This window comes from Coregonus lavaretus (genome assembly GCF_964263955.1).
Source record: "Coregonus lavaretus genome assembly, chromosome: 2".
NCBI classification, from domain to species: domain Eukaryota; kingdom Metazoa; phylum Chordata; class Actinopteri; order Salmoniformes; family Salmonidae; genus Coregonus; species Coregonus lavaretus.
Genome location: NC_139989.1, coordinates 42199253 through 42271341, shown reverse-complemented (window position 1 = coordinate 42271341; position 72089 = coordinate 42199253). Strand labels below are relative to the sequence as shown.

Sequence of the window (72089 nt, the reverse complement as noted above, 5' to 3'; positions counted from 1 at the left end):
CGCCTGCCTGATACACACAGATGACACCATACGTTATACCATGGGCGTCTCCCACCAGAGCTGGGAGCATGATGCTCCTGGCTCCACGGCCATAATAACATACAGAACATATAGAATTAGGCCTATTCATAGGTTGCACCTCCGTCACTTGGTCGCGTAATGCCATTGTTATGAACATTCTCTATCGGCGGCGCCATAGTGGTGATAAGACCAGTCATTATGGACGGAGGCTAACTACTGTTTAGTCTAAATTACACTATAGTGCTTGGAAATACATTGATAAAGTAGTCAAATGTTTCATAGGAAACAACTCTGCCAGCATTATGCATTATGTCATCAAATTTACTTTAGACAGATAGCAATGTTGTTATTAGCTAGCAAGGTTTGTAAAAAATAGCTAGCAATGCTAAAGGTAGCTAGCTAAAATCCAGTGTCCTCCCCTCAAATTTAGCTAACTAGCTAACATTATACTGCATCTAAAGTCAATCTGGCGACATCAAAATGATGACAAAAGGTTTTCCTACTAATTATCTGCCTCCTTTTGAATGGCATTGTATTTCCACTGTAATGCAATTTTGATGAAATCTTCATCATCGCTCATTGACGATGCATTGAGTAGAATGCTCAGTTGGGCATCAGTCCAAAACGACCGTTCAAAACATTCATGCAACCCATGAATAGGATCTCTGTGACCACACCTCCCTCTTGTCCTGGAACACTCCGGAACTTTCTGGAACACCGACCTCAAAGACATAATCCAGGATACAGGTTAAGGCTCACACACCAATATAGTTTGCTGGCCGAGAGTATTTAACACGTCTGAATGTAATTTGCGAAACCGAGTGTGCACGGATTTTACATGTAAAATCATACTGTGGGTGGTCCTTAAAACACAGCGTGCTGAACGATCGGCAGACAAACGTAAGATCCACGGTGCGATGTGTTCAAGCCTTAAGAGATTTTTGAGATTCGTTTGGGATCCAAACTGACATATTTAATCTTGTCTGGAATGACTAGATATCATCAAAGCCCATTCTTCTCATGTCTCTCTCACAATTGGTGTCCCAAACGCAAAAACTAAAGCAGGAAGCACCAGTGACTCAGTGGAAGTGGTCAGATGACGCAGATGCTAAGCTACAGGACTGTTTTGCTAGCACAGACTGGAATATGTTCCGGGATTCTTCCAATAGCATTGAGGAGTACACCACATCAGTCACTGGCTTCATCAATAAGTGCATCAATGACGTCCTCCCCACAGTGTTCGTACGTACATACCCCAACCAGAAGCCATGGATTACAGGCAACATACGGACTGAGCTAAAGGGTAGAGCTGCCGCTTTCAAGGAGCGGGACTCTAACCCGGACGCTTATAAGAAATCCCGCCATACCCTCTGACAAACCATCAAACAGGCAAAGAGTCAATACAGGACTAAGATTGAATCATACACTAGCACTCACGTCTACACTGGCTCTGACGCTCGTCGGATGTGGCAGGGCTTGAAAACTATTACAGACTACAAAGGGAAGCAAAGCCGCAAGCTGCCCAGTGACACAAGCCTACCAGACGAGCTAAATCACTTCTATGCTCGCTTCGAGGCAAGCAACACTGAAGCATGCATAAGAGCATCAACTGTTCCGGATGACTATGTGATCACACTCTCCGTAGCCGATATGAGTAAGACTTTTAAGCAGGTCAACATTCACAAGGCCGCAGGGCCAGACGGATTACCAGGACGTGTACTCCGAGCATGCGCTGACCAACTGGCAAGTGTCTTCAATGACGTTTTCAACATGTCCCTGACTGAGTCTGTAATACCAACATGTTTCAAGCAGACCACCATAGTCCCTGTGTCCAAGAACACTAAGATAACCTGCCTAAATGACTACCGACCCGTAGCACTCACGTCTGTAGCCATGAAGTGCTTTGAAAGGCTGGTCATGGCTCAACATCAACACCGTTATCCCAGAAACCCTAGACCCACTCCAATTTGCATACCGCCCCAACAGATCCATAGATGATGCAATCTCTATTGCACTCCACACTGTCCTTTCCCACCTGGACAAGTCCATGGAGAATAAGAGCACTTCCTCCCAGCTGCCCACTGCACTGAGGCTAGGAAACACTATCACCACCGATAAATCTACAATAATCGAGAATTTCAACAAGCATTTTGCTACGGCTGGCCATGCTTTCCACCTGGCTACCACTACCCCGGCCACCAACTCTGCACCCTCCGCTGCAACGGCGATGTCATTTACAAAATAGCCTCCAACACTCTACTCAGCAAATTGGATGTAGTCTATCACAGTGCCATCCGTTTTGTCTCCAAAGCCCCATACACTACCCACCACTGTGACCTGTACGCTCTTGTTGGCTGGTCCTCACTACATGTTCGTCGTCAAACCCACTGGCTCCAGGCCATCTATAAATCACTGCTAGGCAAATCCCCACCTTATCTTAGCTCATTGGTCACCATAGCAGCACCCACACGTAGTCTGCGCTCCAGCAGGTATATCTCACTGGTCATCCCCAAAGCCAACAACTCCTTTGGCCGCCATTCCTTCCAGTTCTCTGCTGCCAATGACTGGAACGAATTGCAAAAATCTCTGAAGCTGGAGACTTATCTCCCTCACTAACTTTAAGCATCAGTTGTCAGAGCACCTTACCGATCACTGCACCTGTACACAGCCCATCTGAAATTAGCCCACCCAACTACCTCATCCCTATATTGTTATTTATTTTGCTCTTTTGCACCCCAGTATCTCTATTTGCACATAATCTCTTGCACATCTAGCATTCCAGTGTTAATACTAATTGTAATTATTTTGCACTATAGCCTATTTATTGCCTTACCTCCATAACTTGCTACATTTGCACACACTGTATATATATTTTCTGTTGTATTTTTTGACTTTATGTTTTTTTACCCCATATGTAACTCTGTGTTGTTGTTTTTATCGCACTGCTTTGCTTTATCTTGGCCAGGTCGCAGTTGTAAATGAGAACTTGTTCTCAACTGGCTTACCTGGTTAAATAAAGGTGAAAAAAATATATATATATAAAAAATATAAAAACACCTACGTGAGAATGCTATTCATTGACTACAGCTCAGCGTTCAACACCATAGTGCCCTCAAAGCTCATCACTAAGCTAAGGACCCTGGGACCTCCCTCTGCAACTGGATCCTGAACTTCGTGACGGGCCGCCACGCTGATCCTCAACTCGGGGGCCCCTCAGGGGTGCGTGCTCAGTCCCCTCCAGGCATGACTCCAACACCATCATTAAGTTTGCCGACGACACAACAGTGGTAGGCCTGATCACCGACAACAATGAGACAGCCTATAGGGAGGAGGTCAGAGACCTGGCCGTGTGGTGCCAGGATAACAACCTCTCCCTCAACGTGATCAAGACAAAGGAGATGATTGTGGACTACAGGGAAAAAAAGAGGACTGAGCACGCCCCCATTCTCATCGACGGGGCTGTAGTGGAACAGGTTGAGAGCTTCAAGTTCCTTGGTGTCCACATCACCAACAAACTATCATGGTCCAAACACACCAAGACAGTCATGAAGAGGGCACGACAAAGCCTATTCCCCCTTAGGAGACTGAAAAAGATGTGTCATGGGTCCTCAGATCCTCAAAAAGTTATACAGCTGCACCATCGAGAGCATCCTGACTGGTTGCATCACCACCTGGTATGGCAACTGCTCGGCCTCCGACCGCAAGGCACTACAGAGGGTAATACGTATGTCCAGGACCTCTATACCAGGCGGTGTCAGAGGAAGGCCCTAAAAACCAGCCACCCTAGTCATAGACTGTTCTCTCTGCTACCGCACGGCAAGCGGTACCGGAGCGCCAAGTCTAGGTCCAAAAGGCTTCTTAACAGCTTCTACCCCCAAGCCATAAGACTCCTGAACAGCTAATCATGGTTACCCTGACTATTTGCATTGCCCCCCAATCCCCCCCCCCCCATCCCCTCTTTTGCGCTGCTGCTACTCTGTTTATTATCTATGCATAGTCACTTTAACTCTACCCACATGTACATATTTCCTCAATTACCTCGACTAACAGGTGCCCCGCACATTGACTCTGTACCGGTACCCCCTGTATATAGCCTCCCTACTGTTATTTTATTTTACTGCTGCTCTTTAATTATTTGCTATAATTATATCTATTTTTTACTTAACACTTTTTTTTATTTTCTTAAAAATTGCATTGTTGGTTAAGGGCTTGTAAGTAAGCATTTCACTGTAAGGTTTACACCTGTTGTATTCGGTGCATCTGGCAAATAAAATTTTTTGATTTGATATATCACCCTTTGATCTTACTATTGTAGGATCTTAATTTGAGCCAGTTTGCTACAACAGGAAAATAATCCTGCAGCAAAAGGAAATGTGAGTTATTATGTGGATTATAATTAATGGACATTTTTGTAGGGGTTGATACATTTTTCGTATGGGAAACAAAGTCTGAAATGTCAAGGTGGAAATTACAAACTTCAGAAGCCTTTTTAAACTTCAAATACACTACTGCATTGCAGGAAAGTTCTCCTGCAACAGGCTGATTAAATGAAGATCCTACATCTGTATGAAGTTCAAAGCCAGCCGCCAGTAAAATGTCTGCCTCTGTGCACAATTTAGAAATATGCAAATATGTTCCTATAAATGTTCTCTACGCCATTGGAAAGCCCCGAGCCTGCAATGTCCATCATGGTGGTGAGAGTGGGGGACTGTATGAAACTGTCTGACTGAATGTGCTCCCCACAGCATACGAGACAGTCCTAACCACTGACTCTTGTGTAACATCACAATATCTATCCATCAGGGATATCCACCAGTAGGTAGAGGGAAAGATGGTGACCCTGACAAGTGGTCCCATTTGGTGAGTGATTGGCTAATATCCCCTGATAAGCACTTGTAGCCACGGGCGCTTAGTGGGTGCAAGTGGCTCCAGTGCTGCAGCCTGGCTACAGCACCCCAGGTGGACTCTGATTGGAAAGTGGGGATCACAAGCTGCCAGCCCTGGGAAGAAAAGCCTCTCTGCTCATTAAATGGAATGACTAATGAGACTCACAGCTAGACAGTGACAGAGTAGCAGCTATCGCCTGCCACTCTCCATTTCTCTTTCTTTCTCTCTCTTTCTTGCCTTCTAGTGCAAGAGAATGAGCCTGATGCACATTTATTTTTTATTTATTTCACCTTTATTTAACCAGGTAAACCAGTTGAGAACAGGTTCTCATTTACAACTGTGACCTGGCCAAGACAAAGCAAAGTAGTGCAACAAAAAACAACACAGAGTTACATATGGGGTAAAAAAAAAAAACATAAAGTCAGAGATACAACAGAAAATATATATACAGTGTGTGCAAATGTAGCAAGTTATGGAGGTAAGGCAATAAATAGGCTATAGTGCAGAATAATTACAATAGTATTAACACTGGAATGCTAGATGTGCAAGAGATTATGTGCAAATAGAGATAATGGGGTGCAAAAGAGCAAATTAAATAACAATATAGGGATGAGGTAGTTGGGTGGGCTAATTTCAGATGGGCTGTGTACAGGTGCAGTGATCGGTAAGGTGCTCTGACAACTGATGCTTAAAGTTATTGAGGGAGATAAGAGTCTCCAGCTTCAGAGATTTTTGCAATTCGTTCCAGTCATTGGCAGCAGAGAACTGGAAGGAATGGCGGCCAAAGGAGGTGTTGGCTTTGGGAATGACCAGTGAGATATACCTGCTGGAGCGCAGACTACGGGTGGGTGCTGCTATGGTGACCAATGAGCTAAGATAAGGCGGGGATTTGCCTAGCAGTGATTTATAGATGGCCTGGAGCCAGTGGGTTTGACGACGAACATGTAGTGAGGACCAGCCAACAAGAGCGTACAGGTCACAGTGGTGGGTAGTGTATGGGGCTTTGGAGACAAAACGGATGGCACTGTGATAGACTACATCCAATTTGCTGAGTAGAGTGTTGGAGGCTATTTTATAAATGACATCGCCGAAGTCAAGGATCGGTAGGATAGTCAGTTTTACGAGGGCATGTTTGGCAGCATGAGTGAAGGAGGCTTTGTTGCGAAATAGGAAGCCGATCCTAGATTTAACTTTGGATTGGAGATTCTTTATGTGAGTCTGGAAGTTGAGTTTACAGTCTAACCAGACACCTAGGTATTTGTAGTTGTCCACATACTCTAGGTCAGACCCGTCGAGAGTGGTGATTCTAGTCGGGTGGGCGGGTGCTAGCAGCGTTCGATTGAAAAGCATGCATTTAGTTTTACTAGTGTTTAAGAGCAGTTGAAGGCTACTGAAGGATTGTTGTATGGCATTGAAGCTCGTTTGGAGGTTTGTTAACACAGTGTCCAATGAAGGGCCAGATGTATACAAAATGGTGTCGTCTGCGTAGAGGTGGATCTGAGAGTCACCAGCAGCAAGAGCGACATCATTGATATACACGGAGAAAAGTGTCGGCCCAAGAATTGAACCCTGTGGCACCCCCATAGAGACTGCCATAGGTCCAGACAACAGGCCCTCCGATTTGACACACTGAACTCTATCTGAGAAGTAGTTGGTGAACCAGGCGAGGCAGTCATTTGAGAAACCAAGGCTATTTAGTCTGCCAATAAGAATGCGGTGGTTGACAGAGTCGAAAGCCTTGGCCAGGTCGATGAAGACGGCTGCACAGTACTGTCTATTATCAATCGCGGTTATAATATCATTTAGGACCTTGAGCGTGGCTGAAGTGCACCCGTGACCAGCTCGGAAACCAGATTGCATAGCGGAGAAGGTACGGTGGTATTCGAAATGGTCGATGATCTGTTTATTAACTTGGCTTTCGAATACTTTCGAAAGGCAGGGCAGGATGGATATAGGTCTGTAGCAGTTTGGATCTAGAGTGTCACCCCCTTTGAAGAGGGGGATGACCGCGGCAGCTTTCCAATCTCTGGGGATCTCAGACGTTATGAAAGAGAGGTTGAACAGACTAGTAATAGCGGTTGCGACAATTTCGGCGGCTAGTTTTAGGAAGAAAGGGTCCAGATTGTCTAGCCCAGCTGATTTGTAGGGGTCCAGATTTTGCAGCGCTTTCAAAACATCAGCTGTCTGAATTTGTGTGAAGGAGAAGCGGGGGGGGCATGGGCAAGTTGCAGCAGAGGGTGCAGAGTTGGTGGCCGGGTTAGTGGTAGCCAGATGGAAAGCATGGCCAGCTGTAGCAAAATGCTTGTTGAAATTCTCGATTATTGTAGATTTATCGGTGGTGATAGTGTTTCCTAGCCTCAGTGCAGTGGGCAGCTGGGAGGAAGTGCTCTTATTCTCCATGGACTTTACAGTGTCCCAAAACTTTTTGGAGTTAGTGCTACAGGATGCAAATTTCTGTTTGAAAAAGTTAGCCTTTGCTTTCCTGACTGCTTGTGTATATTGGTTCCTAACTTCCCTGAAAAGTTGCATATCGCGGGGGCTATTTGATGCTAATGCTGTACGCCACAGGATGTTTTTGTGCTGGTCAAGGGCAGTCAAGTCTGAGGAGAACCAGGGGCTATATCGGTTCTTAGTTCTGTATTTTTTGAAAGGGGCATGTTTATTTAAGATTGAGAGGAAATTACTTTTAAGGAACAACCAGGCATCCTCTACTGACGGAATGAGATCTATATCCATCCAGGATACCTGGGCCAGGTCAATTAGGAAGGCCTCCTCGCTAAAGTGTTTTAGGGAGCGTTTGACAGTGATGAGGGGTGGTTGTTTGACCGCGGACCCGTTACGGACGCAGGCAATAAGGCAGTGATCGCTGAGATCCTGGTTGAAGACAGCTGAGGTGTATTTAGAGGGTATGTTAGTCAGGATGATATCTATGAGGGTACCTATGTTTAAGGATTTAGGGTTGTACCTGGTAGGTTCGTTGATAATTTGCGTGAGGTTGAGGGCATCTAGCTTGGATTGTAGGATGGCTGGGGTATTAAGCATATCCCAATTTAGGTCACCAAGCAGTACAAACTCAGAGGATAAATGGGGGGCAATCAGTTCACATATGGTGTCCAGGGCACAGCTGGGGGCTGAGGGGGGTCTGTAGCAAGCGGCAACAGTGAGAGACTTATTTCTGGAAAGGTGGATTTTTAGAAGTAGAAGCTCAAACTGTTTGGGCACAGACCTGGATAGTATGATAGAGCTCTGCAGGCTATCTCTACAGTAGATTGCAACTCCACCCCCTTTGGCAGTTCTATCTAGACGGAAAATGTTGTAGTTGGGGATGGAAATTTCAGAATTTTTGGTGGCCTTCCTGAGCCAGGATTCAGACACTGCTAGAACATCAGGGTTGGCAGAGTGTGCTAACGCAGTGAATAACTCAAACTTAGGAAGTAGACTTCTGATATTTATGTGCAAGAAACCAAGACTTTTGCGATTACAGAAGTCAACAAATGATAGCTCCTGGGGAGTAGGAGTGATACTGGGGGCTACAGGGCCTGGGTTAGCCTCTACATCACCAGAGGAACAGAGGAGGACTAGAATAAGGATACGGCTAAAGGCTTTAAGAACTGGTCTTCTAGTGCGTTGGGTACAGAGAATAAAGGGGGCAGTTCTCCGGGCATTGTAGAAAAGATTCAGGGCATTATGTACAGACAAGGATATGGAAGGATATGAGTAAAGTGGAGGTAAACCTAAGCGTTGGGTAACACTGAAAGAGATAGTATCTCTAGAGGCATCAATTGAGTCGGTTTCTGAGTGTATTGGTGGAGGGACAAAGGAGCTAACTAAGGCATGTTTAGCTAGGCTGGGGGGTCTACAGTGATATAGTACAATTAGAAATAACCGAAACAACAATAAACTAACCATGTTTGGGCTGAGGCTAAACATAAACAGGATGTAGTACCGTAAAAAGTAACAGTCCAGCAGATATCAGCTGTATAGCTGAGTTATCACAAGGTCCGGTGGTGAAGCGCCAGTGAGCAAGAGGCCACGGCTAGCGTGTGCTACGTCCGTTTTGTTGTAGCCAGCTGGTAGCGAAGAATCCGGAGTTAAAGGTCCAGTGATTCCGCCGGAAAAACTGATATGTTCTGGGTCGATAACGCGCAGTGCTGACTGGCCGAATATCCGGTGATCAATGTCCAGTGATTAAAATTAATCCCGCGAAAAAAAAAAAAATAAAAAAAAAAAAAAATAAAAAAAAAAAAAAAAAAAAAAAAATGTTCTGCGTGAAACACTGCTAGCTGTGGCTAATAGCAAGTAGCTAGTCCAGTACATGCCACATGCCCAGCAAGTAGTCTAAAGAAGGCCCCCAATCTGGATTTGACACTGACAGTGAATGTTGTGTGTGTGTATGTGTCTCAGCAGGGAGAGATACACAACACAGAGAGAAAATATTTCTGCACTCTACAATTATACAGTATCTCTGTTCAATCATTTCCCCACCTGTTCCTTTCAATCAGTACTTTGGATTAAGTTAAATCGTTAGTCAGAGTGATCACAGACTTCAATTCACAAGTGTTTTCATACACTGGCGCTGTGGTTGACTCCAATAAGACAAATGTCACAAACAACCTTTTGAATCAAGGAATGTATTCATGACCTGTAATCTCCCCCCAAGTGGGAGAACACAGCTTTCCTGACAATGCCATCATGGTAACCAACATGTGTTATCGTCTAGCTCGACTGATGGGGCTTTTTGTTTATCAGTAGCAAACTCACATAGTGGACATCTGCTGTTGCCGGCTGCTCGGTGGGTGACATATCACGTCTCCTCCTCCTGCACACGCCCTCCTTAATGGCACTACGACAACATCTGCTTACCTCACACTCTCACACTGACACATACACTGAGACAACACTGAGACAACACTGAGACAACACTGAGACAACACTGCCATCCTGCCCCCAGGCAAACCACAAGCATTATATCCCCATAGGAGGAACCATATTGGGGAGCAGAGATCCAACTTCTAGCTAGCCTACTAGTTCAACAAAACGGCTTGTTTATAAACACAGTGCTGGACCCGATTTGATTTAAATAGGTCACATCAGGTCACCAGATTTGCTAAATTAGGCAGAAAGATGGAATCCATTCGGAGAGTTGTACTGATGATTAAAATAACTAGCATTAAAGAAAGGTGGAAATCTGCTATTAGGAAGTCCAATGACTGCACCTGTCATCGGGGGGACGGAGGTGACGGGGGTGTAGTGGGGGGGTCGGGAGTCAGGATCAGATCCACAGCTGCACTGTATGGAGTCACTCCTCTGACACTGTGGTGCTGGTGATAAGGGATGAGAAGAGTTGGAGGGACGAAACGAGAACATTTGGGCCTAGATATGTTTGTTTATTTCTGTATGCTTTCCTGATTTACAACATCAGCAGTGGTAACAGCATTGTCAAATATATCTTCAGTTTAGATTAGCATTTTAGACAAACTTACAAAATATAATGCAGGGAGCTGTTTTGATCGTGTTTAAGTCAAAGACTGCTTTCATGTTTAGGACTCATATTGTTATCTCCTCTAATGTTCCAGACAATCCCCTGAGATGCTCCAAAATACCTTCTGACTGTCTGGATAGAACTAGATCAGGTTAAAATATCTGAAATCAAGAGGTAAACTCTAGGTTAAGTGCCAATGCAGTCGAATAATACTATAATAATAACCTGTGAATAAATGTAACATTCACAAAATAAAGAAAACCCTGAGAGAGGAAGGAGAAGGAGAGGAAACAAACCCAGAAAGAAAAGCAACATCATTAGCCCTGGAAATGAAACAGTGGGAAGAAGTGTTTACAGGGATTTACCTGGACGGGAGGCACTTGGCTCAGCTTCCTCCACAGATCAAATGGAATAGATCGGTTTGGGGAAATTATCAATATGGTACAAGATACTGGAAATTGCCAATCTGTATGAAGGTTTTGAGGTGTTTGGCTCTTTCCCTAACCACATGTGGGAGAGAACAGGAAATAAGAAAAACTCTCTGTATTTACCCTTTCATCAAACACATGCACATTGTAATAACCAAGGAAGGGGAGAAAATCAAATGATTTGTGCTTTTTATAGACCGAGGAGAAAAGCACATCATAGCCTACATTGGAAATATACCCATCAATCTGTGCCGTACATACACTGATGCTCTGTTCTAACTAAAGAATTCCTTAGAAAGCAGGTGCTGATGAATATTCTGAAACCACTATCTGCTCAGTTCCGTTTGTGATCTGATTGGCCATTGATGACTGCCGACCATGAATATTTATAGGATCAGACACAATAAAGGATGAAGTCTTCAGCCAAGCTCCTTTGTACTAAGAGACAGGAAATAATTGCAAAGAAAGTAAGATCAATCAGACTTCATATTGTCTACAGGCAGAAAACACAGACAAAAGTACAAAGGGCTAGAATTGCCTAAGAGTGACTTGATGCAGAACCAGTGGAAAAGCATGCAGCATAACATAATAGAAGTGAGAGTTAAGCTTTGATTTTCATCTGTTACTCTTTAGTGAAGTTCCGAAAGCACACACATTTTTACATCTACAAATATGTGCAATTCCAACTTGGCACATTTTCCCCAAACTTATTTCCCAGCAATTCGTCTTCCACAAACTCTTAACCCCCAAAATATACTTTTTCTATCAGCCTCGTCTCTAGCCTCCTCACTCAAGAACTCATGAATATGTGATTCACCTCTGAAAAGCTGCAACCACCGAGGTCAGATACCATGCAATAGCAGCACAGCACTGAAGAATACACAAGACAGGTACACACCACCATTCAATATTCAGACTGAACTGTACTATAGTATGGCTCTTGTACCAGAGTCTACTATGGGGACCATCCCCAGCACATCTCATATCTGATACATTGGGAGTACACGAAAATACAGTCTTCAACAGACAGTCACCCATTGAGTCTATTTATGGTGCAACTTTGAAATAAGACTATAGAAAATTTGGGAATTAATTATAAGCATGAAGGGAGCTAATTAAATGGGGGGCGAGAGAGCTAATCAGTTTGTTACTCCCGCTCTCATCTGATTTATTGGCACGCGTTGTATCTACAGGAAGTCTTTACGCCACAAGACACTGCTACTCTGTGTCTCTGAGAATGGAAAAGGCAGTGTTCATTCCCTCTCTATTCTATTACGTCATAATGCCTTATCTACTCGATTTCTTTTCAACTAATTAGCCTTGCTGCAACGTGTACTTATCATTTGCAACTACAAAGTGCAACAACATTGGTGATTTCCCTTGATAATGCAGTCTATTGTTTCCTTTTGAAATGATGTGATGTTAGGCATTGTGTAGCACGGGAGTAAGGAATCATGCTTACAATACTATTAATTAAAAATGTACCATTCTGTCATAATAAATGTTACTTTTGTGACCTTCTTTTACACACAACCCAAAACTATACAGTAATTTCAAAGGAATACTGTCTAACAGTGGACAGTCAGTAATGTGATAGGGGTGAAAGAGAAATATAGGGGAAGGTTACCTAACCTTCTCTATCGTCAGTAGCTACTGTTCTTCACACAGAGAAAAGCCATTTACATTTAGTAACAGGGGGTGGTAATGTTCCTCTTGTGCAGACACAGCTAAGCTAAATTTGGAAATAAAGAAAGCTGTAATTATTGTCAGTCTCTAATGTAGCGCCCCCTTAGCTATACCTCCCGACCCACACAGCAGTAGGGAACACTCGTAAAAAATAAATAAATACAAAGTATTTCCACCGCCACCAACTGTGCATTATTTCTTACACTTCACTCACTGAACTAAATTAATAAATAAATTAACTTGAATATTTCATCATTATATACCACAATGCACAACACGAAATAAAAACACCTACAAATGCAACTTAATGGCTCGTACTGTAGATCTGATTCACCCTTTGAGAAGCAGTCTCTGCCTGGAGTATGTACTTTTTCAGTTTAAAGTGAATCCAGGTGAACTATTCAACTAGATTAGAAAGAGGAGCCATTTTGTTCTTGGTTACTTTCATTATTGTCAGAAATCTGTACACCTACATGGATACACTCAGTGGCCAGTTTATTAGGAACACCACCCCGTTCACGAAAATGGTTCGCTCCTACAGACAGTGAGTCACATGGCCATGGCTTGCTATATAAAGCAGGCAGAAAAGGCATTCAGTTAGTGTTCGATTGAACGTTAGAATGGGCAAAACGAGTGACCTAAGCAACTTTGAGCGTGGTATGATCGTGCCAGACGCGCCGGTTCCAGTATCTCAGAAACAGCCGGCCTCCTGGGCTTTTCACACACGAAAGTGTCTAGGGTTTATCGAGAATGGTGCAACAAACAAAAAACATCCAGTCAGCGGCAGTCCTGTGAGCGAAAACAGCTCAGTGATGAGAATCGCAAGAATCGTACAAGCTAACAGGCGGGCCACAAACAGGCAAATAACGTCGCAGTACAACAGCCGTGTGCAGAAAGGCATTGCAGCAGACGACCACACCGGGTTCCACTCCTATCAGCTAAAAACAAGAAGAAATGGCTCTAGTGAGCACGCGATCACAAACACTGGACAATTGAGGAGTGGAAAAACATTGCATGGTCCTTCGAATCCCAGTTCCTGTTGCGTCATGCTGATGGCAGAATCAGGATTTGGTGTAAGCAGCATGAGTCAATGGCCCCATACTGCCTGTGTCAACGGTACATGCTGGTGGCAGTGGTGTAATGGTGTGGGGAATGTTTGAGCAACGTGTCCAGGTCCCGAAGAATTCAGGTTGTTCTGGAAGCAAAGGGAGGTCCAACCCGGTACTAGATGGGTGTACCTAATAAACGGAGTATATAGGGTAACCATTTGGAAAAATTGATACCATATACCCATAATTACAACACATTGACTAACAAAGGAGGGGATTGCATCAACAGCTCATTTGCTGTAGTTTTAGTTTCATGTCTCCTGCTACTTACATTTACATTTTAGTCATTTAGCAGACGCTCTTATCCAGAGCGACTTACAGTTAGTGAATACATATATATATATATTTTTTTTACTGGCCCCCCATGGGAAACGAACCCACACCCCTGCCGTTGCAAACGCCATGCTCTATCAACTGAGCTACATCCCTGCTGGCCATTCCCTCCCCTACCCTGGACCAATTGTGCGCCGCCCATGAGTCTCCCGGTCACGGCCGGCTGCGACAGAGCCTGGATTTGAACCAGGATCTCTAGTGGCACAGTTGGCACTGCGATGCAGTGCCTTAGACCACTGCGCCACTCAGGAGTACTCAGGAGTACTTGTACTGTCAGACTCTCTCTCTGCTCCGTCTCAGTGAAACTCTCTCTTTCCTTCCTGACTTCTGCTGAGGTGGGCTTCCTGGGAATGAAAACAGTCTTCTAAGCAGAAACGGCAGCATGCAGGGTGACTGGCGTTATGATCGACATCATTGGGAGCGTGGGGAGAGGGTTGTAGTGAAATTAGAGAGGACGGGCGGAGTGGGTGATACTGTAGGGATGGTTTTCAATGGGCAAGCTGCATTCTAGAGTGTCACACTATTGTTGTGAGGGCCTTGAAGGGAGAGAACAACAGTAGGAAGGGTTTTCTCTATTAATTGGCCCTGTGATGGGGCTGACGTGTGATCATCATCACCGTGATAAGCTCATTATTACCTCATGCTTTAGTTTTGGGCACGCCAGCCAAATGACTGACACTGTAATCACATTAACATAATGATGACTAAAGGAGCTACTGTATAATGGTGAGGAAGGGGAAGAGGAGGTTAAGGTTGATTTTTGGATAAACATATTAATGGATAGTGTGAATGAGTGACAACGTGACATACTGTATTTACTTCTAAATAAATATTCTCCATTACACAAGCCCTGTGATTTCTAGCATGATTAGTTCTTCTTTATATGTTAAAGCTGCAATATGTAACTTTGTGGGCAACCCGACCAAATCCACATAGAAAAGTGAGTTATAGATCTGTCATTCTAATTTTGAAAACAAGTCTAAGAAGCAGTAGATATGTTCTACAGTGAGGGAAGAAAGTATTTGATCCCCTGCTGATTTTGTACGTTTGCCCATTGACAAATAAATGATCAGTCTATAATTTTTATGGTAGGTTTATTTGAACAGTGAGAGACAGAATAACAACAACAAAATCCAGAAAACGCATGTCATAAATTTTAGAAATTGATTTGCATTTTAATGAGGGAAATAAGTATTTGACCCCTCTGCAAAACATGACTTAGTACTTGGTGGCAAAACCCTTGTTGGCAATCACAGAGGTCAGACATTTCTTGTAGTTGGCCACAAGGTTTGCACACATCTCAGGAGTGATTCTGTCCCACTCCTCTTTGCAGATCTTCTCCAAGTCATTAAGGTTTCGAGGCTGACTTTGGCAACTCGAACCTTCAGCTCCTTCCACAGATTTTCTATGGGATTAAGGTCTGGAGACTCTGGCTAGGCCACTCCAGGACCTTAATGTGCTTCTTCTTGAGCCACTCCTTTGTTGCCTTGGCCGTGTGTTTTGGGTCATTGTCATGCTGGAATACCCATCCACGACCCATTTTCAATGCAATGAGCTGAGGGAAGGAGGTTCTCACCCAAGATTTGACGGTACATGGCCCTGTCCATTGTCCCTTTGATGCGGTGAAGTTGTCCTGTCCCCTTAGCAGAAAAACACCCCCAAAGCATAATGTTTCCACCTCCATGTTTGACGGTGGGGATGGTGTTCTTGGGGTCATAGGCAGCATTCCTCCTCCTCCAAACATGGCGAGTTGAGTTGATGACAAAGATCTCCATTTTGGTCTCATCTGACCACAACACTTTCACCCAGTTCTCCTCTGAATCATTCAGATGTTCATTGGCAAACTTCAGACGGCCCTGTATATGTGCTTTCTTGAGCAGGGGGACCTTGCGGGCGCTGCAGGATTTCAGTCATTCACAGCGTAGTGTGTTACCAATTGTTTTCTTGGTGACTATGGTCCCAGCTGCCTTGAGATCATTGACAAGATCCTCCCGCGTAGTTCTGGGCTGATTCCTCACCTTCTCATGATCATTGCAACTCCACGAGGTGAGATCTTGCATGGAGCCCCAGGCCGAGGGAGATTGACAGTTCTTTTGTGTTTCTTCCATTTGCGAATAATCGCACCAACTGTTGTCACCTTCTCACCAAGCTGCTTGGCGATGGTCTTGTAGCCCATTCCAGCCTTGTGTTGGTCTACAATCTTGTCCCTGACATCCTTGGAGAGCTCTTTAGTCTTGGCCATGGTGGAGAGTTTGGAATCTGATTGATTGACTGCTTCTGTGGACAGGTGTCTTTTATACAGTTAACAAACTGAGATTAGGAGCACTCCCTTTAAGAGTGTGCTCCTAATCTCAGCTCGTTACCTGTATGAAAGACACCTGGGAGCCAGAAATCTTTGTGATTGAGAGGGGGTCAAATACTTATTTCCCTCATTAAAATGCAAATCAATTTATAAAATTTTTGACATGCGTTTTTCTGTTTTTTTTTGTTGTTATTCTGTCTCTCACTGTTCAAATAAACCTACCATTAAAATTATAGACTGATCATTTATTTGTCAGTGGGCAAACGTACAAAATCAGCAGGGGATCAAATACTTTTTTCCCTCACTGTATGTATGTTATTTCTATGCTTCCCATGCTTAAGTTTCATTTTTTCCGTGTTTTATTTTTGGTTTTGTACACCAGCTTCAAACAGCTGAAAATACAATATTTTTGGTTATGGAAAATATATTTCAAAGTGGTTTAGATGGTACAATGATTCTCTACACTATACTTGCTTGTTTTGTCACATAAACAGAAATTAGGCGAACTATTAGACTTTTTGCAACAAGGAAATGGCGGAGCGATTTCTGCATAGTGCATGTTTAAGGTAGAAGATTGGGTCTGTCTATGTTTAAAAGCCTTGGACTCAGTATAAATGGGTTACGGAATCATAACAACGGTCTGTGTTTTATGTCACTCAGGAGGGGGTCGGCTGAGTAAAAACATAATGTAATGTTATTCATCACCCTGGGCAATGAGCTGAAGGGGGGATGTAGGGAGGGGAGTGCTGCGTTTGATAAACAGGCTAAGAAAGTAAATAATTTTCCAGCTCGCTATGGCATTAATTATAAACCTTCCAGCTCATTCAAGTGCATCCCTCTCCATACACAGCGGTGGCCCTGAATATTCATTCTGTTCAGAAAACAGCCTGCCTGATCGTTGTGTCGGGCTGCCATAAACAACACACCACATCCGGTCTGATGGTAGGATGTTAGGATGCAGTCCAGCCAGGGCAGACACTGGGCACTGCCACTTTCTGGGGCCTACAGGCCTCTACCACGACTCTCACTACTGCCCTCTCCTAACTTACACCCCAACTTGACTATGCTTCATCTGAGGATCTGCCAATATGACATTACAAACAAGATCTAAAACACTAAAGTGAACACTAAAGAGGGCATTTCTTTATTCCATCTCCATATGTAGTCTGTGTAGCATCAAATAGACATAATGATGAAGATTTCTATAATTACTGTACCTTCTTCCACTACACATTAATGTGCCTGTCTGCCTGCCTGAAGCACCCCAATAGGCCTGCCAGGACAAGAGGAGCAACACAGTCAGTATGTAGGGAGAGCATATGTTCAGACAAGCCGAGCCACGGTACCACACGGCCCTGCCGTAGCCACAAGGGATGCAGGGATATTCATTATCATGGTTGGAGGTTCCGGAGTCGCTAGCTGGGATGCTAATAAGCCAAGAGATCAAAGAGAGGATGCTCAGTGAGAGCGGCTCCCGCAGGACTCTGTGGCCCATATTGCTGCTCTGTTCTGGGCTCCTACCTGCTCCTCTCTCCCTCTCCCTTCACCTGGTCCCCCCAGCCCACCACACACACAGGCTCCCAGCCAGGATAGAGACAGCCATGCCAGGGGCACCCATCCACAACCAATCCCTAATTCCCTGTGCTAACATGGTAACCTGTGCTGGAAACACAACCCATTTCCACATGAATAATAGCACATTTGAGGTGGTTTCAGCTCTCGTTTGAGGAATGAATATTGACCCATAAAGTACAATGTTTAATACCCTGTAATGTGCCTGGTGTACCGTACCTTTATAATCTCATTGAGTCCATTTGTGAAGTTAGAGAAACTTCACTGTTTTTTCACACTTGTGTTCTGTAGAGCTGCAGCACTTGCCTAATGACAGGAAGAGGTCTACACATTCCCAGATAGCCTACAAACATATTCCTATCCACGAAAGCTTTCATCACTTCCACCCTCTGGTGAGGGGATTAGACTTTTTCTGACAACAAAACAACATTTATATAAATAGCATGAGAAAGTGAACACAGACGACTGGAAAGTGCCAGAAATCAACTGGAAAGAAACTTTAATAATACGTTGTAAAATGAAATTTGTTCAAAGTTTAATCTGGATCAAAACCACTGAGTTACTGCACTTAAGCGAGACAGAACCAATTTTCTGGGATGTGGTCCTTGGATAAGTCTTTGTCAGATCAATGTGCCTTTAAACATATCAGTGCTCTGCTGACTTAGACATGAAAGGTGTAAAATAAAAGCCTGTGTGTGTGTGTGCGTGAGTGCGTGAGTGCATATTGATGGGTGTTAAAGATAGAAATGTTCAGCTGGTTGCACTTCACTTGAACTTTGTTATCAGTAACATCAACGGCAACTTTCCCTTTCACATGGTCATCCATCTATCTCTGTGGAAATGGCTTTGCATTTTCAAACAGACTGTTTGAGAGACAAAGACTGGGTCTAAAGAGAACTGATGTCAGCATTGAACATGATGAAAACAAATATTAGGCTATCTACAGAGGGAGCGAGGAATGCAGAAAAATCGATAGCAAGATTGAACTCTGATACAGCCCTAAAACTGTGTTGGAAACAGCACACCCCTTTGGAGGGCAGGGCTGATTGTGTATAGGCTAGTACACATACGTAACGAAGCATTGTTTAATTACTGAATAATTGAGACTCAAATGTCATACTCCAATTGTATATTTTTCTGTCATCATAATTAGGGTCCGGGATAAAGGATGACCCTGGCTTTCCTCTGACATCATCATTCAACTGGTGTACTGCATGGATTCTGTGCTGCATGGATTCCTGTCCTATTGTATTCCGTTTTATTTCAATCTAAATATAGGGTGCAGACAACGTTTTATGAATCAGGTCCTCTCTCAGGTCTGGTTTGAATAAGAATAGTCCTCTTGCCTGTCCGGGTTGATGGGAAATCCAAGACGTTCAGGTCACTCGTAGTGATAACAGACTCGGAGAGAGCTGAAACCTGGAATTACTGAGCAAGAGCGGTAAATATGACCGGGCAACTTCATAGGTATCTGAAAGCTGCCTGTGACCAAATTCAATTTTATGAAACTCTTTTTCTCAATTGCCCTGCACACACTACATTCAAAATATCACACATCTTTGAAGGGAAGTTGTTCCCTTAACCCTGTGTAATTTCAAAGTCTAAAGTAATTTCCAAACCTTCTTTCTCTTTACCGGTAATTCATTTCTTTCTTTGAAGTGAAAAAATTACATATTTTCAGTGACTCACTCCTTTAACAAAAATGTGTGAAGAGATTTACAAACTGAGACAAGCATCTAAAGTGCACAAAAAATATAGACACACATTGAACATTCAAACTATAGCCTAGTACTGTAACAATTATCAGAATAGTCTTTCAAAATTTGTTTGGAAAACGTGTCATTTATTCGATGACAGGAGAACAAATGTTATTCAGATACTAAAAGAAACACTATACAGACGTAGGATCTTAATTTGAGCCAGTTTGCTACAGCAAGAAATATATATAAAATGGAAGTAAAATTATCCTCCTGGGGGAGCTGAGGAGTATTTTGTCCGCTCTGCTGACCAGTATTTTTCTCCGTTCATACATGAGTAATAAAGGCCTAGATCACACATTTTGTGGAAATGTTTCCACACATAAACCCTAGTAATCTCAGCTAAACATTGTCATAAGGCCCATGCTTGAGTGTTCATAAACAGAAAGCAAAAGGTAAAGCATCAATATCTATGTAAAGCCTTAGTCAACTGTAATCTTAAATCAGTATCGCATTGACTTACAGTGGCTTGCGAAAGTATTCACCCCCCTTGGCATTAAAATGGATTTTTTGGGGATTTGTATCATTTGATTTACACAACATGCCTACCACTTTGAAGATGCAAAATGTCTCTTATTTAGAAACAAACAAGAAATAAGACAAAAAAATGTGCATAACTATTCACCCCCCCAAAGTCAATACTTTGTAGAGCCACCTTTTGCAGCAATTACAGCTGCAAGTCTCTTGGGGTATGTCTCTATAAGCTTGGCACATCTAGCCACTGGGATTTTTGCCCATTCTTCAAGGCAAAACTGCTCCAGCTCCTTCAAGTTGGATGGGTTCCGCTGGTGTACAGCAATCTTTAAGTCATACCACAGATTCTCAATTGGATTGAGGTCTGGGCTATGACTAGGCCATTCCAAGACATTTAAATGTTTACCCTTAAACCACTCAAGTGTTGCTTTAGCAGTACGCTTAGGGTCCTTGCCCTGCTGGAAGGTGAACCTCCGTCCCAGTCTCAAATCTCTGGAAGACTGAAACAGGTTTCCCTCAAGAATTTGCCTGTCTTTAGCGCCATCCATCATTCCTTCAAATCTGACCAGTTTCCCAGTCCCTGCCGATGAAAAACGTCCTCACAGCATGATGCTGCCACCAACATGCTTCACTGTGGGGATGGTGTTCTCGGGGTGATGAGAGGTGTTGGGTTTGCGCCAGACATAGCGTTTTCCTTGATGGCCAAAAAGCTCAATTTTAGTCTCATCTGACCAGAGTACCTTCTTCCATATGTTTGGGGAGTCTCCCACATGGCTTTTGGTGAACACCAAACATGTTTGCTTATTGTTTTCTATAAGCAATGGCTTTTTTCTGGCCACTCTTCCATAAAGCCCAGCTCTGTGGAGTGTACGGCTTAAAGTGGTCCTATTGACAGATACTCCAATCTCCGCTGTGTAGCTTTGCAGCTCCTTCAGGGTTATCTTTGGTCTCTTTGTTGCCTCTCTGATTAATGCCCTCCTTGCCTGGTCCGTGAGTTTTGGTGGGCGGACCTCTCTTGGCAGGTTTGTTGTGGTGCCATATTCTTTCCATTTTTTAATAATGGATTTAATGGTGCTCTGTGGGATGTTCAAAGTTTTGGATATTTTTTTATAACCCAACCCTGATCTGTACTTCTCCACAACTTTGTCCCTGACCTGTTTGGAGAGCTCCTTGGTCTTAATGGTGCCGCTTGCTTGGTGGTGCCCCTTGCTTAATGGTGTTGCAGACTCTGGGGCCTTTCAGAACATGTGTATACAGTGGGGGAAAAAGGTATTTAGTCAGCCACCAATTGTGCAAGTTCTCCCACTTAAAAAGATGAGAGAGGCCTGTAATTTTCATCATAGGTACACGTCAACTATGACAGACAAAATGAGAGAAAAAAATCCAGAAAATCACATTGTAGGATTTTTAATGAATTTATTTGCAAATGATGGTGGAAAATAAGTATTTGGTCAATAACAAAAGTTTCTCAATACTTTGTTATATACCCTTTGTTGGCAATGACACAGGTCAAACGTTTTCTGTAAGTCTTCACAAGGTTTTCACACACTGTTGCTGGTATTTTGGCCCATTCCTCCATGCAGATCTCCTCTAGAGCAGTGATGTTTTGGGGCTGTCGCTGGGCAACACAGACTTTCAACTCCCTCCAAAGATTTTCTATGGGGTTGAGATCTGGAGACTGGCTAGGCCACTCCAGGACCTTGAAATGCTTCTTACGAAGCCACTCCTTCGTTGCCCGGGCGGTGTGTTTGGGATCATTGTCATGCTGAAAGACCCAGCCACGTTTCATCTTCAATGCCCTTGCTGATGGAAGGAGGTTTTCACTCAAAATCTCACGATACATGGCCCCATTCATTCTTTCCTTTACACGGATCAGTCGTCCTGGTCCCTGTATGGTGTTCTTTGGATGCAACTCAGCATTATTTGTCCTCCAAACACGACAAGTTGAGTTTTTACCAAAAAGTTCTATTTTGGTTTCATCTGACATTCTCCCAATCCTCTTCTGGATCACCCAAATGCACTCTAGCAAACTTCAGACGGGCCTGGACATGTACTGGCTTAAGCAGGGGGACACGTCTGGCACTGCAGGATTTGAGTCCCTGGCGGCATAGTGTGTTACTGATGGTAGGCTTTGTTACTTTGGTCCCAGCTCTCTCAGGTCATTCACTAGGTCCCCCCGTGTGGTTCTGGGATTTTTGCTCACCGTTCTTGTGATCATTTTGACCCCATGGGGTGAGATCTTGCGTGGAGCCCCAGATCGAGGGAGATTATCAGTGGTCTTGTATGTCTTCCATTTCCTAATAATTGCTCCCACAGTTGATTTCTTCAAACCAAGCTGCTTACCTATTGCAGATTCAGTCTTCCCAGCCTGGTGCAGGTCTACAATTTTGTTTCTGGTGTCCTTTGACAGCTCTTTGGTCTTGGCCATAGTGGAGTTTGGAGTGTGACTGTTTGAGGTTGTGGACAGGTGTCTTTTATACTGATAACAAGTTCAAACAGGTGCCATTAATACAGGTAACGAGTGGAGGACAGAGGAGCCTCTTAAAGAAGAAGTTACAGGTCTGTGAGAGCCAGAAATCTTGCTTGTTTGTAGGTGACCAAATACTTATTTTCCACCATAATTTGCAAATAAATTCATTAAAAATCCTACAATGTGATTTTCTGGAGAAAAAAAAATCTCAATTTGTCTGTCATAGTTGACGTGTACCTATGATGAAAATTACAGGCATCTCTCATCTTTTTAAGTGGGAGAACTTGCACAATTGGTGGCTGACTAAATACTTTTTTTCCCCACTGTATATACTGAGATCATGTGACAGATCATGTGACACTTAGATTGCACACAGGTGGACTTTATTTAACTAATTATGTGACTTCTGAAGGTAATTAGAGGCTTCATAGCAAAGGGGGTGAATACATATGCACGCACCACTTTTCCGTTATTTATTTTTTATAATTTTTTGAAACAAGTTATTTTTTTCATTTCACTTCACCAATTTGGACTATTTTGTGTATGTCCATTACATGAAAACCAAATAAAAATCAATTTAAATTACAGGTTGTAATGCAACAAAATAGGAAAAACGCCAAGGGGGATGAATACTTTTGCAAGGCACTGTCCAAATGTAGGGTATAGGCTAATCATTACTGATGTAAACCTTATCACTTGTGGCCATAACAACATCTGCATAATGTATTATTATATACTAACAACTGCCCACTGCACTGAAATAGTCCTCTACTGTAAAATTGAATGAAACTACTGGCCCTGTTAGGTATGGAAGCCCCATCCTGCAAAGCAGATACTCCACTGGGGATAGAGTACAGTACTGTACAGTACATCACAGCCCTACCCATACCAGCCTGAGGGTGGAACAGGGGGAAGAGAGCTACTCTCTCTATGTATCAGTCTCATCTCAAGGGTGTTACACCAAAAAGTAGCACCACAGGAAACAGTGAACCAGTGTCTGTCAAGTCAGATGTGGAGAGCGGAACAAAGTTCCACTACTGAATGGACCATGATAAGGCTTGGAGCCTCTGGGCAGGTTCAACTTTTTATCTTCCTGCTGCGGAAGCTAGCGCTGAAATAGTTTATGCTTGACACAAGTCAGATCACGTCTGTGCCTTCTTTTACAGCTTTTCTTTAAGGATGTACAGGTGTTGACATAATTCCAAGGTACTTCCAGATCAGAAAGAGAGCTGCAAATGAGATGCTCTATTCTAGGCGGTGCCCATACTGATTTATTATGTCATATCTGCTTATTATTGACATTAACGCATGTTTTACTTTTTATCCTGGTCAATTGCATTATGTAGTCTATGCTTTGAAACATAACACAGAAGTAATACATATTTAATCAGGCGTTTCTACTTTCCCATGCTGCAAATTAAATCCATCCCTGTACTGCCCGTCTCCTGGGGTCTGAGAGCAGGAAGAGATGTCAGGGATGTATCCTCTCCCACACAGCTAATTGGCCGATTCGAGGGGCCTAATTGGGTCATCAGCTGCGTTGATTTGCTGTGGTTACAACGATAAGTGCCAATAAGGGCACAACGATCTGAATGGCTGAGTTCCGGTGCCTTCCAGATGTCAAGACAAAGCCAATGCACATCTCTCATTTTCTGGAGCTCTCCTCTCCAGGGCTGGAAGGGGGCTGAGAAGGGGTATTTATAGCTGGGTGACAGCGCTGCAGGGGCAGCGGGAGGGAAGGGAGGGGGTCTTTAACTGTCAGCAGGACTGAGGTGGTACTGTATGCCAGCGTTTAGATCAGCTCTCCTTAACACGATATTGGAGCGAGAGTCACTTAGATGGTATTCTAAGAAACACAAAGATGCCCCCTATACCTCCTAACAGTGGATGGCACTGTTGGCCTGGTGGTGGTGTTGCGTGACAAAAGAGAGAGAAATGGTTAAATGGGCTATGAGGGCATTCAAAGTCAACACTGACAGAATGAGAGGACTCTCAAAGCATGAAAAGTTCCCCCCAATGGTTTTACATTGGTCTTGCTGTCTGTATAGGACTCCTCCGCCATTTTTTACATTTAGCATCACTCAGTCAAGGGAAATATAGTACTCTTTCTAACAAAGATATCTACATATATTTCAGGATGTTGTGTATCCCAGGAAATAATCAGAATTAATGTAAACATTACAGTTTTAAAAACATAGCTTGTCCTAAAAAAGTGGTCTCTTGGCAAAACTTACCCCAGGTATGGTGTAAGTTGAGCTGCGAGAAAGGGTAAGTTAATGAAATATTACCACTACCTTTTTAAAACCATGTCTATCTTTATTTCCCAAACACAATTCAACACAATCACAATTGCTTATTTGTATTTTAATCATTTTATGCATATTTTAATACAGGCTTAATACCTAACAAACACTTAACATAGGCCCTGTTGTTACCTCATATCCCAGCGATAATGCCTTGCATTACGCCTGGGAAGAAAACGCTTCAATTTGCTCAACTTCCCATTGGCTCAACCATTGGCTAAATTTACCCCATGGCCTTAGCCCAAGGCAAACATTTTGACTACCGGTATATTAGCCCACACAGCTAAAAGGATGCACTTTCATGCTAGGTTTAGGACCTCATATTAAAGCTTATAGAGCCCCAACTGATGTATAGAACATCTTAAAAGTATCGACTTTGGTTTAGATACAAGCATCATGAAACCTCTAACACAATACATTAATTTGACTTTGTGAAAATCCGTTTTTTGGACCTATCTTGCGTAACACTTTTCCCACATGGTTTCTTCCTTCACAGACTCCATGAATTGATGACCTCATCCTAAAGATTTGGTCAAATGATTCATTTTGTGTATGGCTTTCTACAAACAAGGGTGGCTCAACTTACCACTTTGGCTTAACCTGTCCCACTCTCTGCTACTTTAACTTTTGACCTAACGTCTTACTATCCTTTACAAGGTAAATAGACCACACGACAGCGTTTGAACAAAGCAGGAGCAACTAAACTCAAAAGAGTGCAAAAGAAAGACCAAACAACAAATGTATCATATATAGGCCTATTTATATCCCAAGCTATTCCTTGTTGAATGCAATGACATGACTCTTCCGATTCTTCTGTGTCTTCTACAAAGGCTTCATTCTACTGGTGAAGCTACACTGTTTTCTTCACACTTTTATGACAACGCAAGGACAGAAGAAAACAATTAAATTAAATCCAACCGCAGCAATAACAGTGGCAAGGAAAGAAAACAGGTCTTCTTTGTATCTTAGGGGGAGGGATGATTTCTATGTGGTGGGCATCCTTTAGGTCGCTGATGTGGAAGCGAGAGAGTGTTTCCCTAGGGCTCTCTCCTAGCTGTGACTGTCCCCAGGGCTGGGCACAACTGCTGTGCTGCGTCCCCCATGCTCATAGCATATCATGCAACAAATGAGTCCAACAGGAGGGTCTGACAGCATGTACTGTATGCCCCAAAGGCCCACTGCACCAAATACAGAAAGTGGGAAGCTATATAGTATGTGGTGTTATTGCTCTGTCAGGCTGTTATCAGCCTATAAAACACTTCATTCCAAGGTTCTGTTTAACACATGCAGCTGTTAGGTTTTATGTGGATGCTTAGTGTTTACAGGGGACAGTGGTACAGCTCTGGAATCTGCTAATGGGGAAGGGCTGACTAGGGTTATCAGACTGAGTAAAAGCTCTAGACAACATGCTCTTAACGGATCCCCCAAGCACTGGCTGCTTATCACATGGGGATTTAATGGCTGACAATAGGGCAAGTGGCTGTCATGGGTCCCACAGAAGAATCGTAGCTCATTACGTATGGAAATACACATAATCCAGGGTTTCATTAGACCTGCCAACAGCAACAGTGTCCATGGGGCTCTGTCTGCTCCATCAGTCTCTTAGAAACTCTGAGCTTTAAGGGGCCCCTCCTGTTAGTTTGGAAATGTGAATGCCCCCTCCTTTGTCATTATAGGCAGTATACAAATTCATACTGTAGGCTACTATGTGCACTCATATGGCCTCATATGAAAAACCTACTGGGGACTCAATATTGCTGTGACAAATTAATCTCATCAAGAAGCAAAATACTGTAATACAAAAGGATCTGAAAACAGAGAGAGACTGAAAGGGAAGTGTAACACTCCATGTTGCAGTTAAATCTGTAACACCAGGGGCTTGTGTTTAGAACACTGAAGTCTATCATATGTTGTAAGCAGAGGCTGGATGCCAATCAACTAAATGGCGACTGGTTGTATCTATGAGGGTGCACCTCAAGCATGTCTACTTAATGAAGTGTGTAAATGAGTCTAAAATGGGGGAAATGTTTCAGTCTATATGAAGTTTGGCAAATTCACTCTTCAGCATATGACATTTTCCTAATTATTTCTCATTGTCCTGTACAGCATACTGATCAGGTAAATATGTGGTATGTATCAGGTCCTCTGTAACTCAGTTGGTAGAGTATGGCGCTTGCAACATCAGAATTTTGGGTTCGATTCCCAGGACCACCTATATGTAAAATGTATGTACGCATGACTGTTATTCCCTTTGGATAAAGTGGCTGCTAAATTACATATATTATGATATATTATTTATCGTAGTATTATATATTATTATATTAAATGGGAGATGGCTCTCGTGGACAATGGAACAAAAAGGTGCTGTAATGTAAAAAATGATTCCATTAACTCTGCAGCACCATGACAGAGATAAGATAAGAACACTGTTATAAGAGGCTAGATTCTGGCAAAACGAATGTCTCTCTAATAGACTATTATCAAAGGCCAAAGAGGGGTTGCTTATATTTGGCCTGCTTCATGTACAAGTGGGTAACCTGTACGAGTGTGAAATGTGTTTTTTTTGCATATCCCAACACTCCTGAGACACATACAGTTGATGTCGGAAGTTTACATACACTTAGGTTGGAGTCATTAAAACTTGTTTTTCAACCACTCCACACATTTCTTGTTAACAAACTATAGTTTTGGCAAGTCGGTTAGGACATCTACTTTGTGGATGACACAAGTAATTTTTCCAACAATTGTTTACAGACAGATTATTTCACTTATAATTCACTGTATCACAATTCCAGTAGGTCAGAAGTTTACATACACTAAGTTGACTGTGCCTTTAAACAGCGTGGAAAATTCCAGAAAATGATGTCATGGCTTTAGAAGCTTCTGATAGGCTAATTGACATCATTTGAGTCAATTGGAGGTGTACCTGTGGATGTATTTCAAGGCCTACCTTCAAACTCTGTGGCTCTTTGCTTGACATCATGGGAAAATCAAAAGAAATCAGCCAAGACCTCAGAAAAGAAATTGTAGACCTCCACAAGTCTGGTTCATCCTTGGGAGCAATTTCCAAACTCCTGAAGGTACCACGTTCATCTGTACAAACAATAGTACGCAAGTATAAACACCACGGGACCACGCAGCCGTCATACCGCTCAGGAAGGAGACGCGTTCTGTCTCCTAGAGATGAATGTACTTTGGTGCGAAAAGTGCAAATCAATCCCAGAACAACAGCAAAGGACCTTGTGAAGATGCTGGAGGAAACAGGTACAAAAGTATCTATATCCACAGTAAAACGAGTCCTATATCGACATAACCTGAAAGGCCGCTCAGCAAGGAAGAAGCCACTGCTCCAAAACCGCCATAAAAAAGCCAGACTACGGTTTGCAACTGCACATGGGGACAAAGATCGTACTTTTTGGAGAAATGTCCTCTGGTCTGATGAAACAGAAATATAACTGTTTGGCCATAATGACCATCGTTATGTTAGGAGGAAAAAGGGGGTTGCTTGCAAGCCGAAGAACACCATCCCATCCGTGAAGCAAGGGGGTGGCAGCATCATGCTGTGGGGGTGCTTTGCTGCAGGAGGGACTGGTGCACTTCACAAAATAGATGGCATCATGAGGAAGGAAAATTATGTGGATATATTGAAGCAACATCTCAAGACATCAGTCAGGAAGTTAAAGCTTGGTCGTAAATGGGTCTTCCAAATGGACAATGACCCCAAGCATACTTCCAAAGTTGTGGCAAAATGGCTTAAGGACAACAAAGTCAAGGTATTGGAGTGGCCATCACAAAGCCCTGACCTCAATCCTATAGAATATTTGTGGGCAGAACTGAAAAAGTGTGTGCGAGCAAGGAGGCCTACAAACCTGACTTAGTTACACCAGCTCTGTCAGGAGGAATGGGCCAAGATTCACCCAACTTATTGTGGGAAGCTTGTGGAAGGCTACCCAAAAAGTTTTACCGAAGTTAAACAATTTAAAGGCAATGCTACCAAATACTAATTGAGTGTATGTAAACTTCTGACACACTGGGAATGTGATGAAATAAATAAAAGCTGAAATAAATCATTCTCTCTACTATTATTCTGATATTTCACATTCTTAAAATAAAGTGGTGATCCTAACTGACCTAAGACAGGCCATTTTTACTAGGATTAAATGTCATGAATTGTGAAAAACTGAGTTTAAATGTATTTGGCTAAGGTGTATGTAAACTTCCGACTTCAACTGTACCTTGCTTGCCAACCCATGTACCATACCCATCAGAGCTATAAAATATGTCCATTCAACATAGAACACAGCTTGTCCAGAATTACGTCATGGCCTATGAGCATAGGACACTAAATTGGTCTTGCAATTTTACAGTCTAATTGGTCTGCTTATCTAAGCATAACATTTTGTGTTTTATGCACCAAACAGGCAGAGAGCAACGAAGCCTCCTGTATTCAACAGACATTCTGGGTATTGATGAGTGGAGGTACAGTATGAGTAATCGTGGGCATATCCTGACTAGTAGGTCTGGAGGGATTCAGATATGAGGCTTAAAGATCAAATCTGCTGCTAATGTGCTAATGAACATTTAAATCAGTCTATCCTACTTATAAAAACACATTTTAATATCAACCCTCAATGCTTTGTACAGATAGGCTTATCTCCCATCAGCCATTGGGTGTTTGCATTGTGTGGGCTCCAGATTTTTTTTTATCAAGGTTGACTGAATGCCTAGGAAACTGTTAGAGGGTTTTAAACCTTATATCAATCAATTAATCAAATGTATTTATAAAGCCATTTTTACATCAGCAGATGTCACAAAGTGCTATACAGAAACCCAGCCTAAAAACCCATGATCTACCTCCCAAGAGGAGTATGAGGCTGAATGGCATGATTTCAGTCACTAATGTTTCAAATGGTTCAAATGGCTTTGGCTCACACAGTTGGAAATGTCAGAGCTATTGAATGGATAGGTATCTGTCAGACGTTTTCATACCACAAACCGGGAGTCAATTGTATTGTGTATCACGAAGGAAGGCCTTTGTTCTTATTAACTGTGAAAAATTGCCTCCCTCCAGTTAGATAGAATTAAAATTGTGCCAATCAATGTTCCCTTTAAGCTGCGCTCGTGCGAGGCCGCGCACCTCCTCCAGGACTGCGGTGCAGAAGAAATGTCAGGCCGCGCAGAGACGCAAGAGATTGAATTTCACTGAGTTCGCCCCATTAGTTTGCACTATATAGATCAACGTTTTTTCTGTGATCGAATCAACATTATATCAGCCACTTTTCAACAAAACAAAACAAATCTAACTTTGCAAGATTGAGTCTTTGATTTTGGTGTAGGCAGAGCCAGAACACAAAGGAGTAAAATTCTATTGGCGGGGGTAGCCTACGAGCGGTCTTTCAATCACCCGCGAGTGAATGCGCTTTTCAGATCAGAGTGCAGAATTGTTGATATTCTTTGCTAGTTAGCAAGTTATTAGCTTAGTTATAGATAAGTATAGCACAGCCATGGGGAGTTACTGCTTCCTACAAGAGCACGTGTAGGCTACATTTCAAGTAGTCTTTGAAAAGCCTGTCAGGTAAAAAGCTGATGTCTTAATTAAAGGGGCAGTGTTGTATTTTGAGCAGTGGTGTAAAGTACTTCAGTAAAAATACTTTAAAGTACTACCCTCTTAAGGATCGGACTCTTTTTTTCTTCGATTTTCGCCTAAAATGACATACCCAAATCTAACTGCCTGTAGCTCAGGACCTGAAGCAAGGATATGCATATTCATGATACCATTTGAAAGGAAACACTTTGAAGTTTGTGGAAATGTGAAATTAATGTAGGAGAATATAACAGATTAGATATGGGAAAAGATAATACAAACAAAAAAACATGCTTTTTCTCTTTTTTGTTTTGTTGCATCAGCCTTGAAATACAAGAGAAAGGCAAGACAGAGATGTAGGAATATAGGTGTAATTTATATTTTGTCCACAAGATGGCAGCATTGTGTGTTTCAGACTGATCCAGTGAAGGATTACATCACTACACAATATTTTGTATCAAGTCTGCCAGGAGTTTTGGTCAATTTATACATTTTCAAGTACATAACTATAGAAAACATACAAAAATGCAAGTTTACACACTCCCAGGAATGTCATACATGATGGATCATTAGCTTCCCTACAGAAAATACACTAACCTTCACACATCTAGATTATTTGAATATAAAAATGGATTTTATCAAACAAAACTACGCTGCATTTTATCTCTGGGACCCTCAGGATGACAAATCAGAGCAAGATTACTGAATGTAAGTACATTATTTACCTTCAGAGGTGAATGTATCAAACCAGTTGCCGTGACAAAGGTGTTTTGTTGTTGTGCGCTATCCTCAAACAATAGCATGGTATTTTTTGACCAAAAATAAATGTAAAAATGGTGCTGGTTAATATAAATAATTTGAAATGATTTATACTTTTACTTTTACTTTTGATACTTAAGTATATTTTAGCAATTACATTTACTTTTGATACTTAAGTATATTTAAAATCAAATACTTTTAGACTTTTACTCAAGTAGTATTTTACTGGATGACTTTCACTATTACTTGAGTCATTCTCTATTAAAGTATCTTTACTTTTACTTTCAAGTATGACAATAGGGTACTTTTTCCACCACTGATTTTGAGGCAGCCTTGAATTTGCAAATAAGCCAATAGGCAGAGGGGTAGCCTACATTGTCTAATTCTCTGCATGGTAATAATAATTACTGTTATTTTGTAAAGTGGTTTCTTGCATCATACAACACAATACAATGCAATTTACAGTCACCTATTTGGCCCATGGTGTTACAGACCCTAGTAAAAAATCATTACTGTCAAGCCCTTCATAATGTAAAAACGTTATTAAAAGTCTCATACAATGTAGGCCTGCATTGAACACCACATATAGGCTACTGTAGGCTATATCATAGAAATCAAAAGCTTTTTCCATGTAAAAATCGTATGTGATTTGCTCCATTGGTTTTGTTGGTAGGCCTATATTATGCTCCAATAGCCACAGTAGCCTATTGTCTACTGTCTAAAACTGTAAGGGTACAGCATCAGTGTTACATTTTACATTTTAGTCATTTAGCAGATGCTCTTATCCAGAGCGACTTACAGTTAGTGAGTGTATACATAATTTTTTTATTTTTCATACTGGCCCCCCGTGGGTGTTCACTATAAACGCGCTCCGGAAGTTGCACAAAATTCTCACAAGGTTCAAGTTTCCGCTCACAAGACCTACATTTTGCTCAGTGCCCCAAAACATTAGAGGGAACATTGGTGCCAATAATTCAATTCGTTTGAAATTGAGGCCTGCAGGTATCATCTAATGCCTATTGGCATAGTGGGATGTAACCAACAGATGGCGTGTGATATGGACTCATCTCAACAGCAGACCAGTGGGTCAAAGTAATTTTTTATTCATGCGTTTAAAATCAGACAGGTTAGTTCATTCCTACAAAGTATTTTCTGTGCTACAGCTTCATTATGCTTTACCCTTGCTTCAGATGGGGATCATGACAGTTTCTCTCCATTTTGAGACAGGTTGGGGCATCATTTTCAATTTTACAGGAACATCCTTTTCAAGTGAATAATCTTACATCTTCAGGGAAGATTACTCTTATCTTGAGGGCAGAAGATTCTTGTTTTTGGAGAATAATAATTAATCTCTCGAGGGGATTATTTCATGTTCTGCGTCGATTGAAATACTTTTTTGTAACAAGATAATACAATGAATCCCTGAAATAATGAAAAAGTTCCATGGTTATTTCATATTCCCTTGAGATAAACTCTTCTTAGCCTATGTCTCCCACGGCTCCACACAAAGCCGCTAGCCTAACTTTCATTCTATCACTGTGAAATAGAAATAAGCTTGTTCCACTTCACCTGTGTAGTTGTAGGCTACAACCTTCTACAAACCAACTTTTTATGACACATTCCTTGACTTTAGCCCTCTACATACATAGCCTGTATAAAGAGAAAGGAAATTACTTGTTTAAGCTTCCATGCCCCCCCTCACTAGTCAGTGGATTGGGTTTGATGTCATCTCTTGCAATATTCATGCAAAAGTACCCGGAGGAATGGCAATGTTCTTTTGTGAAATTATACCTATTATCTGCTCCCTACATCTGGAGAATCCAATATGCCAGCAGCATATGTAATCCCAGGGAAGACAACATGCTAGATTTCATACAATATGGCTGTTGCATGTGATCTTAAGGAACTTGTGCCATTAGGCTACCTTAGACAGCCCTGCACTATAGAAAAAACACATCTAATTTATTTAGCCTACAATCTGTATAAGAAGGCAGCTGTGAAAAAGAAGTCAGTGCAACTGGCCAAAATATTATTTTCATTTACATTTTAGTCATTTAGCAGACGCTCTTATCCAGAGCGACTTACAGTTAGTGAGTGCATACATTTTTCATACTGGCCCCCCATGGGAATCGAACCCACAACCCTGGCGTTGCAAACGCCATGCTCTACCAACTGAGCTACACGGGGCCTACTATTGTGAAATAGTACATAGCTTTGCACCATAATCAGCAATCAAAACAGTGTCAGCCTGCACAATTACACAACAGTTAGCCTAATGGAGGTAGGCAGTATTCTCTACTGTTGGGATATAATTTGGAAGGCAGTAGAGAGAACTTGCCCCTCTGGGCATTCATTCTCTGACAGACAGTCATGAGCAGCAGACAGGAGAAGCAGAAGAAGGAACAGCACAAAGAGAAGGAAGATGATGTATTGTAGCTATCAGCATGGATCCTCCAACACACACTTACACCATGCCCTTCAGGCCTGTTCACCACTGCTGAGGAAGTTCTAAACTTTTCCACCGCTAGTTATGTGACTGAGGAGTTGATCTATTCCTCCTGTATATAAACACTGAATCCCAGCAGAGCCCAAGACACTGCTCTACGTTCACTACCACTGCAGCTGGGGCTCTGTCACTCACTATGAAGCCTCCTGCTCTCCTGGTGCTGACAGACCTGGGAAGGGAACCTGTGTCTGGTTGAGTGCAGGGGAGTGAGCCAATTAGAGTTGTTTGCCTGGGGAGCAGGAATTGATAAAGACTTACTATGGCAGATTTCCCTCCGGTACAGGGATCTACACTCCTTCATGAGACTTATTCCCTTCATTTCTTAAAAAGAGGATAAGTAAATAAGCTGGTATATATTTTTGCAAAGGCTCATTAATCATTCTAACAGCATAAAACTCAACAATGTTCTTCCATATTATTGTAATTTGACACCACGCTGTAGCAAACAAGGGCCTCCTCTGCTAGAGCAGAAATGGAAGCTCTGAATCAAACTTGAATGAAATATTGCCATGACAGAGTGTATGTGGTAAGGTGGCTAACTTTTTGGACTAATTCAAAGGAAAACAATATCTCAAAACACGTAAACATCTGCAAACAGATTGGGATAACTGGATTGTATGCTGAAGGGTATTTTCTTTCAGAGAAAGTGACTCATATGCCTAGATAACAGAGCAGCAGTGTTCTCTAGAGGTGAAAGAAGTGAATAGCATCACCAATTATAAACATTAAACACACTGCTTAAATAATAGGGATGCTTTATCTTTCTAGCACCTTCAGGCAAGTCTCATGTTGTTCACTATCATGGAACAGTGACATCATGTAAACGAGAAACTTGGTGAGCTAAACGCAGAACTAAGCCTAAAGTGACAGTTCTGTGTCAACATTATGACATTGTGTCTTAAAACCCTGCTATACCTACTTAAGTCTAGGTTTAGGATATAATTTAACAACTAAAACGTTCAGTGTGACAAAACAATGTAATTTAATGCCTGCCAGTATTAGAAAAGGCATTACACAACATACCCATGTCTATTCTTAACTGCCAGTCTGTCCAGGATTGTCCAGCCAATTGTCACGTTTTCTGTTAGATTTTTCTGAATATGGTCGTCCTTAGGCACATGTCCGGTTCTGGGTAGTCCAGTAAGTTCACGAAACCCAGCTACAGAGAAAGATAATAAAGTGAAAGTCAACCCACGATTAACATCAGAGTCTGTTTGCTGGTCAATTGGTCAGATACCAAAACAAACCCCTAGATTTGAGCTCAATATGTGCTGTGAGATAAGAAACAGCTACATTTCCCTATACCTGGGATAATTATTGGCTAAAGTGCACTGATATCAAGACAAAATTCAGACAAAAAAAGATCTAACAACTCTAATACTGAGCTTTTACGCACAATGCAAGTACAACGTTGAATCTCTTTTTGTAATACATTTCAAAATGCCATTGCTACTTTTCAGCCAGCACAGGTTCATTGCACCAGGTTTGTCTTATCTCTCAGCCATGCTGTCTGTATCAGTCAGAATCTACTGTAAATGTACTCAGAGACAGGACCCTGGCTTTAGTAAACAGCAAAGGATACTTGAAAGTCAGACCACCAGACCATATGTACAGTAGACATTCATATAATATGATTTTTTAGGGGTATTAATGATGTTATGTACTATGACAAATCTGAGTTTAAAACTAAGAACCAATAGAGAGATAAGATAAATGTTGTCCAATTTTGGTCTGTTTGTCTTCCTTTATTATGTGAGGGGTAACTGAGGTCATGGGAAAAAAATACATTTTGATTATTAAATTCTTGAACATCAAATAGTTAAGAATGTTCACTCAAAATGATACTGATAGACATTTACATTTACATTTAAGTCATTTAGCAGACGCTCTTATCCAGAGCGACTTACAAATTAGATTGGTATATGTATACAAAGTATATTTGTGAGAGAGATAAGGCCAAAGTCTCATTGAAAGACTGATGATGATGCTGGTCATAGGGTATGAACAGGTTAATTCTGAGAGTTCAGTGGGTCTGACCTTTTTCTAGAAAGACTAGGCAGGTTTGCCTTTCCAAACACAAATACACACGTCCTTCATTTAGTGGGTGGCTGTCAGTCGGTCTACCTCAGTCAAAATTGCTGAAATCTAAGGTAGGGCAAACTATTCTGATTCATTGAACTTTCATATTTTAAAATTACACATAATATAAATGAATGTACACTTTATAATAGATTAGCATATGTTGGCAATGAATGTTTGCAGTAAATATTTTTTGGTATTTAAAATATTGGAAATAGGCCTAGGCATTGCCTATACTATTGATCTTCAGTTGGTTCATGTAAAATCTGATTAAGTTTAAAATCTAAAAGAGTACATAGGTTAATTGATTGGCTTTCAGAGAGGACTTAAAATGTGAGAAAATACATGTTTATTACAAAGGGAATAAGCATATTAAGTAGTTTTAGATAAGGAGCACCAACATTGAGCTTATTCCCTCTGCTCTCTACCCCCAGCTGTTATGCACACCATTGTGCTACTGGTGTTGTGGGTACTGGGGACATCACTGGTGTTGCCAGACCCTGACACAGGGGGAGAGAAACTTACTGAGGAGCCCATTCCCTGTTCCAAGGGCTGCACCTGTCTGCATGACGACTACAGTCTAGAGCTCAATGTCTACTGCAGCGCACGCAACTACACCCAGGCCCCCTCTGACGTGCCTGTCTCCACTCGCTCCCTCTGGCTGGATGGAAACCTGTTCACCACTCTGACTGCCACCGCCTTCAAGGATCTCAGCAACTTGGATTTTCTGAATCTACAGAGCGGTCAGCTGGTGTCCCTTGACTCCCAGGTGTTCCGAGGGCTTAAGTCGCTAGCTCACATCCACCTGGAGCGCAACCGCATCCGTTCTTTGCCGGGCACCATCTTCCAGAACACGCCTAACCTCGCCTCGCTTAGTCTCCATAACAACCAACTGTCCCGTATTGAGGAAAAGCTGTTTGCTGGCCTCTCACATATGTGGCTTCTCAACTTGGGGTGGAACTCATTAGCAGTGTTGCCTGAGACTGGGTTCCATGACCTGCATGGCCTGAGGGAGCTGGTGTTGGCTGGGAATAGGCTAGCTTACTTACAGCCACAACTCTTCCAAGGTCTTACCGAGCTGAAGGAGTTGGACCTCACCGGAAATTACCTGAAGGTCATTAAGGCTAATGTGTTTATGAAACTCCCCAAACTGCAAAAGCTTTACCTGGCCCAGAACCAGATAGTCACGGTGGTACCCAGAGCCTTTGTGGGTATGAAGTCCCTCAGATGGCTGGATCTCACAAACAATAAACTATCAGTGCTCCATGATGAGACTTTCCTTGGTCTTCACAGCCTCCATGTGCTGCGGCTCTCCAACAACTCCATCAGTGGACTTAGGCCCAGGACTTTCCGTGACTTGCAGTACCTTGAGGAACTGCGTCTGAGCTACAACCGGATCCAGGCCTTGGGGGACAGGATCTTTGAGGGGCTTGGGCACCTGGAGGTTCTGGAGCTGGAGCACAACCAGGTGCAGGAGGCCCGGATGGGCACCTTCATGGGCCTCTCTCACCTGGCTGTCATTAACCTGTCTGGCAGCTGTTTCCGCAGTCTTCCAGATCAAGTGTTCAAAGGTCTCTCCAAGCTCCACAGTCTTCACCTGGATAAGGGCTGTTTGACCAGGGTCACGACCCAAGCTTTCATTGGACTATCAGGTCTGCGACGTCTCTTCCTCCAAAACAACAACATCTCTGTGGTGGAGCGCCAGAGCTTCGTGGAACTCTTGGGCCTACAACAGCTAGATCTGAGGTTCAACAAGCTTGAGGCCCTAACCTCCCACACCTTCTACGGCCTGAAGAACCTGGACTATCTGCTGCTGTCCAGCAACCTGTTCCGTCAGCTCCCCTCTGAGGCCCTCATGCCCTTGAAGCATCTCTCGTGGCTGGACCTCTCAGCTAACAGGCTGGAGATCCTGCACAATGGTACCATGCAGCTGCTGCCCAGGTTACGCTATCTAAACCTGAAAGATAACGCTCTTAGCAGCATTCCACCAGATATCCCAGACACCCTACACCAACTGTGGCTGACAGGAAACCGTTGGAAGTGTGACTGCAGTGTCCTTCCCCTCAGAGAATACAGCTTGAGGAGACCACAGACGGTGCCCCGGCAAGTGGAAACTCTGGCTGAGGGAGAGGAACCCCACACTGTTGTCACCATCTACAACAATATAACATGCAACAGCCCTCCAGGCTTGGTTGGCCATGACCTGAGGGATATCAGCAACAAACATTTCAACAACTGCTGAGGGAAGGATCTATGGGGTCAAAGACGCCAGGCATTTGGAATACAATCATTTCAAAATCATTGTTATTAGCCTACAATTTTCCCTGTACATTCAATGATTTAGCCTATATTAATTAATTCTCAAAATATGTAGGCCTAATGTACCAAATTATTTTTGCTACTGTGGTAATTAGGCCCTACATGTTGCAAGTATGTAGCTTTTGCATCATACACTTTTAGTTAGTTTTATATTACATGACATCTTCATTAAATCATTACACAAACAAATTGCAAGTAAGCCTACTAGAATACACAGTGTACAGTACATTTAGCTTTTAGGAAATGTTTCGAATGGGTGACTATTAAACTCATCCGTTGAATAAACACAAGTCATGTTTGTTTTTGTCCTCTACACAACCAAATATAGATATAGGCCCTAGGTAAACAATATCAGCCTTTACCAGTTAAAGGTGCAGAGGGAGAAATAAACCTTTAGGCCTACATAAATTATAATGACACTATAAAGTTTTCCTTTTCAAGAAGTGGGCAGGAGCAATTTTACAGCAGCACACTTCCAACACAGCTCTGACTGCAGGATTCATAGACCGCAGAACTTGAACGGTTCATTACATTACTTAGCTCGCAGTCGCATCACAGATGTTGAGATGTTGACCATCTTTCCCCAGTTCCCATCCCCTTCTGCACTGCAACACGTCGTCCTCCATAATTGATACGTGCTCCTCACTCTCGTAGTTCAGTTGTTATGGTAACCAACAGTTTGCTAGTTGTTGTTAGCAGCTATCTAACTTTAGCTATTAGTGTAGCTGACTGCTACTGCTTTCACATGAGAGTGGTCTATCTTGATGATTATAGATGCATTAGTTTATGTCAAAATGGACGTGGATCCTTCAACGCATTGGAATTCTCTTTTTGACAGCATCAAACCCCATATTCCGTCCATTGATTCGGAATCTTCATCAGTGAGTTTGAGTTTGATTTACTGCACTTAGCTAACGTTAGCTAGCTAACAACAAGTGCAGCAGTAAGACAACGTTAGCTAGCTGGCCCTATGAAAAGCCCTTAATTTGGATGAACTTTGCTACTTACTTGCTATTCTACTAGCGTTATGTTTATTTGTTTTTGAATTGTGTTTGCCAGAGTAAATCTAGCTAAATGTATCAAACGTTAGCTGAATTGAGTCTAATCTTACTCTCCAGTCCGAAAATGAAGAGGACATACCCATCTTTCGCCGACCAGTAGCCCTTCTTCCTAAACACACAGAGGGCCTAGAGTGCCTGTCATTGGAGGACTCTGAAATAGAGGTAAGTAGCTAGCTAGCTGAGCAAGTTTACACCTATTGATGACGAGTCCTTGACAAGGTTACTGTGTGTGTGTATCCCAAACAGGAGCTGCTAATATCTGTGGCACAGCCACAACTGTGTTGGACAGAGGAGACCCTTTGCCCTCATAGAGAGCCTACAACTGAAACCCATGGAGCTTATCAAGCCACTGATTTAGCCCAGCAGGGCACACACCAGGAGCCCAGCCCCATAGGTAATAAGGTAAATGAGATATGCAGCCACGACTCTATTAGAAATGCAGCTCAGGCAGGAGGCCATCCATGCAGCAGTATTCCTGTGGAGATGAAAGGGGACACCTCAGCGCACCATAGCCATGGCACACTAAACAGACAAAAAACAACTGAGTCCACATCGCCACACCCTTCACATAACGCGGCTTGTGAAGAAAACACATTGGAGTCACTCAATTCTTTGAGAAAGACACAGAGAACTGAACCAAATGGCTCTATGAAAAAGCCACTACAAAATAGTAAAACGGTTTTGTCTTTTGAGGTGAGTTTAAGTTTGTTATTATAAATAGGTAATTTTACCATGAGAAGGTACTACATAATAACTAATTTATTTGTCCACCTCTGGTCATTTTCATTCTGCAGTTAGATAGATACTGATCAAGTTTTATGTCCTACAAATCACTGCCTTTGTGTTTTTACCAGCCACTGGAGCACTGGGATCTGGACCAGATTCTTTTGACTCTTCAAACAGATAGGCTCTTTTTAGGAAGCAGTGTGTCAGATGAACCGGTGGAAGTACAACCAGGTAGACAATAGGGTAACTCTAAGGTATCACTGATATAGCTACTGCTGAACAACTAGTAGATGTAGAGTAACCATAGTGAACCTAGCATGTCATTCACACTCAATGCTATTATCATAATGATATAATCAATTAATTCTCAATTTGGTCACAGATGGAGACAATGTAAGGTCACAGGATAATATATTGGAGAGGCTGGCTGCTTTCTGCAGGACACAGTGTGGAGATGATGAAGATAAAATAAAAACTGCACCAGATAAAACTTCCGGTGGGCCTCAGAAAGCACCTGTCCAACATCCTACCGATTTCAGGTAAAATATATGATAAAGTTGTGTGGGTTTCACGAGTATGAATAATGTCATGAGTTAACATTAACGTTTTGTTTACTGTCCAGACAAAATGGTGGATGGAGAAAGTCTTTCAAAAGGATGGCATTTGAGTTGCAGCCAAGCCGTCAGGAAGCGCCCACTGTTTATATTGATTTGCGTAACCCTGAGCCTCCCATGAAAACAACCAGACCATGCAACAGCACTTCATCACAATCCATGAAACTGACCAACTCTAACCTACACGACGAAAACCCATCTGATGAGAAAACAGACAGTAATATACAGTCTGGATTAGTGAATGGAAAAGAGTAAATATTGCCTTGAATAACAGACCCACTGTAAAGCTCAAAACATTATTACATAGCTTTGTAAATATACTATAATGGCACTGTGGCTGTGAACTTTGAATTCAGTTTAACTCCTTCATGAGTTCATGTTGGTGTTTTTTCTTCTCCTAGGGAAGTAACTGGAAAGAGCCTGTTACTCAGAATGTTACGCGAGGCGAACAGAAACAGGAGTGAGCCAGACAGGAAAGATCCAGTTCCAGCAGATTCTACATGCAGAACCCCCAGAAGAGTGGCCTTGAAGGACAAGCTGCCTGAGGCTAACAATGAGAAAACATCTCTGCTTCCAGAGGTGGACAACCAAACCACATCTCCCACAATGCAGCGTGACCAAAACAGGCAGCCAGTTGAGAGAACACCTGCTATTCAGCAGAGTGCTACTACCGGGCAGCCAAAGAAACAAAGGTAGATAAGATATTCATTTTAGGGGACTTGGGGACTTTGTCTCATATACTGTATCTTAAATCTTAGTCACAGTAGCTGACACAGGAGGTTGGTGGCACCTTAATTGGGGAGGACGGGCTCGTGCTAAAGGCTGGAGTGGAATAGTATCAAATACTGTACATCAAACACATGGTTTGATGCCATTCCATTCGCTCCGTTCCAGCCATTATTATGAGCCGTCCTCCCCTCAGCAGCCTCCATTGGTGGCTGAACACCTGTTTTGTGACCTGTCAGTGACCGAGAGCAGAAAGAGCAACAGAAACAGAGAGCACAGCGCAAGCAGCGCCAGCAGCAGCTCCAGAAACATCTGGAAAGCTTTAGACCAACCAGGTCTGCAGGAGACAAGGAGCCTGCCGCTGAGAAGACTGATGTTCTTTATGACACTGTAAGTTCATCTGGAACAGACAGACTCGGTGCTCCCAAATCAATAGATCTCCACTCAATCTTCTTTGTCATTTTCATTCCCCCAGTGCCATTTGATAAATTGAGAGATACACCTACATATTTCAGATTTTTCATACAATTCTTTTCAGGAGGCCTCTCACCTACAATCAGTTAACACTCTGCCTGCTGATATGGAGGATAAGGAGTGCTTGCTGCTGACTGTATGCCTCTCCAGTCCAGGCCTGGTAGCCAGCAGCGGTCATCATTGGAAAGCACCAACAGTGGAGTCAGCCACAACCAAATCCCATATATACAATGCTCTGGTTGCTTGGTTTCTGTCTTTGGTGAATATTTATAATAATATAATATGCCATTTAGCAGACGCTTTTATCCAAAGCGACTTACAGCCATGCGTGCATAATTTTTTTTTTTGTGTATGGGTGGTCCCGGGGATCGAACCCACTACCTTGGCGTTACAAGCGCCGTGCTCTACCAGCTGAGCTACAGAGGACTAGTTCTTGACAAGATCATTGAACTGAAATCATCTGATTATTTTTACTCTGTTTGTGATGGAGTCCATGTTTTACAAAGGCCTCTAACTTGTGTTTGGTAGGTTGGAGCACCAGGCCCTCAAGGTGGTGATGACAGGGCTGCTGTACCCTTCTGGGTGGCTGGCCTACAGCAGCTGTGGACAGAGGATGGGCTGGCTCTACACATCTGTGCTGTGTCCCATGGAGAGAGCCTACAACTTGGCCGAAAACCCCGGGTGAGATGAATGCACATAGAGATCCTTTTAAATTACTTATTATTAGTAGTATTATTCTAATTCCTAATTATATGTGAATTCACCCAAACAGTTCCTCTGTTCCTCCACCACCTTTTCTGCAGTTAAGTGATTTTCCTTTTTTTTCTTCATAGAAACGGGGTGTGGATAAGGGTCGTAGTGTGTTCCAGCAGCGTGTCTGCAGGTTCCTCTCTCAGACCTCCCTCAGCACCATCACCCATTGGCTGCCACAGCTCAGGAGCCTATTAGACCAACAGGCCTATCCCCCAACCGTCCACATACCTGCCTCCTGCCTGGACAGCTTTATCTCTGTCAACTCAGACAAAATGGTAGGTAGTAGGTACAGGTGAATGCTTAGAATCTGAGATTGACTTGATGATGTGGATGTGTTCCCTGTAATGTGCTGTATCTTTGCCCTGTGTCTCAGGCTGGGAAGAGGACCTTCGGTCTGAACCCAGGCTTCTACTGGCAGACTGTGGAGACTCAGGAACTCGGCTGTCAGAGGCCTGAGACCATGTGCACTCAGCAGCTACACACAGAGGTAAGAACATCTTAAGTCGTGGTATGTCTCAGCTGTTCCAAAGCTCCATTGGTATCATCTAACCTCAGTGTTAATACCCCATGATCATGACTGTTGGTATAGGATGAGGAAATAAACCATACAGTTTATTTCTTCTTTTCCTCACAGATAGCTGTTACTCTGGGATACACGTCTTTGTTCCTGCATCCCCTGGTGGTTCACCACACCCTCCAGCTTCTCCTCAACTCAGGCCTGGATGTGTGTGGCCTCCGCCTCCTTTACCCTACTCCTGACCTTCTGACCAACAGCACCGGTAAAACTTATGTCAACTAATAAACGTATATTCTGTTATATTCGTATCTAGTCTGCAGATCTTCAGTGGCCTAGACTGGAATTATTCAGTAAGTTATAGTAAGTCTGTCTCTGATTCAGGCAGGGTATCCTACGGGGAGGGAGATGATGGGGCCGATCGGCCTGTCCTTGCCCTAGCTGTCCGAGGGCCTCACGCCCGCACTGTGTGGCAGGATGTAACAGGCCCTTCAGACCCCCTGCTGGCTAGGAAGACAGACCCAGCATCCATCAACGCCCTGCACTGCAGCAGCAAGAACTTGACCCTCCTCTACTCCCCTCGCCTGGCCAGCAGAGTGCACAGGGAACTGGTCACGTGGTTCGCAGGGAGAGTTCCAGGAGATAACTCCCAGAACCCTGACCAGGCTCCAACTGACAGGTGTGTTTGTAGTCCAGAGCCATCATGATGTCCCACAACCATCACTTAAACATTACAAATAGAAAAACAAACATATCACCACTAATAATAATAATTTATTTAACTTTTATAGCGCTATACCTTACATAAATAATCTCAAAGCCAACAATTTCTTTTTTTAAACAACATCATTAATCATCATTAGTAGATGGACGGTCAAGAGACTGAAGGTTTACTAAGTAAACATTGATTGATACATTTGTATCTGTTGTAAAAGTTGTTTTCATCTTATTGGGCTATATATATATATATATATATATATATATATATACACACTACCAGTCAAAAGTTTGGACACACCTACTCATTCAAATTTTTTTTTTACATTGTACAATAATAGTGAAGACATCAAAACTATGAAATAACACATATGGAATCATGAAGTAACCAGAAAAGTGTTAAACAAATCAAAATATATTTTATATTTGAGATTCTTCAAATAGCCACCCTTTGCCTTGATGACAACTTTGCACACTCTTGGCATTCTCTCAACCAGATTCATGAGGTAGTCACCTGGAATGCATTTCAATTAACAGGTGTGCCTTCTTAAAAGTTAATTTGTGGAATTGATTTCCTTCTTATTGCGTTTGAGCCAATCAGTTGTGTTGTGACAAGGTAGGGAGGGTATACAGAAGATAGCCCTATTTGGTAAAAAAACAAGTCCATATTATCGCAAGAACAGCTCAAATAAGCAAAGAGAAACAACAGTCCATCATTACTTTAAGAAATGAAGGTCAGTCAATACGGAATATTTCAAGAACTTTGAAAGTTTCTTCAAGTGCAGTCGCAAAAACCATCAAGCGCTATGATGAAACTGGCTTCATGTCTTCATGAGGACCGCCACAGGAATGGAAGACCCAGAGTTACCTCTGCTGCAGTGGTTCATTAGAGTTACCAGCCTCAGAAATTGTAGCCCAAATAAATGCTTCACAGAGTTCAAGTAACAGACACATCTCAACATCAACTGTTCAGAGGGGACTGTGAATCAGGCCTTCATGGTCGAATTGCTGCAAAGAAACCACTACTAAAGGACACCAATAAGAAGAAGAGACCTGCTTGGGCTAAGAAACACGAGCAATGGATATTAGTCCTTTGGTCTGGAGTCCAAATTTGAGAATTTTGGTTCAAACCGCCATGTCTTTGTGAGACGCGGTGTGGGTGAACGGATTATCTCCGCATGTGTAGTTCCCACCGTAAAACATGGAGGAGGAGGTGTTATGGTGTGGGGGTGCTTTGCTGGTGACACTGTCTGGGATTTATTTCGAATTCAAGGCACACTTAACCAGCATGGCTACCACAGCATTCTGTAGCGATACGCCATTCCATCTGGTTTGGGCTTAGTGGGACTATCATTTGTTTTTCAACAGGACAATGACCCAACACAGTGCTGGGATGAGTTGGACGGCAGAGTGAAGGAAAAGCAGCCAACAAGTGCTCATCATATGTGGGAACTCCTTCAAGACTGTTGGAAAAGCATTCCAGGTGAAGCAGGTTGAGAAAATGGCAAGAGTGTACAAAGCTGTCATCAAGGCATAGGGTGGCTATTTGAAGAATATAAAATATATTTTGATTTGTTTAACACTTTTTTGGTTACTACATGATTCCATATATGTGTTATTTCATAGTTTTGATGTCTTCACTATTATTCTACAATGTATAAAATAGTAAAAATAAAGAAAAACCCTTGAATGAGTAGGTGTGTCCAAACATTTTAACTGGTACTGTATATATACACACACACACACACACACAGTAGTCAAAGTATTACACAAAAAACATGATTTTCTTCCAACACTCTCAGCTCTGCCCCTGGTGATGGAGAGGGAAGCAGCCCCTTGTATATAACCATGTCCTCTACCACCCTGTGTGCTACTGTTAAAGGTAACTCAGAAACAAGTACACACTTGAGGTCAACAATGTCAGAATTATGGCTTAATGCTTTACTCTAGTCTAGATCCCAAGTACAGTAGTTGTACGTTTCAAAATGTATTATTGTGGATCTGACTTTTCCCTCCCCACCTCATAGTGGACGTGTTCCTGGTAGTGTCTCCAGCGGTGGCGTCATGCTGCTACAGCCAGGTTCTGTCTGTGTGTGAGGGCAGACGGTTCAGTCTGAGGGGGGTCCAGAGGCTGCAGCTCCCCACCAAACGAATCCAGGCGCTAGGACTCACCAGTCAGCAGGTAACGACCCCACCTCCACCACACTGTCTCCAGATCAGACACACCACACTGAATTGACAGCAGAGCACCTGAGAGGAACTGGCGAGTTCAATGTTGACTTTGCCCTGTCTTAAAGCTAGTCTTTCTGTTTGACAAGGTGTCAGTGTTCTGCAGTCCGCCCACTGTTACTGTGGATGAGGAGAAGGTTGAGCTGTCCCCCCACTGCCTGGTCTTACTTTTGAGGAGAGAGAGTGGCCTGCGTCACTGTGCCAGCCTGCCTGCAGGTACAGCACTTAACCCTGTAATACCTAATATCGCTCTGTTTCTATCACCTCAAAAGTACACTGAGTGTACAAAACATTAGGAACAACTTCCTAATATTGAGTTGCAACCCTTTTGCCCTCAGAACAGCCTCAATTTGTCGGGGCATGGACTACAAGGTGTTGAAAGCGTTCCAGAGTATGCTGGCCCATGTTTACGCCAATGCTTCCCACAGTTGTGTCAAGTTGGCTGGATGTCGTTTGGGTGGTGGACCATTTTTGATACACACGGGAAACTGTTGAGCGTGAAAAACCCACCAGCGTTGCAGTTCTTGACACACTCAAGCCTGGCACCTACTACCATACCCCGTTCAAAGGCACTTACATATTTTGTCTTGCCCATTCACCCTTTGAATGGCACACATACACAATCCATGTCTCAAGGCTTAAAAATCCTTCTTTAACCTGTCTCCTCCCCTTCATCTACACTGATTGAAGTAGATTTAACAGGTGACATCAATAAGGGATCATAGCTTTCACCTGGATTCACCTGGTCAGTCTATGTCATGGGAAAGTGCAGGTGTTCCTAATGTTTTGTATACTCAGTGTATAAAGAACATGTCTTCCCATTTGAAGCCGGGAGGCATTGTAGAGGCATTTGAGCTTGTGACATCAATGTTCAGTATATTGACACTGATTCCTCTTTTTGTCAGCCCTTGTGAAAGAGTTGGAGGAGCAGAGGTTGTTGGGATGTATCCACATTAGACTGTCAGATGAAGGAAAGCTGGACCCGAGCAGCTGCTTTCACATGTTGCCCTACAGTGAGAGCCTGCTCCATAGCATTGGTAAGGGAAGAGTTAACACAGTCTGTCAATGATGACCCCTCTTTGGCTTCCTGGTCTGATTGAGTTGCTGTTTACGCTTGGTTCTCAGGTGGGCGTATGTGGGCGGTACCAGACCCCTGCAGTGTGGTGCTGTCCAAATACAGGTGTCCATCCAACCCAGAGCTGGAGCAGGTGGTGGTGCTTACCCTAGCTGGCAGGGACATTGGTCAGGGCTTGAGCCTGCTACACAGGCTCCTGACAGGGGACACAACAGGTACTTTACTTACATTAACCATTCCCACAACACAGCCCATGTAATGAAATATTTGAAATATATTTAAAATGCATAATATTATTAATAATACCAATATTGTACTTGCAATTCAGCTGTAGCACTGAACTCCTCACCTACCTAACCTTGCCCTATGTTTCTATCCTTTCTACCCTGTTTCTCCATCAGGCGAAGTTTGGGAGGATGGATTCGAGCTGCTGGCCCTGAAATGGCTGCCCACATTGTCCCGTGAGCAGGCGCGGGAGGTGAGCCCCTATGAGGTAGGTGACCGGCTGTGGCAGAGCAGCCTGGTGGGTCTGACCTCCTCCCCTGCCCTGGTGTGTGCCCTGAGGAGGGTGGACGCCTTCGCCACCCTACGGCGGCTCCTGCCACGGGACTACACCGGGAACCTGAACATACTGATGTCTCCCACTCCTGAACTGGCCTTCAGACAAGCATCCCTCTTCTTCTCCCACGGAGAGATGATCCCAGGTAAAAACTACAGTCAGTGCAAGCTATGTACTATTTCTCTACTACCCTATATCTGGGGTAATTATGTTAAGGATAGCTGGATCTATGTGGATTTTCTCTCATCTTCAGATCACAGTGTGCGCCCATTACTGAAGTTCCTACCCCCACCTTGCATTAATGTAGCTGGTATGTATCACCGGGTCACATTCAAACAACTGCCTCTCACCCACCTACATTCTGACTTGTGTTTAATGTTCCTTACAGGTTCCCAGTGTGAGTCATTGTTGAACTGCATGGTGCAGGGTGAGTTTGGAAACAGGTTTATTTGTATGAACTTTGAACTTTAAATAACATGATGTAATGTAGGACGTTTTATTAAACATTGGTTACTTGCAAAGTCGATTACTTCAACAATGGTACAAAATAATATATGTAAGCACCCTATTTGCCACTCTTGTCTGTTTCCATCAGGCCCCCAGCCGCTGGTCACACTGTGTCTCTTCAAGCCTGGAGTGTGGAGCCATGCTCTGGGGAAAATCCTCAGCAAAGTCCAGCGGAGTGGCTTCACTGTGGTGGGCCTGCGTGTGCTGGTTCTGGACACAAACACAGCTGTGTCTCTGGTGTCTGCTGCAGAGCATCAGGCAACTCACTTACTCCTACCTATCTAAACCAGGCCAGTGGACAGATTGTTACATTGTTTTAAATGCATTGGTTCAGCTCATTTTTCCTGTTGTGTTTTCCTCTAGGATCCCTCTGCTGTAGAAGCCCATGTCCAGTACATGAGCTCTGGGCCTTCCCTGGCTCTGTGCCTGCAGAGGGAGAACGCTGTGAAGAGGCTACTGGACGTGCTGGGGCCTGAGGACCCTGCCCAGGCCCGCGCTCTGGACCAATTCCTCTGGAGGGCCTGTTACAGCTCGAACCAGCTACACAGTGGCATCTATGGTCAGTCAGTGCCCCTCGCCCCCGCACGATACTGGGCCACCTTCCAGGCCCTGCCAGACAACATAGATCAATCAGTTACAGAGTGGTTGAGACTGGCTTTGGAATAAGGTTTTAAAATAAAAAAATAATGTTAGTAGCTCATAATGAATTATATAATACTATGTTGTAGGATCGAGGAGCTATCAGAGAGCTGTTCAGGATGTGAAGAGGCTGTTCCCTGAGGGCCTATGCTGCACAGAGACCATCACCATGAGACAGGAGCAGGTACATCACACAGTGCTACATTAGACATGATTTACTATTCCTAGACGTATAGCCGTCTCATAGGCCCTGTGTTTAATAAGCAACACATTTTGTCTGTTGTGTCACTCACTGTTCTGTATCACAGATACCCAGTGTACACTCAGACCCTTTGGCTTGTCTGGCCCGTGAACAGAGCCACAGTCTTGCTGCTGTGAACAAGCCATCTTTATCACGCCTTATGGCATCTGGACTGAATGGAGGTGAGGTCTAGTTTTGAATGTTTTAGCCTCGCTGAATCTTTGTTGTTAAATTGCTTATTTACTACATTTATGTGGATACAAAACAGGTCCCTTAATCATTGACTTTTTATTGGGACGTTGCCTATGATTGGTCTGGGGCAACTGTTGTTGTGTTTAGTTGATGTGGTATCAACAGCAATTGAACTTTGTAAACGTGGCTGTTTGTATGTGGGTGGCAGCAGGGCCCTTGGTCCGCAGCGCTCTCTGCCAAACCACCTGCCTGCTGCTGCCCTCCAGTGTGCTGCGTCTGGGCCCAGCCCCCCTCCACCTGGACCTGCTTGAGCAGTTGCTGGGGAGAGGCTGCCACCTGGTGGCCGGGAGGATGAGTGTCCTGGACGAGACCCAGAGATGTCACATCGCTGAGACACTGATGCGACCCTCTGAGAGGGATGGGAAGGTGAGGAGTGGAGGTCTGCTATGTAGAGGGAGTTTGATAGTTACTCAATAGCAGCATGCAGTGGTCACTCACTGTAACTAGTGGTGTAAAGTACTTAAGTAGTTTTTTGGGTTATCTGTACTTTACTATTTATGTTTGACTACTTTTACTTCACTACATTCCTAAAGAAAATAATGTACTTTTTACTCCATACATTTTCCCTGACATTCAAAAGTACTCGTTACATTTCGAATGCTTAGCAGGACAATAAAATGGTCCAATTCACAAACTTATCAAGAGAACATCCCTGGTCATCCCTACTACTGGCAGACTCACTAAACACACATGCTTTGTTTGTAAAAGATGTCTGAGTGTTGGAGTGTGCCACTGGCTCTCCATAAATAAATAAAACAATAAAATCGTGCTGTCTGGTTTGCTTAATATAAGGAATGTGAAATGATTTATACTTTTGATACTTAAGTATATTTTGGCAATTACATTTACTTTTGATACTTAAGTATATTTCAAACCAAATACTTTTACTCAAGTAATATTTTACTGGGTGACTTTCACTTGAGTCATTTTCTATTAAGGTATCTTTACTTTTACTCAAGTATGACAATTAGGTACAATTTTCCACCACTGACTAACACTGCCTGTGGCCTTGACCATCTCCTCTCTAGATTAATGCTCTACCCGAGGGCCCTTGTCTTATCGTTGTTCTACAGAAAGATAACGTTGTGACCTGCTTTGACTCCATGCTTGAAAGGTAAGGAAACAGGCTACTCAAACATGTACCGGATAGTGTTTTGCATTTTCTTTTTGCATCATAATGGAATGCATAGATAAATATGCTATGATTTATTTCTTTTGCACTATAGTATTTACAGAGAGAGGTCTAACATTGCCAAAGTGGGGAAAATGCTGATTTATCCCAGCACTGAAAAAAAAGTAAGCTTGTTCTGACTGCGGAAACATTGTTTGTGTTGTAGTACCAAATAATGGCAAAACGGTCCCTTAGGTTTAGTTAACAGGATCAAGTGACCTCGATAAAACAGATTATGTGAGTGAATGTCTATGAAGAAAGCACCATTGATAACAAGCACCTCTGAGAATGTCTCTTCTGTTTTGGCTCTAGGCAGTGCAGCTGCTGTGCTATCTATTTGATGTCCTGTCTCCTGATAGTCATCATGTCATTGTACCACAGCAATCTGAGGGAACCCAAATGCTATAGAGCATTACCAGGAGGGTCAACCTATTTTGTGGAATTCTGTACCACTCTTTGATGTTAATCCATTTGATACATTCCAATACTATATAAAGAAAATATTTATTTTAATCTTTAATTGGTTGTTGTAAGGAACCTTTAATTCCCCCCACCACCCCCCCAAAAGTGAAAACAAGGGTATTTTCATGTGAAGAAAATAAATACGTAAAAAAATGCTGTTTCATGTTTTAGTTATTGCAAGATTATACTTGTCAAGAGGCATTCATCGTTGGAGTGTAGTGACCTAGAAGTACATACCTTTATTACTACCTTGTTTTAAATGCATTAAACAAATGCACAACACGTTTAAGATCAAAAATTGTTTTAATTCCCAAGATGATAAAAATAGGGAATTCTGTCAACCATTGCATAATGTTGCAGTACAAAGATTCATTAATACCTTCTACTAAATTAGAGTAAAAAGCCAAAATCAGGCCTATTTTGATTTTATCTTTATTTAACTAGGCAAGTCAGTTAAGAACAAATTCTTATTTACAATGATGGCCAAACCCGGACGACGCTGGGCCAATTGTGCGCCGCCCTATGGGACTCCCAATCACGGCCGGTTGTGATACAGTTGAGATGCAGTGCCTTAGACCGCTGCGCCACTCGGGAGCCCATCTTTGATTCCATAAAGAGGATCAACTTTAACACTGGGGAACTCCCATTGATATAATCATTTCTATGGGGTAATTGAATACTAATTCAATATACAATGTCATTTGTCCATACTTTATTGTATCAAAATAAGGGACATGTTTCGCATTCGTAATACAAATGTCTACTTCCATCGACATCAGCGTAAATACATCTACAAACTAGTTCACAATTAAAGAACCTTGCTTTATCCTACAGTCTTAACTGTAAAACCCTGAGAAAATAAATGTCCCCCCCCCCCCCTTAATCATTACACTGATAAATACAGACCGGAAAACTGCATGTGTTTAAGTCTCTTAAATTTATTTCATTGTATAGCAATTCACAAAACTAGATGCTACATCATAGCTAATGGATGAACTGCTCTCCATATTATTCCAGTGACCTATTAAATTTATAATTTAGAACGGTACATTCAATATTTCATGGTTTCCATATTAAATTAACATATTGAAATTAACTATTGGGAACAAGTGGTAACAATTTAATTTGTTTTTACAAAAGTTCTATGCTGCAATAGGCATTTTTCCATACTAAATTTGAACAGTGTCATACATTATATTTATGCATGTACAAGATTGCATAAAATCTTCCGGTTCCATGATCACAATATTAATAAACAAAACAAAGAAACAAACACTTCACAAGAATGCAAAATAGATTATGCTAATCCACTGCAGAGCATTATGTTACATCTCAATTACATTTAATTTACAAAACAAATTGAGTTCTACTTGGTGCTTTTCTTTAACAGTAATTATCGGTTTTATCTTGTGCCAATAAAGTTGAGTACAGACTGAATCATATTTATTGGTGGTAGGTATTGTGGCATGTTATGAAGACTATGGCAAATACAGACTGAGATGAAGAAGCAGTATTAATCATTCTAAGGTTGCCCTAAGCCTCCCTTACAAAACATGCAATCTGATTAAAAACGGCCCTTCTCTGATCAATTGCGAATTCTAGCTCTTTACACTGCATTCTTAACTTTTCCGAGCGACAAAGCAAATTTTACCACTCAAGAGAATCATTTTAAGTGATAATATCAAACAATCAAATCATGAGTGGTATCCACCACAGATTTTAATTGGGGAGATTATGGTCCATACAATCATCTAAAGGCACTAGAATTTGGATAGTTTCAGTTTTCCTGTAATATAACAATGTACCCTCAAATTAAGTCACCCCTCAAATTAAGAGCAATACTCTTCAAATGCCAGTTAAAATGACATTTTAACATCAAAGGCACAGATTTATTCAAAAATGAAATTGGTCCATAGTAAAGAACATTAGTTTAATATGGCCATAACATTGAACGATTTAGAGCCATATTTATAAAATATGAGCTTACGTTTTTCTTATTCAGTGTAAAAGGGAGATTTATACTTAAAGTATGCCACATTGAAGAGGGCTTAAGGACCAAGAACGTATGAGTGATAAGAGTTGCTCCTTAAACCTACTCACGTCTGTATCTGCCACATGCTGGTTTAAATAAATCATGTTTTCCCTGTCATTTCACCCATCAATAATGACTCACTCAAATATCTAACCAATAAACAAATGATACACTATCGCCCTCTTTCCAACGACTGCAGTAAATTGTGAATGAAAATGTTAAGAAAACACCAGTCAAATGAAAACAAAAGAAAGCACATTACAGTCAAAGTGTACTCTATACTCCTGACAGCATACAAGTAGTGCACAACCATTCATATTTAAAACTGATTAAGAGATTTTAGCTGTAAGTGAAAAGAAAAACATACTTCAAAATAGTACTCATCACAGGAGGTTGGTGGCACCTTAATTGGAGAGGATGGGCTTGTGGTAATGGCTGGAGCGGAATTGTAACATACCATTCCATTCGCTCCGTTCCAGCCATTATTATGAGCCGTCCTCCCCTCAGCAGCCTCCACTGGTACTCATCTATATGGCCACTTAAGAATATTAACACATTTCACTCACTTCTGAAATTCCTTTACTCTAGACAACTGCCAATTAAAATAGTCACGTTTCAGAATTCTGTGTATGTTACTAACCACAATCATTTGTTTTACAAAAAAAGTACAGTGATGCCATTAGTTTCTGTAAATGCACACACCAATATACATAAGGTGCTAGGTTTGGTTTGTTTCAAATTAGGTTTCTAACGATTTGCTTAGATTGCTAAAATGAAAATAGTTATAAAAATAAAAAAGGAAACATAACAATAGCAGTAAAGGTCTTTGGTAAAACTACAAATGGGCTTTAAATCCATTACTATTATCAGCAAAAGCAGTTGGCATAGTTCTCTCTTTCTGGCATTGAACCATTGAAGAGAATGTTATACTAAATTGTAAATGTCATTACTTTGAAAAGTAACTATAAGAACAAACTACAACACCACTTTGGTTCATTTGAGTCAAGTCCACATTAACTTAGTCGTCGTCAAAGGAAAAATAAAAAACCTGTGATATAAAAAATTGGGGTGAGCGGATTATTAGAATGCACCATTTACTGTAGCCCAGTAGCTTTATTAGGATTCTCCAACAACCAATTTAAGAATCGAGACATTCTACAGCAGTACATTGATTGGCCTGTAACAATGTTTAGAAGATTCACAAGTACCCAAACGTGTGACTGACTAAAACGAAAATTAACAAAACAATTTATTCAAACAGTCTTCATCCAATGAGTCTTTGTTTAAGTGGTACTTTACTTGAACTATAACATTATAGAAGTTATAAACTTGGTATAGCAAATGTTAGACACCATGACATGTCTCTGAATGTTAGGTAACAAGAGTCATTGTTATGCAATTTTGATATATATATATTAAGTAAAACGTGTTACTGCTTAACTTGTGAGTGAGAATTTAGGCTACTGATGTCTGAAATCTGAACTGTGTATGCACAACAACATTCAAGAATCTAAATGCATTACAACTACACTTGCAGAAGTGAAGTAAAGTGATCGACTCTACAGTATGCTAGAATGACAATACAAATATATCTGGCAGTGTGATCTAGATTTGTAGCTGGTTAACGTATGACGCTTATAAGACATGCAATAAAATTGTTTTGCCTGCCATTTTAACTTGATAAACATGAGGGAACACAATACCTTTCTTCTTTTTGTATTTTAGGAGAAACACAAGTTTTGTTTTTCTCTGAGTTTCTGAATTACCATCCATGTAAATGTAAACAATTTTATTTCTAAATTTTTCTAAGTTACAAATCGTGTACCTGGGAATATATAAGGGTTCTTTCTACTTAACATACTAATTGCTGTAAATATTAAAGGACCAAGATAGAGCGAGGAAAAATACTAATTTTGAACACAGTAGAAGGTCATTTCAATTAGATTAACCTAGCTAAGCACATTACACTGTCGTATTTGAAAACACAATTTACAGGTTCAACACCGATGTCTTCTGTTAACACTACAGAATTATGCATTTCTTACAACAAACACGAGTCTAAAATGTATAGCAGAGCCTGTTTTTATCTTGTTTACAAACAAGACCAGAGTTGTTTCCTTGCTTGCATACTCCCAAACATTAAATCAAAGATGGTCATTTGAAATTATACTGAAGCACCATTGCCTGTTAAGACAAGGAAAATATATATTTCTTTAGCTTTGTTGTAAGCGTGAAGTCAGGACACAGGCACTGACAAGATTTATATCTTCATACAACTATAATCTGAGGAAATACTTTGACATAGGATTGGGGCGGTACACTACGGCATATACATATAATGCAAAGTAAAAAATAAAGTAGACATATTTGCAGAAATGTGTGCAGAAGCTTTGTCTACCTGTGTCTGCTTTTACAACAATCCTCTAAATATCGATGCTCATGGTTATCATCTAAGGCAAGGCACTTGAGACTAGAGGCCAAGTTTCGGATATGTTCTAGACATGTTTGAGAGGCTAGTAGGAATCCTATAAAATTCACCATGTCAGACTTCTGTACATCAAGACATGCTCCTCTAATAACTACATAATGAACAATTCAGTAATCACTAAAAGACAGACTAATTGATTTCCTAACTACTTTAGCATAAATGTGCCTTACTGATATTACAGCTGCTGGTTATGCCTAAAATGCATTCAAATGTGTGCACTTATCTGATGGAAAAATGTAAATTAAACAATGAAAAGTAGAAACTATTGTTTAGTACTTTTCTATGAAAACTAACAAGATATATAGAACTATACCATGATTTAAAAAAAGGAAACATGAAATATTCTAGTATGTTTCACAGTACACACAAAAGCTCGTAACATTAGCATATTAAGAAAAAAAATATATATATAATCTAAGAAACAAAAACCTACAAAAACAGCTCAAAGCTACTTTCTAAAATACCCTTTAACAAATTCCCAGGTCAACAAAGTGCTTTACAAGAAATCAATATTCTTCACAAAGATGGTCATAATAATAATGTTTGACTGATGTGTTTTAGTGATAAAGTCAAATTAGGCCCACTTGAACGATGGATACCCAAACTTTTTTGAAAATGTAAGTGATCCATTACAATACAAAATGACATATTACATTTAAGTACTTGATTTATCAAACACCATTGATGTAGTTCAAATTAAACTATTAATTCAATTACTATATGACATACTGAAACACAATGCTATTTAGAAAATGTAAGCATACTATATGTATTAGTAGTTCTTCAAAGGGCAAATTCCTTAAGTAGTACCTTGAATAATAGTACATCACCACTTCAATATTTTTGTCTTACAGTATGGACATTCTGATTTACTAGGTGCACAGTTCTTACAAAGTACATAATGTTGGCAAGGCTGCAGGACTATGCAACGATCATGCGTTTGGCAAACTATACATTTCTTTGACTGAAGCTGATATATTACCTGTGTTGGGAAGAGAAGAGGTTGTATCAGAAATAACTCAATACAATGATTCCATGCAAGATCTTAAGAAAAAAAACATACTTCACTGGGCTAAATAGTCTGCCATAATTTATATCCTGATCACTATAAATAAGAATGTGTTTAGTATCTGGCCCTTCTTACCCCGTCTATAAGGTCTAGGTCAGTGCGCAGCTGGCTCTGGATGGAGTGGAGCTTTGGTAGAGGGAGCTGGTCCAGGTCTCCATAGCTTCTAAGCAGGGGCGTGCCAGGGGAGCGACACAGCACGTCAAAGTCCCCCTGGAGCTCCTTCAGCTTGCGCTCCGTGTCCTCTCGCTTCTGCTCCGCCAGCTGCCGCTCCGCCTCGGCCGACTTTGCTTGTTCTTTTGCATCATGGGAGTCTTTCTGCCAGGCTTCACATGCCTGGAACAGACAGAGACATGTCAAATATATAATTGGTTTAACAAGGGTCAGGATGTATTGCTTACTGAGGCAGTGCCTTTAGTTCATGTCATAGTTCTTGCATGGGACTAGTGTCTAACCTGCTTGACCTGGTGCCAGGCGTCTTCCCATTGCTTGATCTTCCTCTTGGCCTCGTCCAGCTCCCTGAAGAGCCGGTTCAGGTCAGCGCTGCTGCTCACAGTGGTGGAGCCCAGGCTGCTGAACACTGGTGATGGGCTGGGAGAGAAGTTGCCACTCACAAAGTCCCATATGCTGCTAGCTCCCCCATTCAAACCTACAAGGTGGGATCAGCACAATTGTTTCATGTCAAAGCGCAAAGAAAAATGGTAGAGATGAATTTATGAATTGTTGATAATGCCTCTAAAGGTAAAATAATAATGCTCACTCTTGCATGTTTGTCAAGATTGCTAGTAAATATTATATTGTTAACTTACCCAGAGTGTTCTGAGAGGAGGTAGGTGTTCCTAGAAGGCCATGCTCAGGTTTGGTTAGCAGGCCCTGAGGCTGACTCTGCTGGGGAGCCATTCCTGACAGCAGGCACTGGGAGAGGGACTGGGAGAGGGAGCTCAGAGGGGAGGCAGAGAGTGATGAGTTGGAATTCAATGAAGAGGACCGTGCAAGGGAGCCAGGAATGTTGACCGGAGCGGATCCTCCCAACATCCTTTGACCTAGAGGGCAACAGGAAGCAGAAATCAATTTTGCAATTTAAAACGCAGAACACACTTAAGTCAATTGTGTTCAATGTTTCAAACAAGGTTTGCTTACTTAAACCAAGACTTTTGTTTTCTTGCTCCTCAAACTCTTTATCAAGAGAGGCAACATTGATGTCACAAAAATTCAGGTCAAGAGCAGAACCTGAAAGAAAAGGCAAGTCGTTTTTTTTATTAGAGAAATTCCTTGTATAAAGAGGTACATTCACACCTCAAACAAGTGAGCACAATACAAGTACACTTACCTATAACTGACTCCACAGTATTGCTCCCAGGATAGAATGGGGTTGCTTTTGCATTCATTGTTGATAAGGTGGTGGGTGAGGAACTATCCGAGCCAATACTGGAGGCCAGGCTAGATGTTATACTGGAGGTTATGCTGGATGCCAGAGGGTTCATCCCAGAGAATACACTAGTGTGTGTCTGTAAAATAGGCGTTCATAGTAAGGCATTGTTTCATCAATAGTGTCAATGTTGAGCAATACTTACCTTTACTACATTGGTGCTCGGTTAAGAATTAAGACAAGGCACAGATACCATGCCTGGGCATATGCTTAGTCATATGCTTTAGATGGGAGATCATGAATAGGCCTTTTTTATCAATAGTCGATTGGACGGGTCCCAATGACTTTGAAATTATAACAGCAAAACCCTTTTGCCTCTACCTTTAAATATAAAATGTTCTACATATCACTAGCAGTGTTTCCCCTAGGATTTTTTCAGCAGAGGCGGCAAAGTTATTGCTGTTTTAAATCTAAGTTCGTGCAATTCTACACATTTTGCCATGGCTTATGCCGTCTGAGTGACTCAAACATTATAACAAAATCAATAGGGGCCCCATGCCATGACATTTTTGGAATTGTAGATTCTCCCTGACTGTCTAGTTTTTATTTGGGTGATTGTTAGTTCTCAAAGATGATCTTATTTAAAAAAATATATATAGCTCCATTATCTTTTCTACATACTGTATATCTGGTTTTAGTCATCATAAAACGAAAATTATCCATATTTTTTGGAGCTGAATATAGGGGAAACACGGTCACTAGCCTCTATGAATACAAAGGCAGTGGCAAATGCTTTAGTTATTCACCTGCTTGTCTTGGTCCATCATCTTTTGATCGCTATGTCCCTTATGGTTCTTTATCTGAAAACAGACAGCACATTCACATGACCCAACACTTAAACCCAGCAATTGGCGTGTCTTAGAAAGCCAACACCGTTCTTAAAAGTGAAAACTATTCTGTTAAATCAGTAATCTGCAGCCCTATCAAAGAGAGAAAATGTCTAATGTTATGACCACAACACATTAATAAGACATTCTAAAACTAAATAAGCAGACATTTGTTTTGTAACTAATAGATAACATGAATACAAGTTGCATATCCAAACATAATGTCTAATCTACGTTCATAAAATGTTAAGTGCAACATTGAATTTGACCTGGAATGGGTAAACTATTCTCTATTTTGCCTCGGTTGTTAATTTCAATATTCACCAAGTCACACAAGGCATCACAAATTATAGAAAATGACGTAACATACAAAAACTGAATGACAAATAATTTAACATGCAAATAAATAAATTAAAATTCTGGATCAAATGAATGGAAACTATGACCAAAGTGTGTGTAGCAGCGGGTCCTACACTAAGCTGAGTGCAGGGGTCTTCCCGTAAGGATGGGGAAAGAGCGAGAGGGAGAGCAGTCTTATTGTAGTACCTGATCCTCGCGTTCAAAGCCCGGAGCTTTGGGATAGTTAGACGTCAGAGATGACACACTTGACGTGGTGGACTCTGAACATAAGCTACCATTAGTTAAGCATTTGGACCTGCCGATGGGTCCGATTGGGGACAATGAACTGTTGCTTCCTGAGCTTGGCGTTACAGTCGGACTATTAGAATATGAAACCTGAGGGAGAGAAGTACACATGGTCTTAACAATAGGGTTTTAAAGCCAGCCAAACACGCCCAGCTTTCCTAATGAGGCCAGAGAGCAGATGATAGCTGAAGATGTTTAGATTGAATACTGGCTTCAGAGAGAGAAAATGACACTGAATTGTTAAGGTTTGGTTTCTGTTGAATCTTATATTCATTTGAATTTCGCTGTATATTTCTTGGTGCACTAGTACTACCAGAAACAAAATGATGTTACAGACTAGTGAAATACAAGGCAAGTACAGAAAACAGAAGAACGGAAACAGAAAATGACAAAACAAAGGTGTGACAAAAAAGGAAAGTTAAAAGCTTAAATATTTGATCTAATCTATTCAGGGTCTAATCTATAATTGTATCTAATCTATTGACAGCATGTTTTTCGTACAAACAGATGCCTTTGTAAAAGGCTGTTGAGAGAAGCAGAGGGAGTAGTAATCGCTCTGGATAAGAGCGTCTGCTAAATGACTTAAATGTAAATGTAATCAGATCACATACATTCCCCACTTGGCCGTTGTTGCTGCTGCTGATGGAGTTGGCACTGCTGCCCCACTCGCTGACTGGACACTCTGAATACTGCTGAGAGCCCAGCTTGGCCTGGGAGCCTGACTGCATCGCTGTTAGCAACGAGTTCATGGTCTCTTCTGTGGAGGGAATTCCTGAAAGTACACAATCACAGACGGGAGGTTTTAACTTTAAACGGTTGTCAACAAGCAAGACAGCGTCGACTTATTTTGAGGAGCTTCACTTACTTTCTACATGCGCAAACGCACAGAACGGCCCCCTAGGACAATAACCAGTTTGCCTCATATCATTGCATTTGGTGGATTTGTAGATCTGAAAGAAAAAAGATCTGAAGTGAGAAAGACGGGTTTTCTGCTCATAACTGTGTGGCATTTTCCAGAACAAGGTTTGACAGATTCCCCATTGCAAGAGACGAAATGTGCTAAGCATTTATAAGGTGTCCAATGTCCCACTTACCTCTGGGTGGAACTGCTGTTCAGTGCGTGAGTGACAGTATTGACAGCTGTCTCCACTGTCACACTTTGATGGCTCTCCCCACTCATCCCCATGTTTCACATTGGGACACGGAGTTGACCTGACACATCATTCAAAGGGTTTAACTTAAACACATACAAATGCTCAGGCTACATATTACAGCATTATTACAGTTGTCAAAAGGCTTACTCTCTATCGTTTGACAGTCCCAATCTCCTACCTGTATTTGAACTTGCGTGGATTTCGTCTTCTGTCTCTACTATTGTGGTAGTGGGGGCAGGCATAGCCCTGTCTGCATAGTCGTGGAGGCTTGGTGCACTGCTCTGTTTTGTAGTTCGCTAAAACAAAATTGGTGTCTGGAAGGAAAGCACACAATGAGTATGGTTACATGCACACAATAAAACAATTATTGTGAATAGTCAGATTAATATAATAGTTTGATTTAAACGTTTACATGCTTTTCAAGAATAACGATTTCCCTAATAATGATTTCCCTGTTTACATGGACACTTCTGAAATCAGGCTACCTGATGTGACTTTGATAAATGCAGAAAAATCCCTAATCAAAATAAAAGTTCTACCACAGCGACAATGTTATTTTTGTGAAAACTATTTGATTTTGATTTCAAAGTTTGTATGTGAAAACTATTTCTAAGATGCATACTTTCAGTTTTTCCTAAATTCACTTGTACAAAAGAAGGAAGCTTGCGCTGCTCGTGCTAGCAGCGCAATCAAATACACCGCTGTAATTCTGATTAAGGCATTTACATATCCTAATAATTTGAAAGATTGCTCAGAAAACCAGGTGTTTTAATCGGCATATGCTTACTACCATTATGATCTCACGCCGATTAAGATAAGCAGAGTAAGGTGTTTACATGACAAACGCCATACTCTGCCTTCTGCCATAATCAGTTTAATATCTAATTATTAGTGTGCATATAAACATACTCATTGTAAGACATTCTGTTCTTGACATAATGCCAAAATATAATGCAACAGGTCAAGGAAATCCAATCAATAGAAATGTTGTGGCACTAGGTAACACCACCACCAGAATCAATGTGTCTGCTGCTCACCCTGCCACCGGGGGTCCTCTGTAAGAGTCTTCTCTATCATGGCTTGGCTGGCCAGTACCCCAGGCTGTAGATCAGGGATACCCTCTCCAGATCCCAAATGGCCATTCTGGAGGGCTTCCTGTGCCTGGATCTCTCTGTGCACATGAAGAAGATCAGTCAGAGAGCTACTACACAAAACAAACAAAAAAAGAGGAAGAGACAAATGTAGAATATTCAGGCTGCCTTGCTCTTACAGACTTTTTCAGCTCAACAGTTGCTAGGCAACACTTGAGCGTGCCTCTGATACCACATTTAATGTTGTTTTTGTTGAATTATTTCAAGCTCCCATTCCTTAATTTGACGTCATTCATGGGACGTTAGACAAGGTATTGCTATCTTCTAGTGACAGGTATTTTAAAATGTTAAAATATGAACAGATGGTTCATAGTAAAAGAGCAAATGTATGTTATTGTTATTGGCAAGTCCATTGCTTGCCTTATACAGATATTGGCCTATTTTTTGTATCCATCTCTGAGATATGTGGGGATATTACTTCAAATATACCACTGAATCTTTCATCTCATTAAAGAAATCACCATACTTTAGCACTTTCATTGTTTGCACTGTTTTAGGCAGTGAATTTCTCCCTATTGGTACTCAACAAAACCAACATCAACCCTGGCAATAAGTACACTATAACTGATATCTATGATGAGAAAATTGTGCTTTCATCTGCTTAGCCCCAGCCAATTCCAGAGGCATCAGGGAGGCTAATTGAGCTAAGAAAATAGATGAACACGTTTCATTCTCCCACTGCCATGTATGGGCAGGTACTGGAGACAGCTAGACCTACCATGTACTGGAGACAGCTAGACCTACCATGTCAAATCAAAGTAACAATGGTAGAGAAGGGGTTGATAGCGATCTTCAAAAATATAGTCTACTGGTCAATTTAAGAATTTCCCCAAAGCTATGATGTCCAAATGGAATCAGTTGGTACATTTTGTCAGTGCATGGTCAGACCATGCATGATTTATCCTTGTGTACTCAGCTAACTGGCTTAACAAGCCTATTCACATGTTTGTTGAAGGTTTGATACCTTGAGAACAGAGTGGTTACTAAAGGCATGATAGATCACCTGATATCGTAGACAGGGGGGCGGAGATCATGTGGGCCATGGGCAAAGGCGCAGTGTAGGCCGTTCTTCACACAGTGCCCGCGGGCATCGGTTTCATGGATACAGGTACCAGTCTTGTAATAGCGAAGATGGTACTTGCGCTCTGTGTCACCAGTGGTCCGGTGCAAGTAAGGACAGCTAGACAGGAACAGAAACGATGATTAGACAAATGCAGACTTCCTCATTAAAATGATCAGGATTTGATATGACAGTGATACAATCTGCATAAAATCGTTTCCTACCCCATGTTTCTAGAATTCTATGCTGTGCTTATCCTAAGAATTCATTCCACAGATTTTAATTGAAAGGAAACAGACAGAGGCTAAAGGAATGAGTTACAGAACATAATGAGAGATTTGTCTTCCTCCCTGTATTAGTGGCAACCGTTCTTCTTGGTGCTTAATATGCACAGACAAACAACAAAAATTTAGCCAATGCCCACAGTGGGAGTCAGAGGAATGCAACGCCTTTTATAGATACAGCGCTCTGACAGGCTTTGATGTATGGTGCGGAATTGAACAGAAATAATAGCAACATCGCTATTAATGTGCTCAGATTCACATTGAAAACGCTAGATAACTAATAATATTCTCAAATACAGCAAAAGCTTCTTACTCGGATAGCAACAGTAACTATGGCAACATATGTGATGTCAAGAGAAGAGAGCAGCCACTGGTAGAATGAGGAATAGAGAGTACAAGTGCTCACTCTCAGGCAGAGTTCAAATATTGTATAGAACTTTCAATATGACAGCTGGTTGAATTGACGAACATTGTTTAGTTACTGCTGTGAAATTCCAAATACACTGATATAGGAAACTGAAACTCAGCCTCTCAATGATAAACCTCTCGATAAAGTATTCAGTATGCTACACATTTGCCACAAATACTTTTAACATCGCAGCTAGTGTCTACCTCTAGATATCACTAAACTGTGGCTCTGACCCAAGCACTTTAACCAGACCTGTGCCATTGAGGATTGTCATTGAACTAGTGAGTGAGACGTTTCAAGTTACTCCATTTCTTTATCGTGCTCTGACACAAATAGGCCTAACTTATAGGAGTGGCTTGAATATCATGTTTAAGAGCTGTTCTTCTCAGTATTGAACAGCATCTTTCTCAAGATACAATCTAGAACTTAAATCCTGTCTTATTACATAGGCTAGGTTTTTAGCTACATAGCCTTCTTCCTTTCAGTGAACCCTTAATTCTGTTAATTTTGTAGGGAGACTTGTAAAATGCCCAACCAACACAGACACTATTAACAAGAACATATTTTCACTTTAACTGATAGTGCTGCCAGTAACGATACTCACAAGTAGGGCTGTGGCGGTCACAAAATTTCATCAGCCGGTGATTGTCAAGCAAATAACTGTTGGTCTCACAGTAATTGACCGTTAATTAACATAAACACATTTAGCATCTCCTGGCTTCCACACATAGCCTACAAGCTATTTTAAAAAGTATAATAAATCCATGTAATATAGTCTACACCTTTCAGAAGAAAACAATACCATACTCTGAGTTGTCCTTATGATAGGTCCTGATGTGGCTATGCCAAATGGCTGTGGGCTACACTAGTTCATTTTGCAGACAAGATTTGCTTATAATTCCATGGCATAATTTTATATTATTTTATAGTATGAAGAATAGAATTGAACAAAGCTGAATCAAATAAAAATATTTTGTGTGCGCACATGCGCACATGCGGCTATTATGTGTTGAGCAGTTAACAAAGAAATAGGTACTCCTATATGCTTAATTTAGAGTTATTAATGTAACTTCAGTTCTACAAACATTGGGCTATATGTTTTGATTTTTAATACATTGTAAGGCTGCATGATGAGACTAATGATGAGTTGAAAAAAAGTTGCTTGAAAGGCGAGCTATGCTTTGTTTTTTTGCACAGGCTGTACACACTCCAATAGCCTCGCATTCACAATTTGACAAGCACTTGATAATGCCTCGATTTTCATGGCGGCATCCCCTTCATGGCCGTAATGCACCCTAAAAAAATCCATGCCTTTTGCGGCCCTTAGTGCTGCATTGTGCCCTTCTCCCGGAGTGTTCTGTGCAATCCGAAGCACCTCTCACTCACATGGCTCTCCGTGACGTGAACGGGTCTTTCTCACAGGCTACAAGTGAAGACAGACACACCCGGGACGCAACTGTGCGTCCTTATCCAATTCCAAGGTGCATATTGAAGATATTGGAAGAACTGTCCACATTTACTTTTTGTCAGCCAACAAGATGAGTAGGCCTAACGAACAGCAAAAGCACTAGCCTATGTCAATCTACTATCCCCCATAGTACAAAAGTCGACCTATTCTATTCGGTGTGGCGGTAACACGGTCACTGCAACAGCCCTACTCACACGTACAGTGGGGAGTACAAGTACACTGCTCAAAAAAATAAAGGGAACACTTAAACAACACAATGTAACTCCAAGTCAATCACACTTCTGTGAAATCAAACTGTCCACTTAGGAAGCAACACTGATTGACAATACATTTCATATGCTGTTGTGCAAATGGAATAGACAACAGGTGGAAATTATAGGCAATTAGCAAGACACCCCCAATAAAGGACTGGTTTTGCAGGTGGTGACCACAGACCACTTCTCAGTTCCTATGCTTCCTGGCTGATATTTTGGTCACTTTTGAATGCTGGCGGTGCTTTCACTCTAGTGGTAGCATGAGACGGAGTCTACAACCCTCACAAGTGGCTCAGGTAGTGCAGCTCATCCAGGATGGCACATCAATGCGAGCTGTGGCAAGAAGGTTTGCTGTGTCTGTCAGCGTAGTGTCCAGAGCATGGAGGCGTTACCAGGAGACAGGCCAGTACATCAGGAGACGTGGAGGAGGCCGTAGGAGGGCAACAACCCAGCAGCAGGACTGCTACCTCCGCCTTTGTGCAAGGAGGAGCACTGCCAGAGCCCTGCAAAATGACCTCCAGCAGGCCACAAATGTGCATGTGTCTGCTCAAACGGTCAGAAACAGACTCCATGAGGGTGGTATGAGGGCCCGACGTCCACAGGTGGGGGTTGTGCTTACAGCCCAACACCGTGCAGGACGTTTGGCATTTGCCAGAGAACATCAAGATTGGCAAATTCGCCACTGGCGCCCTGTGCTCTTCACAGATGAAAGCAGGTTCACACTGAGCACGTGACAGACGTGACAGAGTCTGGAGACGCCGTGGAGAACGTTCTGCTGCCTGCAACATCCTCCAGCATGACCGGTTTGGCGGTGGGTCAGTCATGGTGTGGGGTGGCATTTCTTTGGGGGGGCCGCACAGCCCTCCATGTGCTCGCCAGAGGTAGCCTGACTGCCATTAGGTACCGAGATGAGATCCTCAGACCCCTTGTGAGACCATATGCTGGTGCGGTTGGCCCTGGGTTCCTCCTAATGAAAGACAATGAGCACATCTGGGACATCATGTCTCGCTCCATCCACCAACGCCACGTTGCACCAGACTGTCCAGGAGTTGGCGGATGCTTTAGTCAAGGTCTGGGAGGAGATCCCTCAGGAGACCATCCGCCACCTCATCAGGAGCATGCCCAGGCGTTGTAGGGAGGTCAGTCATACAGGCACGTGGAGGCCACACACACTATTGAGCCTCATTTTGTTTGATGTAATGTTTTACATCAAAGTTGGATCAGCCTGTAGTGTGGTTTTCCACTTTAATTTTGAGGGTGACTCCAAATCCAGACCTCCATTGGTTGATACATTTGATTTCCATTGATAATTTTTGTGAGATTTTGTTGTCAGCACATTCAACTATGTAAAGAAAAAAGTATTTAATAAGATTATTTCATGCATTCAGATCTAGGATGTGTTATTTTACTGTTCCCTTTATTTTTTTGAGCAGTGTATTTGATACACTGCCGATTTTGCAGGTTTTCCTACTTACAAAGCATGTAGAGGTCTGTAATTTGTATCATAGGTACACTTCAACTGTGAGAGACGGAATGTAAAACAAAAATCCAGAAAATCACATTGTATGATTTTTAAGTAATTAATTTGTATTTTATTGCATGACATAAGTATTTGATGCATCAGAAAAGCAGAACTTAATATTTGGTACAGAAACCTTTGTTTGCAATTACAGAGATCATACGTTTCCTGTAGGTCCTGACCAGGTTTGCACACACTGCAGCAGGGATTTTGGCCCACTCCTCCATACAGACCTTCTCCAGATCCTTCAGGTTTCGGGGCTGTCACTGGGCAATACGGACTTTCAGCTCCCTCCAAAGATTTTCTATTAGGTTCAGGTCTGGAGACTGGCTAGGCCACTCCAGGACCTTGAGATGCTTCTTACGGAGTCACTCCTTAGTTGCCCTGGCTGTGTGTTTCGGGTCATTGTCATGCTGGAGGATCCAGCCACGACCCATCTTCATTGCTCTTACTGAGGGAAGGATGTTGGCCAAGATCTCGCAATACATGGCCCCATCCATCCTCCCTTCAATACGGTGCAGTCGTCCTGTCCCCTTTGCAGAAAAGCATTCCCAAAGAATGATGCTTCCACCTCCATGCTTCACGGTTGGGATGGTGTTCTTGGGGTTGTACTCATCCTTCTTCTTCCTCCAAACACGGCGAGTGGAGTTTAGACCAAAAAGCTATATTTTTGTCTCAGTCATTTAGCAGACGCTCTTATCCAGAGCGACTTACAAATTGGTGCATTCACCTTATAGCCAGTGGGATAACCACTTTACAATATGTTTTTTTTTTTTTAGGGGGGCGGGTAGAAGGATTACTTTATCTTATCCCAGGTATTCCTTAAAGAGGGAAATAAGTATTTGACCCCCTCTCAATCAGAAAGATTTCTGGCTCCCAGGTATATTTTATACAGGTAACGAGCTGAGATTAGGAGCACACTCTTAAAGGGAGTGCTCCTAATCTCAGCTTGTTACCTGTATAAAAGACACCTGTCCACAGAAGCAATCAATCAATCAGATTCCAAACTCTCCACCATGGCCAAGACCAAAGAGCTCTCCAAAGGATGTCAGGGACAAGATTGTAGACCTACACAAGGCTGGAATGGGCTACAAGACCATCGCCAAGCAGCTTGGTAAGAAGGTGACAACAGTTGGTGCAATTATTCGCAAATGGAAGAAACACAAAATAACTGTCAATCTCCCTCGGCCTGGGGCTCCATGCAAGATCTCACCTCGTGGAGTTGCAATGATCATAAGAACGGTGAGGAATCTGCCCAGAACTACACGGGAGGATCTTGTCAATGATCTCAAGGCAGCTGGGACCATAGTCACCAAGAAAACAATTGGTAACACACTACGCCGTGAAGGACTGAAATCCTGCAGCGCCCGCAAGGTCCCCCTGCTCAAGAAAGCACATATACAGGCCCGTCTGAAGTTTGCCAATGAACATCTGAATGATTCAGAGGAGATCTGGGTGAAAGTGTTGTGGTCAGATGAGACCAAAATCGAGCTCTTTGGCATCAACTCAACTCGCCGTGTTTGGAGGAGGAGGAATGCTGCCTATGACCCCAAGAACACCATCCCCACCGTCAAACATGGAGGTGGAAACATTATGCTTTGGGGGTGTTTTTCTGCTAAGGGGACAGGACAACTCCACCGCATCAAATGGACAATGGACGGGGTCATGTACTGTCAAATGTTGAGTGAGAACCTCCTTCCCTCAGCCAGGGCATTGAAAATGGGTTGTGGATGGGTATTCCAGCATGACAATGACCCAAAGCACACGGCCAAGGCAACAAAGGAGTGGCTCAAGAAGAAGCACATTAAGGTCCTGGAGTGGCCTAGCCAGTCTCCAGACCTTAATCCCATAGAAAATCTGTGGAGGGAGCTGAAGGTTCGAGTTGACAAACGTCAGCCTCGAAACCTTAATGACTTGGAGAAGATCTGCAAAGAGGAGTGGGACAAAATCCCTCCTGAGATGTGTGCAAACCTGGTGGCCAACTACAAGAAATGTCTGACCTCTGTGATTGCCAACAAGGGTTTTGCCACCAAGTACTAAGTCATGTTTTGCAGAGGGGTCAAATACTTATTAAGTAGAGGACTGAGCACGCCCCCATTCTCATCGACGGGCTGTAGTGGAACAGGTTGAGAGCTTCAGGTTCCTTGGTGTCCACATCACCAACAAACTATCATGGTCCAAACACACCAAGACAGTTGTGAAGAGGGCACGACAAAGCCTATTCCCCCTCAGGAGAGGCATGGGTCCTCAGATCCTCAAAAAGTTATACAGCTGCACCATCGAGAGCATCCTGACTGGTTGCGTCACCGCCTGGTATGGCAACTGCTCGGCCTCCGACCGCAAGGCACTACAGAGGGTAGTGCGTACGGCCCAGTACGTCACTGGGGCCAAGCTTCCTGCCATCCAGAACCTCTATACCAGGCGGTGTCAGAGGAAAGCCCTATAAATTGTCAAAGACTCCAGCCACCCTAGTCATAGACTGTTCTCTCTGCTACCGCACGGCAAGCGGTACCAGAGTGCCAAGTCTAGGTCCAAAAGGCTTCTTAACAGCTTCTACCCTCAAGCCATAAGACTCCTGAACAGCTAATCATGGCTACCCGGACTATTTGCATTGCCCCCCCCCCCCTTTTACGCTGCTGCTACTGTTTATTATTTATACATAGTCACTTTAACTCTACCCACATGTACATATTACCTCGACTAACCAGTGCCCCCGCACATTGACTCTGTGCCGGTACCCCCTGTATATAGCCTCCCTACTGTTTTTAATTTTACCGGTGCTCTTTAATTATTTGCTTTTTATTTTTATTTTAACTTCATTTTCTTAACTGATTTTTTGGTTAAGGGCTTGTAAGTAAGCATTTCACTGTAAGGTCTACACCTGTTGTATTCGGCGCATGTGGCAAATAAAATTGTATTTGATTTAGGAAGTCCCTCTTGTATTGTACTCGCATGAAAGCACACGGAAAAGTATCAATTCATGCTACTTAGGTTTCAATTAACATAATGATACAGTGCAAGTAGTAAAAAACACACAATTCAATGTATAACTACTTGTAACAACATTAAGGATACAAATGACTAAAATGTAAAATGTAAATACAAAGCAGGAACTCGTTCAAAGCGACCTCATTTTCAACGGACTCAGGAACGATAAACATTGCTTGCTCGACCAATGGGAGAAGGCTATGTGCAAAGGCGGTTCAATCACGAGCAAGAAAACAGGGGGTGTGTTCATCGTTTCCTGCAAACTGGAGGAAGAAGCTCAACCCCAATCCGCAGCTCAAAACAGACGTGTCCAGCGAGAATTACAAAAAAAACATCCATGAAATGACAATGAATGTGGCTAAATCATTCAGTTGGACCGCATTATTGAGAACGGCTGTCGTCCCATCGAGGGGCATACGTGGCATAGCGGATCATTAGCTGGAACAATAGACCAGTCAACAACAATGTGCAAGCTAGGTCATCACTAAGCTAGTGGTGCGAGCTGAATTCTGTGCAATGAGGATCATTCACTTCAGGAATTCGCAAGAATCTAACTTCCTACTGAAACAATGCAGCATCCATAAAATATTAGCAACACTGTTATAAGTGGCAGACAAAATCAATTGTGAGTGAATTGAGTGTATTCTCTACCGGAATTAACAACAGCCACAACACAATATTGATATTTATAAGCATGATACAGTAGCAACAATTTAACCAGAACATTATAATAATTCACACACAAAAATGCCAGCTTCGCACTTACTCCTCTCCATCTGGGCAAATGCCTGTAGTCTCGTCATATTTTGTGCAATAAACATCAGGGCTGTAGTTAAAAGTTCCATCTCTTCTTCTAATCGGTCGTCTTCGCCTCTGGTTGAGGAAATGCCAATGAAAACATGTAAAGGGTCTATGTTGTGTGCACTTGTGTTGCAAGAATAGAGGGCACTGTTCGGTCCTGAACTCCTTCAAATATCTGCAAAATGGAAAGACAAAGGCCGTGTTAATGAAAGACAGCACCAGACACCGTGTGAAAAAGTATACAAAACAAAGTCCAAAGCTCAGGGGGGAATATCACATCTAACTTTGATAGTACCGTTACAGCGTCGCTATTTTAAATTTAAAGTAGACAATATCTAAACTAAAGTTATTGAGATATAAAAGTTTCCACCATCTACAACTAATATTTGATTGTAAAATTCAGCTACATAGCTAGCTAGTGTCAATCCCTCATGAACTGCTAAAACAACTTAGTAGTGATAGCTAGTAGCGATCTACTTTAACTATTCACATACAATCCACGCAAGATTTCCGACGTTGCACTCGATCAAACAACCAGAACGTACGTCAAAACACATGCGTAGACAGACAGCAAATAAGGCCGAGGTGGAAAGAGGAAAAGGATAACACTGCTGGCTAGCAAGCCATTCAACTTCGCTAACGTTACCCAGTCCACGCTAGCAAGCTGACTGACTGGCTGGCTAACTAACATTAACCACCAACCAAGTTCCTGCGAATTCCGCTTTTTAATGTTACGACTCCTTTCTATGTGTTAACATTTTTACGGTCATACAATACAATTAACAAAATAATTTGTTAAAATTAAGTTACTGTATCAATTTGAATATGTAGCTAGTGGAGAGCTAGCAAGTTAACGCTAGGCAGGCTGCGTGCATTGGGAAGAATTTACAAACGGAAAAGCACCATGTTTTACTGCACTACGAGTGAAGAAATATCAAGCAGTCCAACTATAAAACAATTTTCTGTACATAAAAGAAGGCCGGTATTTTAACGAAGACGTGTTTTTGTCCCTTTAACGTTTGCTTTACTTACGTATAGTGGGTTGGTTTCTCCGTTTGAGGAGAAGCGTTCGCCGCCGTTTTCGAAACCGACGGCATTTTCAGTCAAAACAATGAAACGCGCCTGCGCGAACTGTCCGTTTCGTGCCATTTGCGTATGGAGTGAGATTTGTTTCTTTATTCTGTAAATGTGTCTACCACGATCCGTGCGTTTAGTCAACATAACTCACAAATAAAACTATGATGTGTGAATATATTACAATATTTCAGAAATAAAACTATAGTCCTGAAATATGTAAAAAATAAATTTTTAAAATCACAAATTAAACCATAATCCGGGAATATGTATAAATATTTCACAAATATTCACCATAAATCAAAAACAAATATATGATCTGTAAAATATATTCAACATAGCTCACAAATAAAACACATTTTAACAAATGTAGAATGATTTGTGTGCAAATGTTCAGAAATCCCTAACATTTACAACTGTGGAATGTGCATTTGCACATTCAAAAAGTGCTTGTGGATCTGTATTCTGTGTTTACAGAATTTGTAGACATTTTTTTCATCTGTCGATGTATAATACAGAAATGTGGCTTCAGATGAGTCAGCTATCTCCATTCATTGGGATAATCTTTGTGATGAGCAGTGATGACATCACACCCGACAATGTCCTTCTGAGGAGAACACTTTCTAGATAGAAGGAGAAAGAACAACTT

General features: G+C 42.1%; 3 protein-coding genes across 10 annotated transcripts; 2 read left to right on the top strand and 1 right to left on the bottom strand.

Moving 5' to 3' along the window:
- The first annotated feature begins 35733 nt into the window (after positions 1–35733).
- On the top strand, positions 35734–38361 carry igfals (insulin-like growth factor binding protein, acid labile subunit). Its single transcript, XM_084144879.1, has 2 exons — positions 35734–35823; positions 36187–38361. The coding sequence occupies exon 2, from the start codon at positions 36192–36194 to the stop codon at positions 37992–37994; it is 1803 nt and encodes a 600-aa protein (XP_084001005.1). The 5' UTR covers positions 35734–35823; positions 36187–36191; the 3' UTR covers positions 37995–38361.
- An 86-nt stretch (positions 38362–38447) lies between these two features.
- Positions 38448–51068, top strand: LOC311103284 (dynein axonemal assembly factor 8). Of its 6 annotated transcripts, none has more exons than XM_084144815.1 (30): positions 38448–38952; positions 39190–39294; positions 39379–39825; positions 39987–40089; positions 40241–40397; positions 40481–40723; positions 40874–41164; positions 41438–41588; positions 41737–41931; positions 42201–42353; positions 42506–42700; positions 42799–42912; positions 43060–43204; positions 43324–43618; positions 45459–45538; positions 45684–45838; positions 45975–46101; positions 46791–46922; positions 47011–47175; positions 47362–47664; positions 47773–47829; positions 47908–47946; positions 48115–48284; positions 48390–48585; positions 48755–48849; positions 48974–49088; positions 49310–49524; positions 50187–50272; positions 50385–50454; positions 50642–51068. In XM_084144815.1, the coding sequence occupies exons 1-30, from the start codon at positions 38836–38838 to the stop codon at positions 50735–50737; spliced, it is 4812 nt and encodes a 1603-aa protein (XP_084000941.1). In that variant the 5' UTR covers positions 38448–38835; the 3' UTR covers positions 50738–51068. The 6 variants fall into 6 exon arrangements, 4 of the variants coding, with proteins under 4 accessions (XP_084000941.1, XP_084000940.1, XP_084000943.1 ...); XM_084144814.1 differs by having other exon boundaries at positions 49307–49524; positions 50642–51067; XM_084144817.1 differs by having other exon boundaries at positions 39379–39534; positions 49307–49524; positions 50642–51066.
- A 420-nt stretch (positions 51069–51488) lies between these two features.
- Positions 51489–71463, bottom strand: LOC311103312 (putative E3 ubiquitin-protein ligase UNKL; the record flags this gene model as incomplete). Of its 3 annotated transcripts, none has more annotated exons than XM_084144856.1 (16): positions 51489–56293; positions 56456–56713; positions 56833–57026; positions 57187–57420; positions 57518–57607; positions 57708–57885; positions 58553–58606; positions 59180–59368; positions 59890–60050; positions 60144–60228; positions 60373–60490; positions 60611–60746; positions 61470–61636; positions 62587–62763; positions 70332–70541; positions 71399–71463. In XM_084144856.1, 16 exons carry the CDS (start codon positions 71461–71463, stop codon positions 56138–56140), a joined length of 2472 nt encoding a protein of 823 aa, XP_084000982.1. In that variant the 3' UTR covers positions 51489–56137. The 3 variants fall into 3 exon arrangements, with proteins under 3 accessions (XP_084000982.1, XP_084000983.1, XP_084000984.1); XM_084144857.1 differs by having other exon boundaries at positions 61470–61603; XM_084144858.1 differs by lacking the exon at positions 59180–59368 and having other exon boundaries at positions 61470–61603.
- Positions 71464–72089: the final 626 nt, after the last annotated feature.

Coding starts and splice junctions, on each gene's coding strand:
- igfals (XM_084144879.1), top strand. CDS start 36,192: ATGCACACCATTGTGCTACTGGTGTTGTGGGTACTGGGGACATCACTG.
- LOC311103284 (XM_084144814.1), top strand. CDS start 38,836: ATGATTATAGATGCATTAGTTTATGTCAAAATGGACGTGGATCCTTCA. Junction 40,398..40,480: donor CAACATCCTACCGATTTCAG/GTAAAATATATG, acceptor TTTACTGTCCAG/ACAAAATGGTGGATGGAGAA. Junction 43,619..45,458: donor GACCAGGCTCCAACTGACAG/GTGTGTTTGTAG, acceptor CAACACTCTCAG/CTCTGCCCCTGGTGATGGAG.